This window comes from Apis florea, unplaced genomic scaffold, assembly GCF_048593485.1.
Source record: "Apis florea isolate Af1SG1 unplaced genomic scaffold, ASM4859348v1 contig_2201_pilon, whole genome shotgun sequence".
Lineage (NCBI taxonomy): Eukaryota > Metazoa > Arthropoda > Insecta > Hymenoptera > Apidae > Apis > Apis florea.
Window position 1 is genome coordinate 2,079,834 of NW_028256542.1, and position 72,089 is coordinate 2,151,922.

A 72,089-nucleotide genomic window follows, 5' to 3' on the forward strand; every position below is an offset into this window, starting at 1 on the left:
GAGTCCCCACCAGCCATCTTTATCTCTCGACTCTTCCTCCTTATCAATCTCCGACTTTTTCCGCGGCGTTCGACTAAATATTCGGAATATTACGCTGTCCCGTCCGCATCCACCGCGTTTTCGTTCTCTTATTGTTCTATATTTAAACATGAAACTTTACCCCGCGGCCGTCCAACAATTATTATTGTAACGCGTATATAAAAGACGAGATCGTGTATACGTAATGGCCGCGGACAAACACGAGAGATATTCAATAAGGTGCATGACACATCGTGGCTCCGTTCTTTCCCGTGGAAAGAGGGAGAGAGAGGGCGCAGAACGGGCCTCGCGCTATCTTGGAACGTTCACATCGGTTCAGAGGTCAATCAATTGAAAGGAGCGAGAGGAGAGAATGGAGTGGCAAAGAGGCGAGAGTGCGCTTGCCAGCGTTAAAAACCGGTCGTTAATGGGCGGCCGCGTTATAATTGAAACTTCAATCTTTATTGTCGCAATTATTCTCGAACGGGTAATGGGTTTTTTACGAGCGAGCCGTGTATTAATAGGATAGGAGAGAGGTTCGTTGGTAGACACCGTCACCCCTGGTCAACAATATCCTTTCTCTATCGTTTGGTGGAGAATCGTGTCAGGTCATGGAGAATATCCAACTGTATGGATATGTGTAGACTCTCTAGATCGATAATTACGGATCATTGTTTAATAATTGGATCGTGGTTGGCGCGAGGTAAATGTTGGTGTAACAGGTGTTCAGTGGAAATATGGTATATTTACTGTTATACATGTTTGTAAGTGTATTTTTTTTTTAAAAGTAACATTCGTATCTAAGGGTGTTTATGTTCGTTTTTTTTTTTTTTTTTTTTTAGTAATGTACAATGTTTGCAAAAGCTTGTTTTAACTTTGTTGCAAGAATATTTATTTGTATTTGTAAAATTTTCTAAAATTAAATGATTTATAGTTTGTTCTATTTTTGTACTCGAGTATAATAACTGTTTCGAAGGAGCATAATGATTCTTTTTTATTGATGTTTAATTTTATTCATCACGTCTGTCTATCTTAAGGCATGTTTCTCGATTAGGATTGTTGATTAATAACAAACGATCGTTGTTTCAACATGGCTATCTTGTTGACCGAAGGAAGTTAGTTGAAGTGTTGGGAAAGGTATTTGCAGAGATAGCTGAAGGATGATTTATGAGCTGTTGTTGATGTTTAATTGAGTTAAAATAACTTACTGACGAAACTTTAAGCTGGTTAGCTTGTTTGATTTAAACTTAGTTGAATGTTTTATTCCTCGTCAAATAATAACAATTGTATGAAATGCAGTTGGGCTGATAGTGTTACTTTAATCATGATTAAAAATCGCAGAGAGAATAAAATTGAAAACAAATGAGACATTGATTTTTGCTTAAATTATGCTAAAATTCATGATAAAAGATCATAGTCATTTACAGCAACAAAAGGATTAATGTTGTAACAAAAATATTTTTAATTTTGAAATTGAATCTTGAAAATCTATCCAATTGTTTTTATTATTTTTAAAATTTATCAAACTTAAACATTTTCATACATCTTTTGAATCCTGGAATTCAAAAATTTCTCTTTTGTCATATCTATTCTATATCTTCAAAATTACTTCAAAATCTGAAGTGGCACAAATCGATTTTCGAAACAGTAACACATTTGATAACAATGAAATTTAAGTAAGATTCTTCGCAGGTATTGCGTAATAATTATGTAACGTTTCTTAAATCACGCGTTGCATTATGCAGCAGATATTATTCTTTTAAGCACATTCGATATCTGGACGGAAGAAAATTTTGGGAAGAGTATAATTCGTTTTATCGCCGCAAGATATGCAAACGAATAATAACAGACGAAATTAAATGCAAGATTGACTTTTTTTTTACCGGAAAACGTGACTTTTTTTCGCGAAACCACGAAACAAACAATCATTTGTTTATTAATTTCGATCATGAATTATCAATATCTCAATAAATCACGCGCAATATATCGCAGTAAGAAGATTATCGCTTGCACTTCCATCGTATACATGCATATGAAACATGGTAAATTAACAATTTTTTTATCAGAAATTGATATCAACAAGTGTATATTTTTTTAAAGTAAATCTGTTTTCTTTACTTCTTTCGTAATTAAAGTAAATATAAGTAGAAATTTTGTAAATATTATATAAATTGTATTTTTTAAAATTTTCCTTTCTTTTCATAATTCTTTAAAAATTAAATCTTTAAATTGTTATCTAAAAATTGTAAATAAAGTTCTTTAAAGCCGTATTGATTAAACTTAACTATTAACACCATAATTTTATATAATACCAAATACAAATTCAATTTAGGGAATGATGAAATTTTCGAAAAAAATATTTATTTATAAAAAATGAATTTCGATGTAATATTTCTTTCAATTATGTAATATAAAATTTAGTCAGCAATCAACAAAAATGATCTCATCGTATTTTTATCATATAGATTTTTATATTATGTGTGATTATTATATGAAATATACAAAAAAAAGATATATTAAAGTTTATTACTTGAAATATTATTTATGAAATTTGATTTATCGATCACACTTTGTCAATTTGCGAAAAATATAATAAAACAAATTTTATTTTTAAAATGAAAGAAATTTAACAATCGATAAATCATATATTTAAAAGTCAAATAAGATAAATCTTTTAACGTATAAAAAATCATGTAGTCATAAAATACTATTTTTATTAACTCTCTGCTCGTTTTAATATCCTTAAGTTATGAGCTTGTAAATGCTTTATAGTCGTTTTTAACACCATCACGTCATCCCTCAATATATTTTCAATTCTTTCGCCGAAAAACCATTATAAATCCGCGAGTCCTTAAAATCTTTTGCACATATGTCTCTTATTGATCTAAAAATTGAGTAATGTTTTATTTCAAATGACTCATTCCAAGTCTTTACAAATTGATTATATGCAAAAGATGCATACGTTGATTCACTTAATTACTAAGATTTTTTTTTCACTTCAGTAAGCATAATTCGTCTTTCAACGACACAAATTGATATTCGATAACGTAGATATCGTAATTAAAATTATTAATTAATTATGACAAAAATTATATTATATCTGTTGACAATTTTTTTTTATATCATTTGAAAAAATAGAATAGTATTATAATTGATAAATTGGATAAGGATAGAATCTTAGGACGTTCGAAAATTCGAATAAATCTTGTTAGTTAAATTTATCATAAACGAGATTAGAACTCTTTTTCAATTTTTCCAATTACCAATCTTATCTACTTTTGCATTTTTTCCCGTTCGAACAACAGATTCCGTGTTTTTTTTTTTTTTTTTTCTTTCCTTAGATAAATAAAATTAGATCAAAAGGCGCCAGTAAAGTATTTTAGGAGAGCATTATCATAAGAAATAAATTTCATGATCTATAATTGGAAAGTGCTATACCACGTTATTTGATTTATAGCTTCGTTGCACAGAGAGAAAATAAGTCTGTAATACCTTATTTCCGAGATATTCATTTAAAGATCAGTTTAGAATATTTTTAGATTTTTATGGGATTCTTTGGAAAAACAAGAAATATATTACTGATTCTATGAAGTCACAAGGAGGGATCATGGAATTTGATTCCGAAAATTATTGGATTCCTTCAGGACCCAAAGATAAGCGAGATAACGGGATCCTCTTTTGGTCGTACATTTACTAAAAATATCGATCGGAGTTGGCCAATCATAAAAATAAACTTGTATTCGAATATAATCAGCGTATCGAGAAATAGTCTTTTTTTTAAACGTTTCCATCTTTAATTTTTTTTTACGTACAGATATATATAGAAAATGTGTACAAGATATTTTTATTTTACAACGTTTGGATAATTTTTATACCTTTTTTTTATTTTGGTTTCATTTCTGCACATTTTCTTATTCATCGTTATAATCAATTAATAAAAACTCTGTATTTCCATCTTCATATTCGTATCAATTTATCCAATTTAGACATTAAAATTAAACGCAAACAAATTTTTAACTTTACAAAAAATGAAACTTTAATCAAATACGAATATGTTTCATCCTCACCAAATAGCAATATTTTTATATCCCGTATATTTCGTGTATATGTTTGCATATTAACTTTTCAAACAAATATATCCACATTTCTAATCAAATCACAATACATCTCACGAATAATTAGGCGTGTAATCTGAAACTTACAAAACTCTTGAACCCCATCCACTTACCCTCGATCCTCCAAAATGTTGAAAACAAGTTAAAAAATTGACCTTTTCCAATCTCTTCCAATTTTCACCCTGAATCTACCATAAAACTTCCTATTATCTCATCTTCCCTCAGAAAAAAGAAAAAAAAACTTTCCCTATCTTCAATAAAGACAATCAAGACTCAGAGAATTTTATCTAATCAAGATATTACGAGATATTTAGAAAAAAAAAAAAAAAAAAAGAGCACATTGTAGCACATTCTTCAGAAACCCGTGTCCTCCATGTTTGAATTGACCGGTGAGACCGACGGGTACATTTTTTCGGTGGTCACGGCGCCGACGGGGCAATGATAACCGATAAGGGAAGCGAGTTACAAGCCGATAACCCTATAGAACCCGCGGATGAGGTCAACCGGGGAGCGGCACGCTTTCCTCCTACACGGCCGACTTGGTGGCGTTTATATTTAGATTATCAATGGCGGGGTGTACCAGGAAACACGGGCGCGTTTAGAAGAAACAGAACAGGGATTCCTGGAAATCGGGTCGCTCCTCATTGACTCCTCATGCGATTGGCCGAAAACTGATGTTCGTCTGGTGAGACGAGTCATTTCGTCTGGTTGTGCCGTTGGGATTCGTAAGAGTGTTCGAAGAAGAATCGATCAACAGTGGATAGATATTTCTTTTTTTTTTTTCTTTTTCGTGTAATAAGGAAAAAACGAATCGTATATATGTAATTATTGGGTTAGTTTTTAACTTTTCTTGGTGCTTTTATATTGTGGAATAAAGTAATGAATAATTCGTCGGAAATAGACTTGATCAGTATCTTCCATTAGGATTAACATTTATATTAATAGATTATACTAGGTAATGGATCTATGTTTTCTGAAATGATTCTGAAATTTAGGCACGTTTCTTCGAGTACTCTCTGTTTTCTTTCTTTTCTCTCTTTTCGATGAGAGATCTCTGTATATAGTAGTTGAAATGAAATTGTGTAGATTAAGAAATTTCAGGATTACTTATATCGCAAGAGAAGAAGTGATCCATTTTATATGGAAATAATCTACGTGAAGATAGTTCGATGAGAGGTCGCGAACGAGGTATTGATATAAATTGATATAAAGTACGTGTTATCTGCAATCGCCAGATCGAGTCATGTTCTCGTTTCGTAAACCCATACTTCGCAAATCTGGTTCCATTAAGGTAATCTATCACAAAAGACCAAGTTTCTTAACAACTTATAACGGATATCGATCATCTCCTCGTGCCAAAATATCGAGAAAATTCGCCACGAAAAGCTGCAAAAAAATCCTTGTTAATGAAAAGTCAAAATTAATCTGAAAAGACTATTTTATGTTCAAGGAGAAACAAAAAATATTTCTGAACCACCATAGCTGTCCAATGAATTCCCTGCTGCAGTCGATCACTTATATTAAATCATTTACATTAAATATTTATTTTCAAAATTCCATTCCATCGAATCGTATCATCCCAATAATTTATACAACGATCGATCATTTCCTCTATCGAATCTCAAATATCGATCTCAAATCGATAAAAATGAAAAAAAAGGAAAGTGTTTGTCGTCTGAAAAACCACGTGTGGAAATCGAAGCGCCGGTGAGTCACTCGGATCCTGGACAATCGTTCTGTCGTTCAGCGTGACGAAAGCGTGATAAAAGCGCCCTCGTCTATCCGCCCTCTCCCCCTCCCCGCCTCTTACATAAAAGTAATAATAACCGCGTGGACGCGTGCCGGTCTTTCGAACGAGCCAGGTCGCAGAATCATATGATTTAACCGGGTGCACCAGCCACGATGTCCGGTTTTATTCCATCCAGGAGGAGGGTCGCGAATTGCGAAACCGTTTGACCTAGCGGCATTGATACAAGCGGCATCTTGATTAAGCCTATGTGTAATGACCTTTGCTCGAGATCCTGGCGTCCACGTAACACGTACGTAAATGAGAATATCGAAAATTGAAATTCACGTGCATCGTGAGGATCTACGAGTCGAGGAAAATTTGTTCGATTCTTCTGTCTTCTTCGAAGTTTTGATGAGGAGGCTTAAAATTTGGAGTTTTCGATAAGAGGTTTAGGATAAGAATACAGAATTGCTACATTTTTATATCACAAAATGATACTTTTGTATAGATGATACTTCGTGTATAAATAAATTTTATATATATATATAAGAATGATGTGAAAATATATCTTAACCAATGTATCAATTTGAAAATTTTAACGTAACTTTTATATTATTTGTATTCGTTTTACATCGTTTTTTTTTTTTCGATGAGTGAATATACATAGAATCGTAATCGCGAAGGAATTTTTCTTTCCTGACCAATTATCACCGATTTTTATTATATTTTTTAGTTCTTTCGTGTACTTATTAAACTGACAATCACATGTATAAGCAAAGAAATATTTGATAAATTCTTAAAACAGAATTCGAAGCACGTGCTCATTCGAAATCGTATGATCCCTGTAACCGTATTACCCAAATAATTGATTATCGAGTGAATTGGATACTCCAAAGTTGATAAACTTTCTACATTAAACGCCTTGAATACAATAAGAAAAAATAAAAATATCTCAACTCTGGAAAAAACAGGCGTGGGATATAATTTAACCTTTTACAAAATAAATATCTGTAGATAAAAAAAAATAAAATAAAATAGTATATTATAATTGACCATTACAAAAACTCAAAATTGCGAAGAATAAATATTTAATTTATTATAATGCACAAATATAATGTAATAGTGAAATATGCAAATATGGAGTTAATAAATAAATGCGAGGAAAAAAAAGATATCGTTTGTTACGGGTCAACGAAAGAAAAGGATAGTTCGAGGGATGCGTGCATGATAAAACGCGTTTATTAAATATCGGCGGGTAAAAGAGAGGGTTCATAATCGATGAGACACCCTACAAGGAACGCAGTGGCGGTCAAGTCATGGAGAGATTCAGTCCACCAGCGGCGTCGTTGAAAAAGAGAATCAGCCCTCCGATTGCCTGGAATCTTGGTCTTACCACCAAGGAGCCGAGGATTATCAAAGTGATCCTGCTTGGTCATCAGGGTGTTGGAAAAACTGGTAAATATCCAAAATTTGATATCTTCAAATCTTAGTTCGAATTTGGCTATAATATCTTCATTTTCAAATTTTCTCGATATATAGTATATTTTTGAAATATTTTAAAATTTGTTACGTATTTTTGATTTTCAATATTTCTTAACCCCTTTCAAATATTTGTACTTTCGATTTCCCAAATTTTACGCTTTTTGAAAGAAACGATAAAAAAAAAGAAAACAATACAAAACAATAGAAAAGTTCTGATAATAGAATCAACGATTCTAAGATAACAATATAAATATTTTTAGCTTTAGCGGTGCGATTCGCTACAAAACGTTACATAGGAGAGTACGACTGTAGCATCGAAAGGGTTTACAAGGTGGACAGTTTCCTGGATGCGTCATGGGAGATAACAGATCCCCCAGGATATCTACCACCTCCGTCCGAGTTGAAATTGCGGTTTGCAGATGCTATCGTTCTCGTTTATTCTGTGTCGGATCGTGTCAGCTTCGACGAAACATCCCGCCTTCGGTGAGGAAATACATTGAACAACAATATTGTCTAATCTATAACAAATAACCTGTTTGTTTGTTAACAGTAATCTAACGATTAAATAAGGGATAAATAATTTACCAACTCGTGTGCGAATAAACATAATTGACTTTCACTCTATTTTTAAATTAAATATCGAAGGGATGAATATATTGCGCAATAAATGTCAAAGAAACATCGATTAAAGAAAGGGCAAATCTAGAAGACAGTAGAAATAGTGGATTATAATTATATCTTTCAATCATTTTTTTAAGTATACATCATGATTGTATTCTGCATAATATTTATTCCAGATTTCTAGTATCACATGCAAGGAAAACTAGGAAAGTGCCACCGATAGTGATCCTCATAGCGAACAAAGCAGATCTAACTTATACACCTGGCGAAAGGGTGGTTTCCACCGCAGAAGGTCGTCAAAGAGCGGAAGAAATCGAGGCTCAAGCGTTTCATGAAATTTCTGTCAGGGAATCAGTCGAACAGGTAACATTAAAATTTCCATTTCCCGTTCTTTCTATTCAATCGAATTCATTATATACGATACCCTTCGTCTCAACCTTCATCCCCTATAGTTAGATGAACATTAATAAATTCAATGTCAATGCTGTATCGATGTGCTTGACCTTGAAAAAGATTAACGAAGATATTTATATGGAAAAATATAAATCGAGTCATGAACTTTGCTATTAAAGTTTTCTCAGTATATTTCAATTTTATTAAAAAAAAAAAAAAATGAAAAATATTGAATCTTTCGAATTACAAAACAATAATAAAATGTAGATAAAACATTTAATAACAGAATGTGATATAATGCTATTTTCGAGTCATAGTCATAATATTCGTGATGACATAGCATTAGGTCGTTCACTTTGGAAAAATCAACAGTCGTTGACACGATAAAACAACAAGCTTTTGACGTAACGCTCACACTGACATCGTACATTTAACCTTAAGTGGCAAGGGCTAAGACACAGGCTATCCGACGTGTAAATTATCATCTAACGGCTATAGCATAAGGTAAACAATTGCAACAGATTTATTGCATAAAAGATCGATTGCCAAATCCATTTCGTAACCCATTTCCTTCTATCTTGCAAGCCTTTAAAATCAAACATTCTCAAAATCATCGAATACTTTATTTAAAACATCCTATCTCTCTCAGATAACAATTGATAATGAATACACTTCCTCGACTTTCTAAAAATTTACCAGTGACAAACAGATCACGTCATCGATCATCACGAAAACTGACGATTGCAAGCTTTAAATTTTATCAAAATTAAATACTTTTGCAATAACAACGATATGCATTTCCTCTATATGTACTAAAATTTGTCAAAATCAGATACAAAAGACTTGCCAAGACAAACAAAATTGCATTCTCTTGAAATTAATTATTCTCTTAAAATTCAAATATTTTTACAATATCATCCCAAATGATGACAATGCAGAACGAAAACACATCCTCGTAACATTTTTTAAAATTCACCACAACTAGACGCAACACCACGTCATCGAAAGCTTCTGGCAGACAAGCAGATCCAAACGTTTTCACTATCTCCGAAACGAGCTGAATTATTCGTGGGGTCTCGATATGAAGAGACATTGAGAATCGTTGACGTATGTATGCGAATATACGTCATCGATCGCGAAAAAAAGTCCGCCCGATTGGAAATCTCTCAGCTGGCTGAAGATGCCCCTCTTCTTCTGCCATTGCTCGCCTATTTGGATGGCGCATGAAAGAGGAGGAGCGGTCAGAGTTTTGGCGGATCGATCGTTTCAAGCTTTGTCTCGCGACCGTACCTAATCTTCGTTATTTTTCTAAAACGATTGTTTACTCCTCTGGGAAACCGGTCATGGCGTTTACGCGTGATCAAGCAGTGGTAAACAAAATCTGTATCGTGGAACGAACGGAACGCAAGAGAGATACCGCCGGAGCATCTTCCAACGATCGTGTTATCGGTATCGTAAATGTGCCGTAATTAAAAATTTGTTTCACAATTAATTACCCCTAAGCTTGGACTTAATCGTGGGACCACAACTATTTACGGCCTCTGGAGATTAGGATTTGTTCACATTTCTTCACACTTTGCACTTCTTTTTTTTTCTTTTCTTATTTTGAGAAGATATAGATGAAGTTTGGAGATTATTAATTAAGTATTAAGCTCTCCTGTGTATATTTTAGAAATTTATCTGTTTCTATTGATTTGTTTAGAGAAGTGTAATAAAAGTCATAGAAAATGGAAAATTTGTTAAAAGATAAAATTTATAAATAAACGATAATAAATTAATAGAAATAATTTTTAGGAATAAACGAAAAATGAATTCAATGTAAAATTAAATTTTTATATGGAGATTAATTTAGAATCGTAACTATGTATATGTATCTTTCAATTTGAATTTTCTTTAAATCGTTATACACTGTAGTTTGTTATATTGCTAAGAAGAAATCTAGTACAGAAAGGAAAAACGAGAAAACGAGATCGATGATCCTACACGTGTCACGAACCACGGCACGGGGTACGAATGAAAAAATGGCGAGTGATAATGCGAACGGTTTTTAAAGTAGATTATGAGAGAAAAATATGTAAAGTATAATTGTGATAGCTGCTTAATAAGATAATCTCGACGGGGTTATGTAACGATAGCAACAGACTGGCCCGATTATTTTTATTCGACAGGTCATGGCCGTCTTCACAGACATCTTTAAACTGTTGACGGAATTGCCCGGTAATTCTGGCCAACAAACGAATTCCTTCAGGGTAAGAGCTTCCACTGATGGAACATTGGACGCTCTTCGACGTCCATCGCCTATACCTCTCAAAAGAAGATTCAGTATATCAGTTCGAGGAACGCTTCATTGACTAAAAGAGACCTCAGAGCTCAATTTATGTACCTCGATGGGAAGTTTGTGTTCTAATTCTTCGTGTTTTAGAAATTGTTGATTGTTGATTGTCAATTTCCCTTGTATTATACCTTGAGATATATTTTTTGAAATTGTTTAAATTTGATTGTAAGTCAATAAGATTCGTCAATTTGCATCTCCTTTTAAAAATATAGGTCTTTGAATGAACAATCTTTTTTAAATTTTGATCTAAATGTAAATAGTTAATAAAATTTACAATATCTTCTACAATACTTTCTCTTATGAATGATCTTATTATTGTTATTTCTTGAATGTGTATAATAAACATGAAAAAAAATAAAATTTGTATAAAATAATGTTCATTGATGTGAATATTATAAGGTACAATGTTAAAATTCATCCATGTCTTATTGCAATCACAAGAGCTTTCGAATTTTCATCCTGGATCGCAGCTCTGCAATTGGCTACGGTATTCGAGGCACTTTTTCCGACTGAAAAATTCAAATAACAATTTTTGAAAAAAGATAAGAAAGAAATATATTACCTCTTAATCTAGCTGCACGTTGAACTCCAAGATTAAGCTCCTTTAAATTCGCTGTAAATTCGCGATAGCTCTTCATCCTGATTTCATATTCCCTGATTAGATCAGCGTTAACATTTTTCAATTGTACAAGTCTCTTTCTCATTTCATCGATATTCTCGAGAATTCTCGCATCCTCCAGACGAATTATAATATTCTTCAATAAAGTAGTCTCATTGGCAGTCTCTGCTTGCAGTTTAGCATCAATTTCCTTTAGTTCTGTAATAAATTAATAATTATCTTTCAATACTCTTGTAAGAAATGTGATGTGATTTATTTATATTAACCTTTGACACGTTCCAGAGCGTCCAATAATTTTTTCTCTTCAACCGGAAATGAGACCTCGGAAGAAAGTTCTCTGAGACCCAAGTATAGAGCTAAAGATTGAATAATGTCGCCAGCAAATGTAGAATCCTCCGTTTGGATAGTTAATTTCCCAGTTGCATCTACCATGAAACAATGAATTTTGTTATCTCTCATTCCTCGAAGCCATATCTCCATGTTTCCATTGTTTGGCTTATCCTCTTTAATTTCGAATTCTTCAGGGAGGATGAGACTTTGGTTCAACCAGAGGGCGATTCTTTGAGGTCTTTCTGCGAGCTAATTGAGCAGAAAAATATTTATAACTTCATTTATGATTCTTTTTTAAAAAAAAAAAAAATAATATACTTTTGATTATTAATACGATAAGACAAATAAATACCTCAGCTGTAACACTATTTTTCGTAAAATCCTCTGGAATTTGTTGAGGTTTCTCAATGATCTGGTACATGCAAAATCTAGGCAATTGACGTGTCATTTCGAATACCTTCATGAAAGGAAAAAAGTTACATTAAAATAAATTTTGAAATTTTTTCATTTTCATTTAATACCTGTAGTAGATCTGCACCAGCTGGACCAACGCATACTTTCACATGGAGATCCACAGGATTATTCTTAGGAGGACGAAGCTCTATTTCAAGTTCTCCTTTAGGTCTACTGGGATGGACCACCAAAGTTTCGCCTTCGAACACTCCTTCAGTGAAAACTATTGCACAATGTATCTATCAACATTGAAAGTTCATTATATATATTCTTATTCCATTTATATTTTCTTTTCTTTTTTAATGATAAATTTTCAAAAAAAAAAAGAAAAAATTTTGTACGAGAATTGAATCGCTTACAAAAAGTCCAGGTCCTGAAGCAAGGGCAACACGAGCCGCACCTTCAGCACTCATCAAGCTAACAGCTAATTTTGTTCCATGATACATATTCGGAACTGATGCAGTTCTCTGCCTAATTTCCATTTGAAGTATTTGTTTCTTGGCCAACAAATCACGCATAGCTTCACCTGGTTCTGGTGTATCCATTGTGGAGCCAGAACTATAACCACGCACTAAAATTAATATCATTTAAAAATAAAGCAAAACTATTTCCTTTGTTCATTTTTTCATGCAATTTAATCTACCTTCTCCAGTAGAAGATACTATGACTAAATCGGATTTGCCAATTCTTCTGTAATCAGCTTCAACAATTCCAGCTATTCCAGCGGATAATTGAATTTTAAAAATTACTTCTCCATTATTGGATAATCTCGCGTCTACTTTTCCATTATTCCAACCAGTTATGACTTCTAGTAAACCGTCTCCGTTCAAATCAAAGCTTCTTGTAATTACTACTCTGTGCTTTGACTGAAAAATTTATCATATATTTTTCCATTTATAATTTTTATTGATTTCAATTTAGACTGACCTTGACACGCCATAATCTTTGAGCCATTTCATAGACACCAAGGGTTCCATTTCCTACTGAATAAACAAATCTTCTATGAGGTAGACCAATTAAAGTGGTAATGGAAGCTGTTTCTTTAGCATCCCAGAGCAGATTATCTTTCTTGTATACTTTTATTTCAAAATCTTTCGTTCCAACGATCAACTAGATATTTATTGTACATTCTTTCATTCGTTGATTCTTATTAAGATTTTTAAGAATTTTTTTTTTTTTATCGTACTTTACCTCATTTTCTTCATCTCCATCGAAATCAAAAACGGCTAATGAACTAACAATTCCTCCTACTACTGTCCAAAATATTTCTACGCCTTGCGAATCTAAAATTGTTACAGAACAATTACCGCCGACGATTGCAACTTGATTTGGAAGCCAACTCAATTTGCCAATAAGTATGCATCTTGCACCATCAGACATCTATTCGTAAAAATAATTTAAATTCTTTATACTTTTTTCGAAATAAATTTGATTATGAATATGATTAGGATACCTCTTTATAAAAAATATCAGAGTTGTCTTCTATATGATAAGCCAGAACATGAGATGCAGTTCCAATTAGAAGGATATCTCTCTCATCTTCGTTAAGTCGACCAGTGCATAATGCAATAATCTAGCGATTTATTTACATATTAATAAATTTGCAAAATTAAATTTTATTAAAATTTAATATTTTAAATTTTTAAAAAATGTATAATTATTTGATTAATACCTCACTTCCTATTTTAAGTTCAGCGAGCTCTCCGCTCCAAAATAATTTTCTATCGGACTGTTCGTGGTCATGATCGGTTATTTGTGGTTGTCTATGAGGACTGTGCACCAAAATATTTCCACCATATGTTGCAGCCGCTAGACAAGCATGAGAACCATCAAATTTACCTGAAGTTACAAGACCTGGTTCTACATGTTTCTGAATATTCAGAGAAAAAGCTGCCATTTTTCAGCCTGATAAATTACAAATATTCTAATACATAATGGTAACAGTTTGTGGCTTTGTTCATTGGATGGTAGATTATTGATCTTTTCTTGCCTTACCTGTGAACTTTACCTAGAAGACTAAACTATATATAATAGTGATATACAATTATAATAGTTGCCTTTAAGTTAGGAAAAAAATATATTATAACATACAGATACATGTACTACATTGCGAAAGACTTTCATTTTACACAATATTACATAAATTTAGAATAGTAAAAAATAAATAAAAAAAATTTAATTAAATCATAGAATTTATTCAGAAAAAGATACAATTATATTTTTACAATTGTAATTATGAAAGTATATTGTAAGTTTATAAATAAAAGATTCAACACAAGCACTCTTGGAGGCACCACAGACACTTTAAGTTACTGTCTTTGAGCACTGCCACCTGCTGCTCCTCCAGCTTCTGGATTTGTTGCAGATGATAAAATAACAAAGATCAATGCAGGAACAATATACATCCACTGAAATGCAATAAATAATATTTTACAATGTATTATATACAAATATTATTTACAATAATAAACCTACATATCTTGCAAGGAAAGATCTGTTATCTTTTGCCTCTCCTCTTTCTCTTGCTTCTCTTTCACGTTCAAGTTTTTGAATATATGTAGCAGTGTCTGGAACTGGTCCACCATCAGGGTATTTAACAACAACATTAGTTGTCCACATATTTGTAAATGGATTCTCTATACTGCAAGGGCCAGGTGATGATATGCTGACAACTATTGGTTCCGCTGCACTATCTAGCCAAATTGTTATGACATCTTCAAGATCAGAACCAAGAAGATAACACTAAATAGAAAAAAGATTATAAATAAAATACAGATATATAATATAAAAGTGCTAAAAAATATAATTACCGCAGGTACAGAAGATAAAAATGTTATTTCATTTCCTGAAGAAGTTCGAGCTATTGCTTTAAGTCTATATTTGCCATCATTTTTGGCAAGATTTTTTAATTCATTTATATGGGATTGCAGCAGTCCATTTTGTCCAATAACAGAGGCACCGCTACGAACACTTGATACTGTAATATTACCTCGTTCTATGAAAATCGGCTCTGGTTCATCGTTAAATGCGTGCCATAATCGTAATTGCAACCAGCCATCATAATCAAGTTCACTCTGAAATTTTGGTGACTATTTCGTTAAAATGTGTAGTAAAATATGTATTGAAAATTATAATAAATTGAAATACTAACCCCAAAAGCTAATGATATGCTGATTAACAAACTTATACAAATATATATCGTCTGCATTATTAAAATGATATATACATATATCTTCTATGATATAATAAAAAATCAAATCATTTTAATAATATTAATATATTTTAAAACTTATTTATCGAATGATATTAACGGAATGTGCAAATTTATACACTGTAGTGCAAGTGGTTTGACAGTCTACTACTAATATTTAAAAGATTTAACTATTTATATTCTATAATGTTTATTATCTTTTATTTATTTTAATAAATTTTTTGTTAGATTTGTTTTATTATCAGATTTTATTTCTCTGAATTTATTTAAAATATTCATTGAATCATAAAATTAAATTCAGCAATAGTGAAAATGTTTCCATCATTTCTTTTTATATTGGTTAGTTTCTAGTTTAGTTTCTAGCAAATTTACAAAACTTACGTATTCTAATAAGATAATCACAATACTTTTTTCACCAATGATATTGTGTATAATGTGTATTGTATAATATAATTACATATATAGGAATTTTATAGTAATTTTTTTTCAATATATTACATTAATGCTATAATATATGTAATACGGACTATTGCTTTCTGAATAATAAACGAAGAGTAAAATTGTTAAAATAGTAAGATAATTTTATTAGATATCTTACAATATTTTAGCTCGTTATAATTAAAGATTTCTTTTTTATATGTATATCTACATATACGTGTATGTATATATATAATATATAAAAACAAACTTCATTCTATATAATTTTTGCACATAAACTTATATATTTTTATTACTTTACATATACATATTTTATTATTATATTTCCTTATTATCTTAAAAAAAAAGTAAAATTATTAAAACATTAAAATCATCTCTTAAAAATATAAATTTCTTCTAAACAAAGAGAACGAATAGTAGAAAAGGATAGAGATAGGATAAAAATTAGGGAATCAGCGCCATCTTCAGAGTGCCGTAGATTAAACACAAATTTAGACAAAGAAAACAAGTAAAAAGAGATAGAGATAGAATAAGAATTGACCATGAGAGCCATCTTTTGAGTGATAAAGATATCTCTTCAAAATAAGGTAAAGTAGAATAAGAATTGAAAACTAACGCCATCTTTAGAAGGATGTTTTTGGCACTCAAGAGATGGCGTTAGTTTTCAATTCTTATTCTACTTTACCTTATTTTGAAGAGATATCTTTATCACTCAAAAGATGGCTCTGATGATCAATTCTTGTTCTATCTCTATCTTTTTTACTTGTTTTCTTTGTCTAAATTTGTGTTTAATCTACGGCACTCTGAAGATGGCGCTGATTCCCTAATTTTTATCCTATCTCTATCCTTTTCTATTATTCGTTGTCTTTATCTTGGTGTTGATAAAGATATCTCTTCAAAACAAGATAAAGTAGAGTAAGAATTGAACACTACCGCCATCTCTTGAGTGCCAAAAACACCCTACCTAAAGATGGCGTCAGTGTTCAATTCTTATTCTACTTTACCTTATTTTGAAGAGATATCTTTATCACTCAAAAGATGGCTCTAGTGATCAATTCTTATTCTATCTCTATCTCTTTTTATTTGCTTTCTTTGTCTAAATTTGTGTTTAATCTACGGCACTCTGAAGATGGCGCTGATTTCGTAATTTTTATTCTATCTCCATCCTTTTCTATTATTCGTTGTCTTTATCTATACTTGGTCTGCAAAATTTATGTTTTTAAAGGACCATTCGGATATCTGATTAATTTAATAATTTATCTGAGCTTGTAATAAAAATACAAGAATGTTTTGTGTTACAAATTATACAGATTATATGATTTTATTTAATACACAAATGTACTTATATATATGTGAAATAAGGACATTTACTATATTAATTTTTTTTATTCTTAAATTTGAGAATTTGTATAGTAATTTATATATAGTTAAGCAGTATTTATTGTAATGTTTTTGGTATCTTGACGTTAGTTAATGCTCGACGTTGATGCTCTATGCAAACGTTGCCACCATACTTGTATATTAGAACATATTGTGACGCTACAGAATATGTATTCAAAGAATGTGTTGCAGTGATGTTGCTTAATATTTATAAATATAATTTTTGTGGAACAAATATAATAATTTGAATAACAGTGTCGTAGAAATTATTTTCAATAAAACGAATTATATATTATAATATTTTATATCCTATAAATGTATAGACACTTAAATTACAATAAAACAACGCTTATACCAGTAATTGAATTTCTTTCAACAGTATAATATTATTAAAGATTTATTAAGGTAAATTTAATTTAAATAATACAATGATATATTTAATTTTAATATGACACATAAAATATAATAATTAAAAAGTTAAATAGATATTGAAATGATTTAAGACAATTATCTATTTTGAGGTTATAATCATAACCTCTATTGTATATAATAATTTATATTATATTTTTCTTGTAGATGAATGATAAAGATCCAACAAGTGTTATTCAAATGATAAAAGATCTCAGATCAGGTTCTGAAGCATATCGCAAGAGTAATAATAGCAATGTACCTGTAAAGTTATCAGGAACTACATATACATCAGCATTTGACACTGATGAATGTATAATTTCACCAAAAAGACCAAAATTGAGTGATTCTAATAGTTCTAATTTAAATAGGAGTGAAACAGAAAATATTCCTGGTAGTCCATGGGAATGGAGAAGATTAAAAGGAGAGGTAATATATTTTCAATTAATGTTATATATAAATTTTTGAAAATGAAATATATCAAAAATCTATATTTTATTAGGTTATATCTTTGAAAACAAGATTGTCTCATCAAGAAGCTGCTGTACAACAGCTTCATAAAATACGTAGACAAATGGAAGAAGTTTTTGAAAAAGAAAAAGGTATTTTAGAAATACAAGTAGAGCAAGATAAGCAAACAATTAAGCAATTAGAAGTACGACTTGACATTTCACGTAGAACAATTCAGGATACTCGAGAAGCACAGGCTGCTGCAGAAAAAGAATTGTTTGAGGTATAGTATCTACATATAATTTAATTATTTTAATGGTCTTCCACTTCTATATATTTAATATATAAAATTTTTTGTAGGTAAAAACAAATTTAGAACAAAAAATTATGGCATTAATGAATGAAAATGCAAAGTTGTTAGGTGATTTTAAACATACATCTATCCAAGAAAATAAACCAGTAACAAAAGATTTTACTGATGGATTTGATACACAATCAAAACTAGAATCAGCACAAACAAGAATAAAACAATTAGAAGAAAAATTGAAGGAATATCAAATGAAGCAGCAGGAATTGGAATTACAAAATGTAGAATTTCAGGCTATAAAAATAAAGGTTGAGAGATTAGAATCAGAAAAGATGCAATGGGAGGAGGGAAAAATGTTCACAGCAAAAGCAGCAAAAGCAAATGAACTTGAGAAAGAATTAATTATTGCAAAAGAAACTATTGCTTCGTTAAGAGAATCTGTTAGAGGAAAATTACTTTTAGAAGAGCAAATGTCTAATGTAATGAAAAGGTATGTTTTTAAACATTTTTCTATATATCTTTATGATTGATAAATATTTATTATTTATTATGTTTAAATATATCTTTAATTCTATAGACTAGAACATACAGAAAGAGTGGAACAACAGGTCGCAATGCTTGAAGCTAAAAAAACGGAGCTTTCGTTACGTTTAGCTGAATATGAATCTATTGGAATTACTGGACCATCTGCTTTAAAACGTGAATTGAATCGATTACAACAAGCCGAATTGGTTTTAAAAGCTGAAGAAGGGCAGCTCAGATCGAAACTTGATGCTGCATTAAGGGAATCACATACTTTATCAAAGAATTACGAAGACGCTAAAAAATTAGCTATGAATGTGACGGTTTCTAAAGAAAAATTGAATACATATGTAGGTAGACTACAAAAGAAAATGATACTTATCACGAGGGAAAGAGATAGTTATCGACAACAATTAGATTTGTACGAAAAGGAAATATCTATAGATAGTAATAATGCGATAACCGAAAGAATACCTGCGCTGGAACGCACGATAGATGTTTATAGGTAAATTTAATTTTCATTTGAAAGTTTTTATTTTCAATATTAATATGATTACTAAAGAGATTTATATTTTCAGGGATTTAGTTGCCAAATTAGAAAGTGATTTACAAGCAGCCGAAGGCTATAATCAAACTGAAGAATGTAATAAATTAAAGGAAGAAGTTGAGCGATTAAAGGGAGAATTGGAACATCGAGCATTAAAAGGTGACTTCAATTCCAATGCAAGAGTATTACACTTTACAATGAATCCTGCTGCTATCGCAGAACAACAAGCGGAAGAGAAGCAGAAGGCGTTGTTATGCGAATTGGAGGAGCTTAGAGCAAAAGTAACGCAAGGTGGAATTAATGCGACAACATCTTCTCTTCAAGCACAAGGTAATCATTTATTATTATTATTGTTATCATTATCATTATTATTGGAAAAATAAATTTAAACCTTTTTTATTAAAATTTTTTATTAAAATCAGTTCTTAAATATTTTTTAAGGATTAACAATCAACAATGAACGAAATCTCTTTTTTCCCTAAACTTTATAATTAACTATTTTCATTTTATTTTCAGAAATAGCGGAACTCAAACAGACTCACGAGATCAAAATAGCTCGTCTCAAAGAGGCTTTCAAAGCATCTTCGCAAGAATATCGACAAGCTTGTTACCAATTATTCGGTTGGCGAGTGGATAGAACAAAGGAAGGTCAATATAAATTGTATAGTCAGTACGCTGAATCACCGGACGATTTTTTATTTTTCAAAATCGGAGAGGAAGGAGTCAATCTTTTAGAGACTGCATTCTCTGCGACTCTTGGAGCATTGGTAGAGCAATATTTACAACAACAACACAGCGTACCTATGTTTCTCAACGCCGTGCAATCAGATTTATTTAATCAGCAAACTATGACGAACATTCTAAGTGTACCCTCCTAATCGCCAATGAATTTTCGTGTACGAGATCTGGTATAAAGAAAGCGAGACAGCTTTGAAAAACTTTTATTTTTGACAAGTCATAGTTCAGAAATTATATTCTTTGCGACAATCTTTACTGGTTTTTATTATTTATTTCATATAAAACATTTAAAACATTTTTTTTTGGAAAAACTTTTTAAACGAATTAGTTGGAAGATAAAATTTAATAATTAAAATCCATAAAATGTTAATATAATTTTTTAAGTCATTTATTTTATATATTCTTTTAATTATGAAATTAATAATATTTAAATGGATTTCCTAGCAAAAAATAAAAATTTATTATAATGATAGTAGCTTATGTTTAGTTCGTCCTGATATATTTTTTATTGCTAGATCTCGTAGATCTTGTAAAAAAGTTCATCCTCAAATAACGCTTATTCATAATACATAATCATGTGTTTTTAATGAATGGGAGTAACAAATAAAACTGCCATTTTGCTTTTATATTCAAAATATGTTTTTTCATCTAGTTTCATGTGTCATCGATTAGAATTTCATATAATTCGTATATTTTTTATTTAAATTCGATGTAATTAATCGTAATCAAATGTAATCGAATCGATACATCTTGTTTATTCCATATTGGTATTTGAAATGAAATATCAATTATGATCATGATGCGAGATCAATCTATATTATTTACATTCGTTATAATAGAAGTCGGTCAATTTTCAATAATTAACAAAATTATCCGCAACAACAGTAACTGAATGTTATGAAATAATAATTTAGATGTTAAGTTGTGGTTAACATTCCTGATAGCAAATTAATATTTTTATTGATCATGAAAACAACATTTTTATTCAATGTGTAAAAAATAATTTTTTAACTTGTTTTTATATATATATAGAATGCTTAAAAAATTTTTATTTTATGAATCACTTACACAAGATATTTACTTTTAAAATAGGATGTCAGATTTTAAATAGTAAAATGTATAATAATGTATCGTGTTCTTATTTATTTTTTAATCTATTAAAAAAAAAATCTATTAAAAAACAAATAGAAATAGAATAGAATAAGTAAAATAAAAGTTAGAAAATTATTGAATAATTTTTAGCAATTGGATTAAATATAATTTAGATAATTATTTTTATTCTTTTTATTCACTTATGTCAATATTAATTTTCTATATGAAATATCACCTTACTACTAAGTTAAGTTGAAATTAGTTTGACCATTGCGGCGATCCAACACTTAACGCGAGAAACACAATGGTATTCGTCTCTATAACTTAGGGATTTCCAACTTCAGAAACTTCAGGTTCTATCTGTGTTCGAATAGATTGACTCAAGACAGACGATGTTAATCTCGCGTCCAATTCCGTTGGTACACGGAATCAGAAACTTCACTAAAAGAAACATTCTGTTAACGTATACTGACTCGAGTCTGTTTGCTTTCGCTCTTGTTCCTTGTAAATTTCTCTCATTAATCAACAATAGAACGTTGCACAAATGAATTAAACTTTTGCCATACCAATCCTTTTATTTCCTTTAACGAAATAAAGTATATTTTAATCTTAACAAAAGAGATCAACGTTCAAAAGTCATCGTTTAGAGTTTCATTGATTTTTTATTAATTTTTCTCTAAGATAATTTTTGTATTATAATATGCTTTTAAAATTATAAAAATGTCGAGCAATGTATCATTTCCATATTCTCTTTATTCAATTTCCTTCTTTAGAAATCTCGTCATACTTTCTCTGCTCTAACTTACTCTAACGAAATTAAATATCACAAAGGAAAGCATAATTCTAATCTAAATCATATTTTTTCTTCAAGCTACCTTCTAAAAATATCATTCACGAAATATGAAGGAGAATAAATTTAAAAAAAAAGGAGGAAATCACTTCATTCTCAAAGCTTTCAAAGAAGAAGCTAAAGAGAAATATGATATCAAAAGAAACAAAATTAAATCTAAAATTTTTTCAAAATTTTACACTAGAAAACTACTGTTCGTTTAAATTATATCCGATGTTATTACATATTACATAAATTCTAAAAAAAAATTACAATTCTAACTCTTTTATTCAAAGTTTTCAAAAAGAAGAAATATTTTATCCATTCTTCCGAGGGATGCTTATTTATATTTCATATTTTTAAACAATTATAATTCAATAGTAAGCAACACATTATATTTTCTATGTTATTTTATTTTAATAAGAAACAACAGTGATAAAAAAGAATATTTTCGATTCCAGAAAAAATTATATTTACAATTTCCAGCAAATTTTTAGACCAAAAACCATAGTTCCTTTATTATATGTGCACCTAAGTACTCGTTTATAATCCAAAAACATATATACAAGGGAAGGGAGAAAAAAAAAAAGAAAGAAAAAAAGTACGGAAGAGAGATTTCTCCTTGAGGAGCCAGAAAATCGTTCATCTCAATTACGCGGTTTCACCGTGTCCAAGGTTTTCGAATTCTCCACGAGTATGGAACGACACGGTGGAGGATCGTGTGGACTGTTCCCTCAGGATCCGTTAGCGGACTGCCGCCTTGTCCCTACGTGTTCGAAAGAAGGACAGTCTGTTCCCAGAGGAACGATACCAATTGCATTGTCCGCGAAGAAAAACTGTTTCGAGGGTTGTGGTCTTTATTATAGGAGGAGTCATCCTCCTATACAACTTACGAGACACCGAATTGAATGAGTGTAAATTGTGTGTGTGCGTGTTTACAGATACGCCTGTTTTCAAGCGTTTATTATTGCACAAGGTAAATAAGCGAACTGGGAACGACATGGTGTACGAAAGAGAATATGGCGTTTAATAATCAATGATCTTGGGAAGTGTAATGAAGTTGTTGCTTATTTTTGTATTTCTTTGAATTACTTGAATCTTTTTCTTTGAGGTATATTTGTGGATATAATAATAATTGAAAAAGTGATATAACTGCACTTTTGTAAAAATTAGATAAGTATATTTCAGTAGAATATACTCGATGAAAGTGCAATGTATAGTACAGACCATTGAATTAGTTATAATATTAAATAATTATCCTTATTAAAACTATTTTGTGAAAATTTTGGCATATACGTTTTTAAACGTAATATTTAAATAAAAATAGATTAATAATGAATGAATTTGAATTAAAATTTCATTTTTCTTTTTCATTCCTGTCAATGGAAATGCTCGTTATAATTATTAGTCAATTATTAAGGATTGTTTGCGAGTTTTGTGTCGGAGCACAAGATGGCTCCCAAATGGCTTCTTTTTGATTAGTTTCATAATTTCGTTTTTGCATGAGAGGTCGTAAATCATATGTTGCAGCAAAGTATATTGCATTATTCAATTATTAATTGCGTTTCATGGACTTATATTTCTTATTATTTCATTATCGACGATTGCTAATTATCAAATTTATTACAATACAGTAGTTAGTTAGTTAGTTAGTTATTGTAACCTAGTAGAATTAGTAATTGATTCAGTTTCTTGGTTCAAAGTGTCCACCAAGTTCGAGTTTTCAGTGAGAATCTATATAATCTTCCAAGAATACGTATCTCATAGCATACTAAGTTCTCAATTCTCAACTATCTATTAAGATTTGAACAATGATAAAAATGTTAAAAATATAACGTTTCGTAGTATCGTTAACGTGTAATCATTACCAATACAACCCACTGGAAAATTACAACTTTTAATTAATAAATTACACATTCACGTGATATTACGTTAATTACATTAATTATAAGTTTCAACCAAGCAAAATCGTAACGAATTTAACAAACGACAAAACAACAACCGCCAACAATTCAATTCAAAGTGCAAAAACTACACTTTTTTTTTTATCTTCGTTAAAATAATAATCGGATTATCCCCACAAAAATTGTCACGATGCAAAAATAATTAAACGATTCCCGCGAGGGAATCGAGATACATTCCTCGCCCCACGATCCTTTACAAAAATACCCCTTATTTTTAATCCAAATTTCCGAAAAATCACGTTCCACGATAAAATCAATACTCTCTCTCTCTCTTTCTCTCTCTCTCGCTATTCTTTCCTATCGCGAAACAGTCGTTTGAAAATATGTCCGAACACACCCCCACAGCTCGAATTCGAACGAACGGAAAACACGTAGAAACACACACGTGGTGCGTCGGATACGTGGTGAGAAGGATGTACACACGTTTTGTACGTGCAGCAGAAGGATGTACTACGGTGTAACTACTGGATGACCAAAAGCATTTCGGCGGGGTGCTGGCTGGATGACGACAGGAACTCGATAGAATGGCGCCAGCTGCGAAGAGAGCTCGGTAGTAGACGGCAACTCCCCATCCGAAACTCCATTATCCTTAATTATAATCGCGTTTAATCGCAAACTCATCCAACTACCTTCCATATGCGCGCCACCCACGCATCGACTCTCTCCGCTTTAATTCGCGATCGCGTCGAATCGCCCCTTGCTTATCAATTCGGGATCAACCCTTTCGCCGGCGACACGTAGAATAATCTGGTGTGACAGGATTCTTGAAGAAACGATTTTCTTGCTGCGTTGCTACGAGTGATTCTGAAATAAATAAACGATAATTGGGATATGTAGAAATTGGGAAAGTAGGAGGATGGATTTTATGCAAGGGATGAAAAAAGTTTTTATTAATTATTAACGACAAAAATATCATGTTATATTATTTTTATATTAAAGATTGATAATAATAATTTTATAGATAGAAACATTTTGAATTTTTACAATAATTTTAATATGTAATATATACATATGCAGGTTTTAGAAAAATGAATTGTTTGTCATTATTTATGAAATAATGCAATAAATGGAATAGCAACGAAGTATTAATAGGAGAAGAAAGGGATTTATTTATCGAATATTTAACTCTTTATTGTACAATAATAATAATAACGCAATTTCTTTTAACATAAATGTAATCATATAGATAGAACTTTCCAGACTATCCTTTTGCACGCTGGATTGTGAATATACCATTACGAGAATACATTCTTCCTATACATTTTTTCCCATTTCAAATGCAATTCTCTTTCGTCAATTCAAAAATCAGTAAATATTCCATCTTTAAATTTCTAAAAATTTTAAAAATATTGAAGATATTTAACACAAATTATTTTTTTATATTTTCATCCTCTCATTCTTCTATTTTCGACACAGAATTCTTTTACGGAATAATTTACACCCCTTCCGTTAAATATCGATCAAGATCCATTAAAATATCAGAGATTTGCGAGCTTAACCAGTTTGTTGTTTGATAAAAGTTTGCGATTCGTAACCATGTTTCGAACCGGCATAATTAATGTATAACAATTTTGTTGAGTTACTTGCAACCATGAACTAAATTTCTCGCTTTCCCAGCGAGGGGCCGCACCCTGGGGAATCAATTGTACCTGTTATTCTGCTTTTTCTTCGATATTAGGACACTACGTCACTTAACAAAGATGTTAATTATGGTAATAAGATTTTCTATGAGAGAAATCTTTCGTTGTTATTTATTTCATCATTTTTAATATCGAATAATTTTATATCAAATCAGAAGAAACAAGTTTAAATAAATTTTATCTTTTCTTATAAAAAAAAAAATATATATTAGAAAATAATTTATAAAATGACAATAGAAATTAACATTACGAATAAAATTATCATATAAAGATAAAGTTATCAAGGATAGAATTTTAAATAAATTTTCAATTATTTATTTATTTATTTCGTATATCAAATTCAACATTTACAAATGGCAACAAAATTACATCTTACGCGTCAAATAAATTTTTGATGTCAAAATAATTTCCATATTTACTATACTCTGCATCAATTTAAATGAAATAACATATCAGCACCTAATATTTATTCATAACTATCATTTCACGTATATATATATATATATTCAAAATTCCCTACGACCGAAAATCGTATCAAAATAAAGCTTTGTACGATAATAACGTAACACACGATATCATAATAATACGTATTAAATATAATATTTACTATAACAAGCCACATACACATTCGTGATCAAGAAATATGAGAAACGTGCAATTTTCCGCACAGATTGATGGAATTTTTAACCATCCTGTACGCTTGCAAGAGAGAGAGAGAGAGAGAGAGAGAGAGAGAGAGAGAGAGAGAGAGAGAGAGAGAGAGAGAGAGGAGCTCGAAAAAGCGGATGTCTGCGAGGTCGATAAGCGCAAATTACAGGGCGTGGAGCAGGAAAGGGGCACGGAGGGGTGAAGGGATACGCGAGACTGCGCGAACTATCCGAAAGGAATGAAACTTAAGTCATTGTCACGAGGCAAGTGGAATTCAAAGAAACTCGGAAGGAAAAGGATCGAAAGTAGGGGTAAATGAAGCTTCCTCATTTCAAAAGTTCGAGCCGGAGCTTCGTGATAAGCTCCAACTTTTCATCGTTCGATAGTGTATACGATCTTTCCAATGACGTATATGATAACTTCATCAATTTACAGATCGAACGTCGAGGAAATGAATCCTTTGAAGGATTCGAGGATGGATCAACTGATAGACATGGCATTTAATTAGAGGAAAGATTATCCATGCTTTTTTTTTTTCATTTTAAGGTATCGTTTACACGTGGAAACCGTGGATTAATCCCGCGGGGTATCAGCCTCGAAAGGGTATTTGAATCCGTGGCGAGAAGAGGAAGAAGAAGGGATTGAGATATTGAAGAAAAGGGGACGTTTCGATGTTGACCGAGTGGACAATGTCGTCTGAAGGGATATCATTCGAAGGAAAACGAAATGGTAAGAGAATGGCGAGTTTTCGTTAAAATTGTTTTAAAAAAATTTTCTTGTTTTGGAATTCGATAGGATATTCGATTAATTGTCAAAAGAGTTTGGTTACTTGAACCTTGTTGTTAATGAAGTTTTATAAATACTAACGAATTAATTAAAAGTATTTAATATAACGGTTCTTGAAAAGAAATAAATAGAACTTGAATTTTTGAAAATTTTTCTTATCAACATATACGAATAATCGATTTAATAATTTATAATTTGATTTTAAAAATAATAAGTTTTAATCTGAAACTGTTCTGTTTATACGTTCTTTATACTTTTAAAATTTAGGAAATATTTCTTCTAAGCTAAAATTTAAAGAGATAACCAGAATGAATTAGAAAGAAACGAAACAAAAGCAATTAACCTAATTAATCAGATCAAATACGAAAAGTTTGACCATCCATTTTGATTACACACTTTATACATAAATTAACTAAAACTGACTCAACATACTCTCGAAAAATCGATTCACCGCAAACCAAACATTAAAACCAATCCCCATACACATACACACACATACAAATAGTGTATCAATTTTCCAATTATTCTTCAATCATGTAACCAATCCCAGGCCAGAAACATACATTGTCCTCAATTAAAGTGTATTATCTAGCATTTCGACATGAAGCATTTCTATAATTTTCTCTGCAATATACTCGCTAGAAAAAAATTAAACTCGACTTCAGATCTCTTTATATACAGTTTCCAAACTTCAAAATTTAAAATATTGTACAAGAAAACATCCAACCACGTCCCTCTTCTTCGAATCTCGAGGAAGATATAAAAACGATCCAAAATCTCGAGAGCCATGAAATCGGTTCACGAGGGTAACAATATTATATTGCAACGATTTATATTCGTACTTCAGCAAGAAAAGAATAAAAAAAAGAAAAACATGGCCCAGTCCTCTTTCCCTGCCAGATATAATTTGCATGCGAGTAGAACGATGTCAAGTTGCCGTGTAAACGCCGCTTTTCCCGCCGCCGAAACCTTCGATAATGAGGAGCCTTTAAATGCGTGCTCGTAACCCGCGAACAAGAAGCCTTTCCTGGCCTCCTGGTTCGTTAAATTTATTCGATAAGTTGGAAACGTTTCTCTCCCTCTTTCTCTCTCTCTCTCTCGCCTACATTCGGCCGGTTTCCGCTTGTTTTTCCACCCCGTGGAGGGTTACACGACGGCCCTCTCGACTCGCGTGTTCCACGAGGTTAACGAGAGTACGATTTTTCAAACGCGCCACGCCTTTAATCACGGACGACGCAAGGAGAGGGCAAGTTCGGCCGAGGCGACGTTGTATTCTCGCCGCCATAATTTTCTCCAAGTTCCTATTAACTCTGTTTTCATGTTAATCCGTTCGCCGTCGCGAGGAGTTACATCGAGGCGGCGCGGAATTTCCGCGAGCGAGCTGGCGCGACGTTAATCGCGTTTCCGCGATGCCCGCCGACCCGCTTTTTAATTGGATCCTCCTCTTCCGCCGGTGGAACAATGCGGGGGAAGTCTGTCTTGGAACGGAAGTAGCGCGCGCCTCGTTCCTGATGGGTATTCGTTTTCGAGAAAGGTTTTTGGAAGGGCGCAGGATTTGTTTCTGATTTAACTGTTTGGCCAATTTTAATATTGCACTCGTGCAAAGAGGGATTTTGAATATTTTGAGGAATTTATTCGCATTGGATATTTTGTATATTTAACTGTGATTTTTAATATGGTGCGTTATTCTGGTTTGTTCTACTTGTCTGATCTAACTTATTTCGAATGTAGAAGTATTAATGTTAATCATGAAATGTATAATTTGCTCGATTGAAAGGTACTTTTCAATTTTATGTCAGAATGTAGATCAGAATGTAGTTGAATTTATATACTGAAAAATAATGTATGTTATATCTTTTAAAATTATTCTATTAAAGAAATAATTTTTTGATTAGTTGGATTTTATTAGAGGATGAGAAATTGGATAATTGGGAATTTATTGTAGAAGGCTGAGTTTGAGGTAATATTTTTTTGATTTGATGTTTTTTTTTGTTTTAGAATAGAATGGTATTAATAGTTATTTTTATTTCTACAATAAAATATTTATAGTTATTTGTTTTGTGAGATTTTATTTAAAGTTTGAAAAATGGAACTATTTTTCGAGATCTGTTATTGAAATTTAGTTTGGAGATTTAAATATATTTTCCAATTTGGTTATGATATTCAAAATAAAATTGATGATTATTTATTTTTGCAATAAAATATTTCATGGAAAACTGAAAGGATGATTTTTATTAGGAATTAGATTTTAAGATTTATGATATAAAAATTTTTATAATAAAATGTCGATAATTATATTTTTTTAGAGTAAATTGAACGTATAGAATAATATTCTTTTATTGTAATTTCTATTTTTTATTATAAATATTATATCTTATTATAAATGTATATTTGTTAATTAATAACAAGTCAAAGTATTTGGTATATTATAATCGATTAAACTTTGCTTAAGTAAATAAAGTATTATTTTTAATCAATTGTAATTTTTTTCTAGATTTAACGTAATATAAAAAGAAAATATTAAAAATTTCCAATAGAATATCACAAATTAGAATATATCAATATAACATCAGTCAAATGTTTCTTAATTAAGCTAATCGATCTTGAATTCTCATATCAGTATTCTAAGTATTAGTAACGTAGCTGCAATTACATCAATGGGTATTGGTTAATTTGCATGATTTGCATCAAAGATTGGTTGCACGTCGGGTGTTAATGCAGCGTGTCGATTCCTGTAAGATTAACAGAAGCCTTTCAATGATTAACATGGTTAAAGGCGTGGCCTGTGCAGTGTTCTTGTTTGCCTGAAATACGAGAACCCGTCTCCATTTATGTGCATCTTGGATGCAGAACAGTGCACGTTGAAACATTGATCCTTGCTTTACGATTACTGTCGTTTGCCTTTATTATTCCCCGGGCGCATTTTCTTTTACCTTTTAAAACCGACATTTTTATCGTGTTTCCAATGATCTTGTCAACGTATTGCATTTTTTCTTCACAATTGATCAATTGTTCTTAAAAAACGATATTTTTTCACGAATTAAAATTAGTTCATAAAATAATAATACAATAGAATTACTTAGAATAGTCAGATAAATAGAATAAGCTTATCTCGACAAGTAGGTTAAGACAGTCTAATTGTCACAGTCACGATTAACTAGAATAAGGCAGCCTTAATCAGACAAGTGGGACAAGAGAATCATAACAGACATTAGAATATAATTATAATTCGGAGAAGTGGAAGATTGTCATAGAATAATAATAGATATATAATAATGGAGTATTCAGAATAGTCAGACAAATAGAATAAATCTGTTATAGTCAATAATGAAGAAAGATTATGTATGCATTCAACTGTTTAACTGTTAATTTATAATAAATTTTTGTAAATTTAATTTTCTTTCAAGAATAAACAATAAAATTACTATAAATTAAATTTCTGTGAATGCGATAATATTTTAGTTTCATAAAAATATATTATTTATAATTATAATTTTTTCAATGGAATTGCTGAATTTAAATAAGAAGGCTTAATATAAGATGTTAAATATCCATGTTAAATTTTATTGAGTTTGCTCGAGGATAGTTTGTCATTGTGATACAATTAGCATCGTAAGCGGCTGCATTATAATACACCGAGGCTCTCTTTAGGATCCACGTTTCGTTTATAAAGCATCGTCACTCGAATAACTCCATTCTTTGACTTCCGTTTAAAAGCAGTCATAGTAGCAGTCTACTTCACTTCTACTTCACCGCTTTCATAGATATTCTTTACTGTTTGTTAAGAGATCGTACAAATATATAATTTTCACCATTCCACCGTAAAGAATTAATAAATTCAAGAAATGAAAATTTTAATTTCGAATAGAATACTTTTATTTATCACGATTACCACTATTTTTTTTAAGGTAAAAAGCTTTCTTACACAATGTTTTTAAGAAAATTCAGAAGTTGACTTCGTATAAGGATGAAAACCTTATTGAATAATGCAGTACCTGTTTCTTTTTTATCGATCTTCCACCATCTTTCTTTCCTCGAAGAATTTTACACTTGGGTTATAAGACAAACACCGATGGCGTTGTAACACTTTCTAAAATCTAAAATCTTTTACCCTGAATTCTTGCATCAACAATAACTTTGACACGATAAAAATCACAATCGATCAACACTCCGTTTACTTCTCATCAACCATCATTGTTCATTACCGTAATTGCCAAAATTTTTTCAATCAATAATCACCAATCAAAAAAGTCTGTTTCCCAAAACGATTTCTCATTTCTTTTTTGTGTGTAAAAAGTCTCTGGTGATTCTTCATCATCCGCGATACCATCACCAACGTGGAAGATAATCAATCGGGGGTTGAGCGGAGGGTAAACGGGTATCTTATCAAAGTTGGTCCATCTTCGATGAAACTTACTCTCAACGTTGGTGTACGGACTGGTGTTCTTCGCATTCGATCGAGTCAAGGGTGGGTTGAGGGTGGTTAGGGTCGGGCGACACAGACGGAGAGACGTGTCGAAGCGCAGCCTCGACTAACTTTCGAGTCTGTGTGCGCTCGCGGCGCTGCCACGAGGAACTTGCTCGATCAGAGTTGCCAAGGAGTGCGGGAGGCTGGTATATATCAAGGCTGCCTCTCTGCGGATACCTCTGGAGGAATACCATGGCTCATCCTTCCTTCTTTTCCTTTTTCTTCCTTCTCTGAACCAGTTTCCATCCCGCGACAACGCGGAAAGGGGAGGAAAAAGATGACATGGACCAGTGTGTTGCCGGTTTATCGAACACCTATGTCCCTATAGGGATCATCCTGGTCAACTTTGAAGCAGTTCTGACCCGTTGCTTTGCAATTTTTCAACCGGAATGATAAAGAAACCGAGGACAGTGTAGCGTAAAAGTGACAATTGGCTTTCTGTGCTTGGTAGAGATGAAGAGAATGCTCTCTGGTCATTGTCTTTTTTAATGGATAATGGAGAAATATTAGAATAGTCCAGCCTATTTGAAAATAGGAAGGATTTATTGTGCTGTAGTGAGCATTCTATAAATGGGGTCATGAAAATCGTGTGTATTTCAAGAATTCGTTTCAAGTTTGTATATTTATTATGATTATTTATCGTTGCATTTGTAGTGCATTAAAAAAGTTCGTTATATATATAAAGAATTATGGTCGACGAATGATTGAAAAATTTTAGATAAAATTTCTCGGTGACAATCGGTTGAATTAATGGAATTTGGCGGATTATGTAATTTAAATGAGTGCTTGATATGTAGAACTGGTTAGGTCGAAGGATGAGAAAGAGGATGGAAAAGGAAGAAGAGAGGATCAGAGGGTTTCGTTTCATCTGGGAGTACTAGTGGATTACTTAGGCTATCCATTAGATCCATGCTTTAAACGTAGGAACATTGGTATTAGGACAAAAGATCTATATGAATATGCGATGTACATATATATATACTACTGGAATAGGGATTTCTGCCAAGCTCTGTCGGATGCTGATTTATATTCCTGTAAATTTTTGGTAATTTTTATCAGTGAAATAAAATTATATTCTTTAAAAATAAACAAATTTCTTATTATATCAATAAACGTATACAACAAATTTTTTATTTAGCTGTTCTTTATATTAATTTTAACATCACTATAAAATATAAATCTCTTTCTCTAAAAACTGTTTTTTAAAGAAATTTTAAACATTTAAATAAATACAATAGAAACATTTGATAAAAAAATTCTGAAAAAATATATTAATACCGATTTTCTATAATCTTTATTATAAAAAAAATTGATATGCACAACAGGAAATCCTATTTTTTACGACAATACTGTTATGCCAAACTACTTTTTCGCATTATCGTTTCCTTTTGCAAACTTTTCACCGGAATTCACATCAGTTTCACAGGTGAATCTCATTGATTTTCAATCGAGGCTCGTGATAAGCTTCCATCGAACTTTTCGAGAGTTAAATGCGCGCTAGTAGAACGAATCTATGTCGAGGCAACCGCGAAAGAGGAGTAATCAATGATTTAGAAGAAAGGACGATGCGTTTTACGTGAAATAAAAAAATGGTTATCGTTGTTTCTCTGAATCTGGAAATAATTTTTTAAATTTCGTTATATGTTGCAATATTATTACATTTTATTGCAGTTTCTTCATTATGTCGAGATATATTCTTTTAAATCTTAAAAATATCAATAATATCAATTATATTTCATTCTATGTGAATGCACAAAAATATTATAAAACATATTTAAAACATAAAAATATCGAAAGAATTCCACATTTCATTTTATTTAAAAATATTTCAATCAATCAAAAATATCAATAATTATTACACGAAAAATTACCAAATTCTACATTCTAGAATACGTCAAAATTTAATTCAACTCCATCAATTCCCGTGTTACAAAAATAAAAAATGATTTCTCATCTTCGTGCAAAATATCTTAAGTAAATTTCTTGATAATATAATATCTTCGCTTGTTTCCAGAAACAATCTTAACACGTTCCAGTAAGTAATCGATCAGTCATTTCAATTCCCGCAGTGTCGTGCAGAAAGTTGTGGAAACTTTCGAGGAAAGGATTTTGCAAACGGGAGAGGAAGAGAGTGGGTGAAAAGAGTTGAAAAAGAAGTTGAATCTGGAAAAGAAATTGGTAGGAGTTAATTACCGGTTCATTTTGGTTATCTTCTCAGGAGTGACGACTTGTCGAGGTGCATACGCGAGATTTAATCAGGATGTTTATTAATCTAGCGGAATCCGCGAATTATGATGCCACCTACCTCGAATATGAAGTTCACCGGGAGCAAATGTTTGTTCGGTTGCGAGCATCGCGAAACTGTTTGAACACTGAATGCGTTTAGCTGTTAATCGAGAACGAAATCTTTGATGATATTGGTACCTGGTTTTCACTCGAGGTTTCATGTCGTCTTAATTATCATATAAATGTCAAAATTGAATTGAATTAAATTCAATGTACGAGATACATTTTATTTTATTTTACTCTCGTTCCTTCTAATTTATTGTATTTATTTTATAAGGTAAAAATATTAATTCAATTAATAATAATTATTGATAATTAGTAGCATAGTCTAATATATAATCAGACAAAAGTTTTTATAGTGATTTAGGAAAAATTATAAAATTGTACATATTTTATAATGTTATAAAATATACATATGTATACAGTAGGCATAAAATGTTTCTTTAAAAAGTTAATGTACTTTGGTGTAAAATAATTCGTATATATTTAAAGTCTATTAAAAAATATATAGCATTGTTCCTTCAAAAAATTCAGACAATTTTTCCACGAAATAAAAACGAAAAATGATTTTAACTTAATGCTTTTAATAGTGCTGGTGAAAATTTTTGTAATTTTCCTTTTTAATAAAATTTTTAGTATTTTTTCCCTCAGATAATTTTCGCTAACGGGGAAATAATTATATTAAATATTTCTTCTTTCTTCGCCTGATCGCCGAGGTCGATATTCCCTATAATCGAGAAAACTCTTCACCAACGGCTTATAAACTGCTATGACGTTCATCGAAGGTAGCTAAGAGGGTAGTTTCTCGAAGCCATCGCGGCATAATTGCCTGTTTCTTGGCTCCATCAGCCCTAGATGCGAGCTTTCCCAGGCGAGACTAGGCCGGATCTTGAAGTCGATACAATATCGAAATTGAGCCGATAGACGATGTCGAATAGACAAACTACCTTTTACCACATATCATATAATTTTTCGAAGAATGGAAAGTAATTCATTCAAAAATTTTCTCCAATCTAAGATGAAAAAAGTATTATTGAGAAAATTATTTATACAACAATATAATTCAATAAATTGATGATTTCAAGGATTTTTTCATCTCTTCAAAAACTTGTTTTGACAACAATAAAATTGCTCACACATAACCGCTTCGAGTTCACCATTAAACTTTACATTCATTAAAAAACAAAAACAAGAAAGAAAAATACAGTTTGTCTCAAATAAGAAGAAAGAACGTCAAAATGTGTACATTCTCAAAAAAAAAAAAAAAAAGAAAAAAAATAATACAATCATTTAACATTTCCATTTTTTTCCAACTCTCGTCCTTAAAAGTTTCGTCCGAGATTCTTCGCGGCAGGAAACATCTAATTACGTTTCTCGCTTTCCATCCCCTGCCACTCTCCCTTCATCCTCTCTTTCGTTGAATTTTCATGCATCCTCCTCCTCCCTCACTCTCGCCGACTCATGCATTCATGACTGTCTTCACCATCCTCCTTTTCTTTTCTTTTTTTACGCGTTATTGCTTCAATCATTCCGCGCCAGTGATTATCCCCTGGAACTGCTCTCACTCAGATTTTATTAAACCGCCGACGCAATTGTATTTGCATATTTCTTTTCGTGGACCCACTCCTCCTTCGCCCACGCATAATTCCCGCCGTTTTTCGCTTCCTCCAACTATTCCACCCCCCTCCCTCCTCCCTCCTCCCCCTCCCCCACCACCAACCGCATTATTTACTTCTCGTTACCCCGTTGTTCTTGGTGTTTTCAAGGAAACTTTTCCTTCCACGGAAGATTTTCTGAATTCGACTCGGTTCCAACCCGGTTCTCTCTATTTGATCTCGAACAGATATAAAGAGGTTCTTCGAAGATTGTTTGCGGTTCACCGGATGCTTGCTTGTGTGCGAAACGTGTTTCTCGTGGAGAAAGAGCTTTTGTTTTTCCTTTTCTCTCTCTCTCTCTCTCTCTCTTCTTTTTTTTGGTTTTGAATTTGTATTCGGTTGATTGATTCTTGTTGTTCGAGCGGATCGATGTTGTAGAGATTATTGTTTGTCGTTTGGTGAAGTTGATTGGCTTGATTTTTTTATTGGCGTTTTTCCGCCCCTTTTTTTTTACAGACGAGTGAAAGATTTTTTCCCATGTTGAGAAAATGAGAGATGAGTAATTGATTAGGGTCTGATCGAACTTGATACTTACTCGCAAAACGAAGTAAAAAATATAGAAGATTATTGTTCGAGCGTTTAAAATTCTTTAGCTTAATCGGAACGAAGGCAAATATTTTCATACATACAGTTTATTTCGTTATGATAAGTTCGCAATCGTAAATGGAGCGGTACGTGCATGATGCAATAATGATGGAACAATTATAAATAGAACAAATGACTTCTTTGCATTCGTAAAATGGAATCACGGTAATGCAATCATCAACTCCAATGAATATTCCTCTGTAGATTCAATACAGAGATAAACGTATCTTTTTTCTTCTTTTCTCGTTCATCAATTTATCTGATTCACGTTTAAAATCTTATAACGACGTATAGCTTGGAGATTATCACATACGTGCAGCTACGTGTAATGTAAGTATACCTTTTAAACATTGCTTTAAAAACCAATTTAAATCAAAATTTAAATTTAATTCCAAATTTAAACCCAAAATTCAAACTGAGAATTTAAATCCAAACTCGATATTACGATTGACTTTTCTGAACTACTATCAAACGAAGTTCAATCCAATTATTGCGATGAATAAATGGATCCCTAATTTTTTTATTACAATAAAATAAATAAATAAATCTTTTGTCACATCTCCGCAAATGAGAAATATCGATGCTCGAAATATTTTTGATTCGATGAAACACATAAACAGATTATTAATTCGCACTATTTTTGTTTTCCCTTTTTTTTTGTTCAACGAGAAAAACAGAGCGGTAGAAGCGATTCGACGAAGCGCGTTGACAGGGAAGCGTTTAAATGAAAAATAAAAAGAAAGGAGATGGAAAATGGAACGAATTTTGTCTTTTGCCATGCCGAGAGAAAAAGAAGAATGAAAAAAGAAATTAACAGCTTTTCAGAGTTACTTGAATAACATCGTGAACAAAGAATTTATATTAAAAAACCAAATACAATGCACATTACGAGAAACTAAGATGTTCAATTAACAATCGTGCTTGGTATGAAACCGCAAATGAAGCTTGCTTTAACAAAGAATAAATGAATCCTTTTGGAGGAAGATTTTTAATCAAAAAAGTTGCATTAAAAAAATATCGAATATATAATTAAAATTTATGCGAAAATATAAATATTCCTTTTTATATAATTTTATACATCTTCTAGAATGAATAATAAATAAATAACAACAACAACAACAACAACAACAACACTTATGATACTTCCATTTGTGAATGAGGAAAAATTAAAATTTCTAAAACGTTATTCCAAATTTCTGAGAGACAAGAAGACAAAAATTTGACAAGTTCAGTTCAATCATTCACTAAAAGAACATATCTTCCTACAATTTGAAGCAAAATCAAGGAATATCTCATCGTATAATACCAAATACCAAAATTTATCGTTCAACGTCGATTCTCTCCGACTAGAAAACTTCTTCTTCTAGTATTACTTCTCTCTTCTTCAATTTATAACATTCTTTTTCCACCATTCTCAGCAACGAATCCACAACTCATCCCTTCCACCCTCTCTATTACCCTCCTCAAACGGGCGCGTGACAAGCCCTTTCCAACAACAGGCCGGCAAAAACCCAAGACGTCGAAGGAAGAAGAGGCAGAGGTTGGTTTCCGGCGGAAGGAGTCAACGCCCGGTTTACGCCGCATTGATAACGCGGTTTGCATAAAACAGTCGTTTTATCGGCGCCGCCGCGATCACCACTCCTCTTCCTCCCTCCCTCTCCTCTCGCGGATATCGGCGCCCAACCTTCCTCTTTCAACCGGCTGGCACATATTTGTAATCCGCCCAATAAAAATGAAGCAGTAGCTGTTCGTGGCGGCGATCGAGGGTGAAATATGGGCCAATAATGCGATCGTCTATCATACGTCTCTCCGTGTCGCATTGATACGGACATATCTGCTGCCACGATAGAGCCGGTTGTGCGCGCCCATCCACGAATTTCCACGGTAATCGGCCGACAAATTTTCCCGCTTAACGCCCGGTGTAATTTATTCGAATTTCAACTACGCTTTACCACGCTCCCTCCAATCCTCGTGGAAGGGTGGCAATCGTCGCTCGAATCTGACGCCCGTCTCCGATTCGGGAATTGCGAATTAATGGGTCACGAGCGACGTGGAAAGAAGATGTTTCGTGGATGTAAAGGGTGTTTGGAAAATGTGGGGAAGATCGATTACGATTTGAATCAGAATCGCGAATTAATGAACGTGTTTATAAAAATTGGAGGATTAATTCGATTTTTTAAATTTAAGTTTAATTGCGAGTTAGTTTATACGTGTTCGAATTTGATGAGAATTATAAATTATCACGAAAAATGAAAGGAAAGATATAGAAATGTTTCGGACAGAAGAATCAAAGAATAGGTATTCGATTAATATCAATCTATGATTAAGCAAAGGTAACGATATTTCACGAAACGTTTTAAGAAAATAGGAAAAATTTTAGTTTGAACCGTGAAAAAAAATTATTAATCAATTATCACTAATATCACTAAAAATTATTAATCAATTATCACTAATTTCTGCAATCCTACTACTCGATTGGAAAAAATTTAAAACCATCTATCATCTGGTTCTTCAAAGAAACAAAACTCTTCGTTCTTCTTAGAGCAACCCTAAAATTTCATCCACCGTGTGAGTTTCCATTTTGCAAGGGGGAATGGTCGATACAAACGGAACGAAAAACGACTGGGTAAGATACGGGAGGCGGGTCGAGTACCGATTCTTTTGGGGCAAAGAGGGCCAAGGGGGTAATTATCTGTTTCTCGGCTCCATTACACATAAAGGGCCAGCAAGGACCGGCGAGAAAAGCGACGCGAATGGCGAACGTGACGGGAAATAAGAGCGGGTCGAGTGGCAGCCGGAAATTACAGAGTCTACAAGTAGCGAAGACCGAGGCTGAAACTGACAATATGTACCTCGTGGGACGGGGCTCAGTTTACCCTTTCCAAACCCACCTCTAAAGGCGGCATCCAGACGACACCGATTGTTGCGTGAATTTTGGGTGAAAGGCGGGCTTGCGTGAAGGATCGCTTTTGGGATGTGTGGGATTGTGTGGATTCTTTGTTATGGATACTTTGGTATTTGATGGTTAAGTTCAGGGAGATTTTTTAATCGTTGTAGGATCGTTGTTCTTATTTTATTTTGTAAACAGGTTTAGGAAGAGTTTTTAAGGTAAGGGGTTTCGATAATTTTTTTAAAACGAAGAAGTTTCATCATAAAAAACATATATATAATGTGAATATCGATGAAAAAAAGGATCAAATATCGATCAAAATATATTTGATCATCATGAAATATAGATTGTAAAGACTAGAAAAAAAATATTGATATGATATAAAATATTGACATTTGATAAATATCTGTAGAGGATATAATAATCGATCATCGATAGTAGAAAGGATATTATTAGAAAACACACGTGCTTCAGATGAACAAGATTCTATATTATGATCAACTTGAAATAAATAGATTAAAATATATAATAAATAGTTATGAAAATTTATAATTACCTCCTTACATCAAAACATAATTTTTTCCACTATTAAAAGCAAGAAGAAACGTTATTAAATAGAAAAACATGTGGAAAACTTTTCTCATTTTCTAACATTTAAGAAACAATTTCAACTTGAAACCTTTGTAATTCCTTTAAAACTTACAAGACTAGTTACTCGAAATGAAGATTAGATTATTCACAGTATATATTCAAAGAAACACTACTTCACAATAAACCAAAAAGAAAAAAACAGAGAAAGAAAAGAGAAGAAGAGAAAAAAATTTCGTAGCAATGTTCCATCCCATCAATCCCTCTTCAATTGCAGCTGGCAAAGCGTCCCATTACCAGGAGCAATTCGCGTCAGCGAACTGGCCTCTCGAGTGTCCGCGTCCCAGTACCAACAAGAGACTTCTCTTCTGTAATCACTTCCAAGTGTTTCCAACCGTTACGAAGGGTTTGCTTTCCTCGGCATTCTAGAAGATGACATCGTTCACCCACCCCCGCCAGTAGTTTACGTATGCCGGACGTAGTTCAGCGTCGATTCATCAAACGATTCTCGTTCATCCTGTTCCTCACGCCATTTAAGAAAGAGGGGGGAGGGAGGAAAGAATCGGTGACGAGGAGGAAAGAGGGTGTGGCGTCCTAACTGTAGCGTCCACGTCGAACCAGCCGGAGATGGTGTCTGTCAGGAAGCCAACGAGTATTGCTTCGCCTCTCACGTGTTTCGTGAGGATAGACCGATGGTATGTATATATAGAAAGTTTGGCGAGACGCGTTCGAAATATAATAGAAAGGGAGAAAGGTGATCGGAAATGAAGCTTATTGGCCGATGGACAATCAGGAGTTGGAGTGTCCTTTTCTTTTTTTTTTTTTCGTCTGAGATACTAGCTCTGTTTCTGATGGGATCGGGTTAAAAGGATAATTTTGGTAAAAAGTAGATGGAAGGTATTTAAGGGTAAGCTATGTGAATGGAATTGGATAAAAATTTTTTGATCTGATAGATCAAATAAAATAGTATCGAATTGATTAGGTATTCCTTGAACGAATTAAATTAACAAAGTTGTATACTGTAATTAATTAAATATATGGATTTAATTTCTTTGAGAAATTTTTTAGCTGAAGTTATTTCTAAAATCGAAGAATTTATTTGTTTATTTGTTTTTCCTCAATATATACTCGTCTCTCGGTTTTTCCTTTTTAAAATAAACAGAGTTGCTGGTTTATCTGAATGTTAGCGATAATTTGAAAAATAATCAGCTGATCGATAATCGCTATATCTTTTAAAATACATTTCCCCGATAGTTAATTGTCCGCCTCGAGTAAAACCGGATACTTTTAAGTTGTTACATCAAAAGAGGAGCAACAATATTCTCCTCTTCTCCATAAAATCTCATCACCGACGACTAATCTTCCTTCCGTCCAAGTTAAAAATTGATGTCGACCGCAGGAACGCTCTTCTCAATCTTATTTCGTTTTGTTATTCTTTCAGATAAATCAACGTCCAAAATGATTTGTGACTGCTTCCGGTTTTAAAATTCTATCAAGACAAATTTAAAACATTTCTTAAACAAATTTCTTTTAAATTTTATCCGGATATTTTAACTCGACTTTTCAAATTTAGATATTATGTAATTTATTTCAAAAGTATTTTGGTGAATTCCATACCTTTTCAATTTCGAATTTTTATTTATCATAATCGTGCAAAAAGATATAAAAGATTCTGATCTTATTCCATTCAATAATTTAAAATTATCAATTAATATCGATTTATTAATATTAATGTATCGATACACAGAAAAAAATTTGTGCTTTGATGTTTAATTATATTCTAAATTAAAAAAGGAAATGAAAATAATTCGAAAAATCCAATTTTAAAACTGCTCTCTTTCACATTCAAACATATTTCTGTGTCTCTCAAATATACAATAATTCTTCAGAAAAATTCGTTCATCTCATACAATCAATATTCCTATCATTCCACAAATTTCTCAAATATCAAAATCTCATCGAATAAAATTTTCAAAAAGATTTCTGTTCCTTCATAACAGTTGTGAACGGTGGCAAATCTTGGTTTCGTATGCGATACACGCCTCGTTGAAGCAAATCCATCGATTTGTTATATCGCAACGAGCAAAAAGAAACAAAAGGACAGAGAGAGAAAAACTCGTCACTTCTTAACCTGTACGATAAAAATTGCGACTTGCAACAAGGTTCTGTTTTATACGGGCGTAAATGGAAGTTGCAAAAATATCGTGAACGGGTCGCTCGCGCACATTCGTCAGCTGGCTGCCTCTCGTATCGAGAGGCAAGCTCTCGCCTTAATTTTCACTTCTCACTCCTTCGTTGCGGAATACGGCAATTTAGCGATAGCGCTCGTTACTCGAGTCTAGCTACAAATCTTAGTTGTTTGTTAGACCGTAAAAGTGTTGGAGAATAACGCGAGATATTTTCTGCATGCAAATCACTCCCGCCTGTTCTGATCGGATCCGCCCTTATACTACTTGTTGATCTACGTATCGGTGTGCAACACCTTTTTCAAAGCTGTTTGCCTAATTATAATTTGTGTATAATAGATACGCTGTTTATACGTGAATGATTAATTTTTCTTTTTTTTTTCGTTAAAATATGCGACGGGTTTATATTAACGTATTTAAAAGTTTTGATTCATATTTTGATTTATAATACATTTTAAACTGTTTTGATTAATTAAGGTGTGTACAATCGCATTTTAATCAGAGGAATGATAATTAAAAACTGGTTTCTTTTTCGATAAAATATGCGTTAGAATTCATGAGACATGAAAATATTCTAAATTATATACTATATGATCTTTTTTTCATTTATTATTCTTTATACAAGCGTAAATTATTACTAGACTAGTATTACTTTTCTATTATGTATATACATACATGATTAAATTTAATTATGATTTACATAATGATTTATTATTAAGATATATATAATCTTTTCTAATTTACATTAAATTATTAAATAAAATATCAATTTTTCATTAACAAACTAAATGAAAGATACTTAAACGTGATTACCTGTTTGGTCAAATATATTTCTATTTGTAATTTTCATCTTTCCTGTTAGATATTACTAGATACTGGATGTATTTGAACTTATGTTGTTTATATTATATTGTTTAGGTAGCATGCATTATATTTTCTCGCAGTTGATGGATTATACGCTATCATCAATTTTAATTTTCCACGACTCCTCTTCTCCGTCACTTAACGTGTCTGACTATACGCTTATCTATTCTACTTGCTTCATTCTATATATCTTGTCCATTTCGCAGATCCTTTCACATTATTTTTATTTTATATTTCTTATAAATCGAAAGTTTTCTTTTCTAATAAACATTCATTAAATTTTTCCTTAACTTTTCCCCTATATAGTTACCTATTTTATTTTATTCTGAATTCAAAAGAATCCATTTTTTTTTTCATATACTTTTATAAAATATACTTATATCATATTTATTATATTTGTATATTTTACATGATATAAAATTCTCTCCACAATCTACAAGAAAAATCTACATATTACCTTTCAAAGAAATTTTATCTCCCGATAAATGGTTTAACCGTAAGAAAAATATCAAAGGGACTCGATAATTCGATAAGATCTGTCTTGTTCACGTTATCATTTTTATATTACCGAAATATAACCTTTTATCGAGGAAGACAGATAACGAAAATCCATTTACATGATTGAGAAAATGTAATGCGAGCCGACACGAAACACCTTCGAATTTCCGTGAAACTCGCATGATTTCCGCTTTTAAGGATGTTCCAGAAAATCGCGTGACAGGCCACCCTTACATTTCTAATTCATCCCTTGACTCGTCTAGACTCTCTTTCTTTCGGGACACTTGTCACGATCACTTTGTCGAAAACGATAGTTTCGTGATGATTGCTTTTCATTCTTCTTGTCTTATTTGTGTCAAAAATTGTCAGGTAACATTGAAAATCTGTATTTTTTCAAATTTTTGCACGATTCTTTTTTAGATTGTACAATATGTTTTAAAATCTTTTCGTAATTTTATATAATATAATTATATTATTCTTTTTCACTTGCGAAAATAGAATAGAATTTTCGTTTTTTTAAAAGAAATTATTTGATGATATAGTATCCGAATTTTTGAAATTTTGGCTTTTTAGATTATATGATAATTCGATCATTTCAATTTTTTTTAAAAAATTATATTGTATATAAAAGATCTTTTTTTATATTTTTAAAAAATACGATTGTAAAACTTGTTTTTTAATCATTTGCAAAATAGAACTTTCTTTTTTTAAAAATAAATTATTTCGAAAAACCTAATATTCTGATTTTCAATTATATATGTTTGAAAAAGATTTATTTCAATAAAAATTGAGGTTGCCGTGTTTTAAATGATGATTACGAGATATTTTTGTTCAATTGAAATTTAAAATATTACCAATTAATGATCGTTGATTGCGTAAAATGGAAAACGATATTTGATCGAGTGGAGGCAATACATTGATAAGAAATTTAATGAGAACGTCGAAACGAGGATGCGAAAGAGAAGTTATTAAGCTGGACGGAAGTTCAGTTTCTTTGTTCAACAAGCTCAACAGGGACAAGGTTGCATAAACGGAAAACAATTAATCGCCGTTGTAATTCGAGCTTCTTCAATCTTGTCCCAAGTTTTTCAATTTCGCGTTTATAAAGACTGGATGTAAGCTTCAGAACTTTAGAGAAAAATTAAACAATACTTATTTGCAAGTAATAAAAAATGAATGAAACAATTATTGATGTCCTTTTTTTATAAAAAAATGTGTATTAATGTAATTGTTTATTTTATATTTGTTTTTTTATTTATATGAATGAAATAATTTATATTTGATTTGGTAGATAGATTGTAAAAATAAATTAATTATATTGAGATAAATCAAATATTTATTTGTTTCGTTCATCTTTTTCATTTTTCAATAGCTTTTGTCTTTTTTTTGTTTATTTATTCCATTTTTCCATTTTCCTCAAAATTTTAAATGACTTTTCGATCTCTAATTTCTCTTTATTTTTTATTAAACAATATTTTTATATATTTATAACATTTTTATATTATTATATTCGTAATATGTTTTTTATTTCATATGAATATATGTCTATACATTTTGTAAAAAAAAAAAAAAAAAAAGAAAGAAAGAAATATTCTAAAAAACTGCATATATTGCACATTCAATGTGTCATATCACACTTGTTAAAATAAAATGAATTTAATACTTCATCTCTTTACATTTATGTACTATGTCGTTTATATAATATTTCGGACAAAATATTTTCCGTTATTTACAACTCAATATCATTTTATGAAAAAAAAAAAAAAGAAATGAATTAAAGGAAATATATAAAAATTTGTATTTTAGACTATAATATATATAATATTCTATTTCAAATTGTTAACCATTTCGCAATCATAATTTATATTATATAGTCACAAAAAAATAATTTCGACAAATTAAAGATTTTTCATTCAAAATATTCCAATTGAATATTAAAAAATTACTTTAAAAAGAACTTCCTTCAAAATTTTATCAAATTTAATTATTATTAATTTCATTATTAAATAAAAATCGTTCTATCATTTTCAAAATTATTCGACTTCAAACACTCAGAATTATCAAATTCCATATTTATAAATATCATAAAATTATAATAATTATAAAAAGAATACGAAATTTATAATATTCACAATTTTCTCTGATTCAATTTTTAAAACAATCTAATTCTAAATATGAAAAAACGAGGCTTAATTACGTTTGCTGAAGGAAGGAAGGATTATTCGATCCTGTTAATATATACAAATCTTTTATCTATGTAGGAAATAAGGGGGACAAGATGGGGGATGGGAGGAGAGAAACAACATTGGCTGAATTAGAGAGCAGTTTTAAATTGCTCTGAAATTGATTGGAACCGATTCTAGGCGATATCGCGTGTTAACTGTGATGCATCGTTCGAGGGGATGCATGGCTGTTCGAAGGGGTTCTTTAAGAGAGCTATGGATATTTGTTTCGTTGCGATAGGGATGGGACAAAAAAACGAAGATCAATCCCATTATTCTTTCGGACGAGAAAACGAATGAGAAAATTAAAATTGTTTTAACTTTGAATTATTAAAAAGACTACTACAACGAATCTAACTATAGATATTTTGATATTGTAATAGTTGTGATAAAAAATAACTGTTATTTTTCTGGGGGAAAAAATAATTAAATGTTGCACAAAATGTTTAATTATTTTGATTTTAAATTGAACGATGTAAAGTTATTAATGATTTTTGTAATTAATAGGTTAACTTGAAAAATTTAATAATGAAAAGTAAACGAGTCAAAATTAATTAAAATTTCGAATTATTAATAGAAGATGATTTTTTAAACAAGTGTTATAATAGTTTATCAAAAATTAATTTCAAAAATTAAAAAATTACGCAGAAAAACGATACTGTATATTTTCTATCTGGAAGATCTTAAATATTCGGTTAACTATTTCCCAGTGCAAGCAGATGCAGCATACTGTATCCCTAAGTTTTCAATGAACTCTTCATCGACCAGCAATCTCCCTATTCTAGCCTTAATGTCCTAAGTTTGGCTGGCCTTTATCTATATCCTCCTTCTATTCCATAGGATAATCCAGAATCAACTCAACTGATCTCAGGGTTAACCATAACCGAATTTCCAACTAATGAATGAGGATGCACAACGAGGACGCATAATAGGAATTTTCGTAATAAGTTCTTGTTGGATTATGGAGATGCTTGCATGATAATTTCGATTTTAACTGATTTCTGACCGTGATTGACACGATGTTAAATTATCCAAAGTAATGTGACGTAATAATAGAAAATATTTTGAATTAAATTTTAATTGTGTGTCTTACATCATTATATACAAAAATCATTTTTTGATAACCAATAATTAAACAAAAAAAAATGTATTATGCAGTATATAGTATATAATCTATGATTATTCAGCGATTAAAAATATTCCGAATATAAAAAATACATTAATTATTTTCTCAGAAGTAACGATCGATTATATTATCATCCACGAAAAATTCGCACTCTATCCTAACTAGCATCGAAACATTTGTCACGAAGGTAATTGAACCGAAAATCGGAGCGGACGCATAGTGCAATAACAGCAAAAACCACTCAATGCAAGAAATTCGAGGGAATCTCGAAGGAAATCGCGCAAAGTGGCGTCTTAAGTGTTTTCCCCGGCCAAGTTTTACGAAAAAGCATCATTTTCATTCCCCTATCTTTCCTCCAAATGCGATCTTTCACCAAATGCTGTTATCATCACCATGATACCATCCGTTCATTTTATTCTGTCGAATAAAAAGACCATCAATCGAAAGGGTTTGGCTCGTCGATAGATGAACGTGGAACGTTCAACTAATCAAAAGCGGATACCGAAGTTATAACCACGACCATTAACACCTTATGGGATCGAGACATGCGAAATCCCCGTTTACTCGTTTGTGAATATGAATTACAGTTTAGACAGTCTGTTTAGACAGTCTTCATATATTATAAAGAACGTGTTCTGTCTATGGATACGAAAATTTATTGTTTATTTTCGAAGACAAATATGTAAATTGATTTGATTTCTTGAACAATAATTTTATATTATATTATATTATATTATATTAATTTTATTATTTTAATAAAGATTAAAATATCACATGTATTATTTGTGATACTTATTTTAAAGATGAAATTAGGATTGTTACGAATGATATCTGTTTTTGTTGAAACGGAATCATAATCCGTGTCATGTGTCACGACTAGATATTCTACAGCAAGAGGCTAAAATTCGTGTTTTATCAAGAGGATTATACGTGTCACATTAAGAGGATATTATTACAGTAAATTTTCTAAACATTTTGAAATAATTCTATATTGCATTTTTATTTTATAAATTTACAAGTTTATAAATTTTTATTTATAATATTTGCTCATTTTAAATGTATATTCATGTAAAAAATTTTTTCAATTATAATAATGTTCTTTCATTAAAGAAGACAGTATTGGAACTGTAAGTAATAATTGATATAATAACTATTCAGTCTCATAACAACGATCGTTTTATCTATCAATATCCATAAAAATATATACGAAACTATAAAATAAAATTTAACAACTATCCAATTTATTTTAACGTCCATATCGATAATATCGTTTTCGCTTTCGCACTTCGATATAATTTAACAACCCAGAAATTTAAGAATTTAACAATCGAAATTTAACAACTCAATTCATGAAATATTCGTAAAAGTAATATCATTACGACTTTCTCAAAATTTATAATAAAAATTTAACAAAATTTTTTATGAAAAATTATACCCTTCTTCCCTTTTCTTCACAATTTAAAAATATTTTAAAAAGAAATTCCAAAATACATATCCTTATTATCTCTCTTATTATTACAATTACTTCTATACATTTCATTTCGCGTGAATGGAAAAAGGAAAAAATTCTCAACCTTCTCTATTTTTTTTATGTTTCTGTTCTTCCAGAATTTGTTCTGGAAACGAGAATCAATGCGGAAGGGAGAAATCGGTGTCGCGTGACGCTTAATAGAACCGATAATATTTCCAGGTTGAAAGAGTCGAATGAAACAGAGGCGAATCGATAACCGTGGTCTGCCAGTTTCAAGATTAATATACGGGCCCAGTATAGTGGAGCTTTGGACGAAACTATAGCTCCATAAAGTTAACGGGACAATTTGTTACGCTCTATTTAAACCCCTTGATTTCTCCGTCAAATGTCTTCTATATAAAGACCATCGTCACTTTTTTTCCTTCCGTGGATTTTATTTTTAAAGTTTTTATTTCGAAACGAGGAAAAGAAGGAAAAACGTTGAAAGTTATCGTTTCGAAACGATTGAAACGTCACTTTTCTTTCCGTCACCTCGAATAAGATTGAGGTTAGGATTTTTGTGAAACAGCGAATGTCGATATTTTTAGAATAAGAATCTAATTTCTTTGCACTTTGAAACTTTTCTATTTTATTGTGATAAATTTTGAAAGAATAGTACTATTATTTATTCTATATGTTTTTAATCGAATTTTGTTGCTTCGAGTAAGATTGAGGTTAAGATTTTTATAAAATGGCGAATATATATATTTTAGAATAAGATAAGATAAGATAAAATTTTGTAAAATAATTTTCTTCTATCTCTTGATATAATAAATTTAAAAAATATTTAATATATTAATATATTAATGATTAATGATTGATAAAAATATTTTCTTAATTCATTTTAATTGATAATAATATTAAAGAAAAGATATCCAAATAATTTTCAAATATTAAATTTTATTATTTTTCATACTTGTACACACTTACTTAAAATGATAAATTAAGTTTTCTATAAGTTATTTGAAAAATTCCAAAGCAAATCGTTTCCAAAAGTTTCGTTGTAAGTAATTCTAACTACGATGTTCAAGTGATTCGCGTCCTGTCTGAGTGATTCTTGGTCCAACGCAAGGGCAGAAGTTTCGAAAACCCAACTAATTCCAAGAACTTGGTTACCTCAACTATCCCGACAGAGACTGTTTCCCCCACCAAAACTGATCTTATTGTTACCCGTATATCCTAATTCCCTCGTTCGAAACCCCTGAAACGATATCGTATACACTAACAATACCATAAACTATACGACTCAGTTTCCTCAGATGTATCATCGCGCGAGACTTGCTTAGCAATGTTTCGACAAGGCCAACTGTACCCAAAGCTTTTGAGAGATGAATCGAAGAGTTGACAGGACGTTGAGTAATAGACGTTGACTGGGTAAGCTTCCTTTGATTTATGCTCACAGATTCTGCCTCTTTGTATTCCGCACAGGAATTTACCGTTTATGCTTTAACGAAGTCCATTGAAAAATTTTAATTGGTTTCGATTCCATTCCGAAACTGCTAATAAATATTATGAGAGTTTGATAATGGGTGTAAAAGATATTATTAAATTTAAAATTGAATTAATTAGGGGTACTTAAAAGAAGAGGGAAGAAGAAATACTTTCACAAAAAGCGTGTGGGATAAGAACAAAGGTGAAGAGGAATTTAATAACGATACATGAATAGAAAGAAAGTGCTTTCATTTGTCATTGAAAAGGTTCTTAAAGATTTATGAAATTAATATATGATTTTCAAATTATCAAGATATTTTTCTTTTCTTCCAATACATTGGTATATTTCTCTTTATAATCAAGCTTTTTGTTAAACTTTTTGTCAATATTAATTTCTAATGTAAGTTCTATCTCACAAAATAGTACAACATCACAGCAGATCGGGGCCAAATAAGTTCATTGAACCGAGAAACCAGCATTTCAACGACGAAAACATGGTTAGAAACATGGTCCTTTAATTAAGAAGCTGATAGTCCAAGCTGAGAGCAGTAATTCGCTCGTAAGGGATACGAAAGTATGTTTCCCTGTTGAGCATAAAGCTAATGCTGCCTGCTTAAGCATCGATGTATCTTCTTATGTACGACGTAAGTTTCCATTGCTCGCAGCAAATTCAATCTCGCTCAATCAATAAATTTTGAATAATAATTATAAATCCAATGTAATTTATATCTACGTTATTTTTAATAGTGAAATAATTCGCGTTTCTTTCTCGAAAAAAAAAAAAGAAACCAAGATTTGAAATGCGTACCAAGCATTTACTGAAATATTATTGAGATCCCAAGAAATGGCCTGTTAGGAATTTCTGATATGTCGGCCGTGCTGCTTTTACGGAGCGCATTGTGCTCTTTACAAAATTGCTGAAGAAACGATTCCCTGGAACGATGGCAGACGATCCACGAAAGTGGCGCAATGTTGAAAAAATGATGCGAATTTTGTAAGAAGGGTCGTAAAACGTGGCTACGTTTAAACATTTCATTGTAAATTTGACGATGATGTTACATAGCGACGAGGAAAAATGTAAATTAAAGTATATAGATCTTAATTTTGGATGGACTCTATATGGACTCTTTTTATATTCGATATCCAAGTATTTCTTTTCTTGATTTCGACAAATTGTATTGGTTCATAAAAACGTTTTAAAAATATCAGGAAATTAATAATAGTTTAATATTATATTTTCGTACTATTGGATGCAATGATTTTTTTTTTTTTTTTACAGATTTATCTTTGGGTACGTTTCACTCTCTGTTTACTTCTCTATCTCCTTAAACTCGATGCAGCCATTCCTGCGAAGCATTCCAACACGTTCAAAGTCTTGGATAGCTATGCATTCTTCGTTCGCACAATCTCAAACTCCTTCTTACGTCTTCAACATCTCTAGACGTACGTTCCAATCGATCTTTACACAGTATACACGATTTACTGATTTACGCACGTTTCAAATTTGACTTTTTTAACATGACAGTTGCTCTTTAAAGCAACTTTTAACTTTTCTCTTCAGATCACGTAAAAAATAAAAAATAAGAAAACTGATAAAAATAAATTCATCAGTTTTTCCTCCTCCAGTTTTCTCGTTCGTACATGTAAATATTCAAATACTTTCGTGACCAACTTTATATTTCATGCAAAAATTTATACATCATATCAACAACTTCATCCTCGAATTGTGAAACAGTCTGTGAAACGTGTCACCGATAGTTTCAGTTTAATAAGCCACGAGTGACACATCGATTGAGGATCGTTCGATCCGTACTCGGCACACGGAGACGATACACGGAATTCTCAGGAGGGAAAGAAAAGTGGTGTTCCGGAATCGTGGGTACGAGGAGTGGTGGGGTCGCATGTGTATGGAGGACGCGCACAGGTATTCTTACGTGTCTACGTATTTTATGTCCTTAAAAGCAGCCTCTTATCCTGCCTCCTTTACGCAGGGGACACCGAGACGCTCTAAGAGCACCGAAACTTATCCCGGCTTTCTATTATTTATATACGTTTCCCTCTAATGGCCGCGACGTGTCGCCACGACGTGTAGCTATGTGCAACCTCGTTCGAAGCCGTGATCAAGAGGGATTGGTAATTTATCTTATTGTAAACGAGTTGGGGGTGAAATCATCGGAGATTTCGGTATGAAAATTATAAAAGTAGAAGATAAAAGGAAAGAAGAGACGAGAAGAATGGTATAAATAATAAAATTTGTGACGTGTAGTAAGAATAATTGTTGCAATTTGTTTTTCTTTAAATTGTATCGAATTGTACACTGAATGATATATTTTTTTTATTGTAAAATTGTAAATTATAACTGTAAATTAAATAAGTGATGCAAGCAAGTGATGCAGCAAGATGATTCTTTCATTCCTTCTCTTATTTTTTATTTATTTTCATATTTCGATTCTTACATTTCAATTTTGTTTCATCTTGTTTAAATGATATAACATTAAAATTATGATGTTTATAATTGTTTCTTATCTTTTTACATAATTATGTTCTTATTGCATTAATTATTTCTTATTAAAAAATAAGAATTCTTATTTTATTCATATTATTTATTGTGGAGAAATGGATTGAAATCGTTTCCGTCGTTTAATTTTTATCGTTTATTTATCGTTTACTTGTCGTTGCGCTATAAAATTAGCTTTCTTTTCTTGTCATGGTTTTAAAATCGTTTGCGAATGACAGTTTCATTCGTTTTTAGTTTAATTTTCAAAATAACGAGATTACATGGTTCTTTTTGTATTCAACTTGATTCCTTTTAGAACTGGACGTAATTCTATTCTAACTCTATATGGCAAAATATCATTTCATTCGAATAGAATGGATCAAGAACACGTGTATTGTATTTTCATTTTTTTTTTTTTAAATATTACTCAATTTCTCGTCAATTCATTTTGAGAGACACAAAGAAATATCTTTTTTATTAAGAGGAATGAAAAATATTTATATAAGTGATATATCATCTATTTTAAATCTTTGTCTCCTTTGTCTTTTCTTAATTGTTCTTTTTTTCACATATATACACAATTTGATTTTTCATATTCATTTATGTAATATTTATTTTATTTACATTAATTTCTGGCCCTCCTCTCTTTCATTGAAGAATTATGAGCCTTAGTTGATTTTATAAATACTCAGTTTCATATTTCATATTATTGCCAAATTTTTAATTCAAGTTTCTTATTACCCAACATAAAAATATTCCAAAAATTTCCTCCTGCAGTTCTTCACCAATTTATTCCATTACTCAACCAAGTTTCAGAGATGATAACCACAAGTTCTATTCCTAAGATCACTTATTCATCGCATGTGAGTGGCAAAGAGAGAGAAAAAGACAAGAAACATTTAGAAATATTAAGTTGTACGGTTTCTAGCCAACCCACTTATTCAATCACGTTAACATTGTCTCGTTAGTGCCTTTTGTATCGACAAGCCTGGTAATTATTTCGCCAATTACTTCGAAATATTTCACCTCTATATTTTCCTCCACAATGCTTTCCTCCTCTCCTTGAATCTCGAGCAAATTTTCGATCCCATCCTATCGAAATCATTTTTCTCCACCAATCTTTCCTTCGCCAATCGTGTTGCAATGTTTTTTTTTTTCATTTACCAATTTTTTTTCCATTTTTTATTCATTCTCCTTTCTCTCCCCTTTGCTATTTATTCGCTGTGAATTTTCGAGGAACTTTCGGAGGAGAAAAAGAGAGAGGGGTTAGTCGTTGACCGAGCGGGAAACGAGAGAGGCGCGAGAAACGCTTGACACGCGGCAACGTGTGTAATAGCTGCGGTTAATTAATTGAATTACACCGACATTAACGCGCCAGTTTTCTCCAGGTCGTTGCTAAACCCGGCCCAGATCGATAATGCGCCGACACGCGTCCACGATTCTTTTAATTGAATTTCCAAACCGTTCATCGATCGAGAATTTTTCTTCCATTGTGATTTCCTTATCGATTCTTGGAGAATCGATGGCTGTTTGACTTGAATTTTAACACCGCGAACAATAAAAGACAGTTCGAACAATTTGAACAAAAGGATGGGGAGTATTATACGTGATCATCTTCACGAACAAATTTTTTTTTTATTTATCGAAGAAATTTAATTTCCAAAATAAATGGATAAGTTGTAATATGTTGTTTCAGAATTTTCAGAGATCTTAAAATTGTTGGTATTAGAATGACGGTATGAATAATTATTCAGCGAGTTTTGTATAATTAGCACGTTTCATCATGTGATAATGATAATTATTGATTATAATATTATACTCTATAAAATAACGTAATGGCGTTCATTAGAGTTATTGCCACGACAAAGTTGGATCTATATTCATTTGTTCTGCCGATTTCACGTGAATACGTAATTTTAATGCGATGATATATTGTAGATATGTCAAAATACATTGTAAAGTATTTGTTTTGTTTCGCATTCAATTATTGCTTGACTGACGAATTAATTTGCCACGATAATTTATTTATAGGAAAAAAAAACATCATTTTTATATTAGGAATAGAGAAAATTCTTCGTATTATCGTTTTGTAAAATTATTAGATTAAAAATATTTTCATAAATCAATCGTACACTTTAGAATTATAATATTTGTAAAATTAATAACGAAATATCGAAATATTTAGTCTCGATATTTTCCACAAAATAATATATGTTAATGATATTTAAAAAATACGCAACATACTAAAAACATATACATATCAGAATAATTTTCAAAAAACTATTACACAATACTTCTAAAACTTTACATTGATCAAAAAAATTCTCATTTTATCCGCTCGAATATTTCTACTTTTTAATCAGAGAATTTATCTCCGCACGAGGCAAAAATCCATAACGAGTTATTTTCAAGACAAATTATACGCATCCACATCGCAAGCAACGTTGCAAATTTCCAATCACCATTCCATGAACCTTGAAAGTTAGAAATCGGAAGTATCGCTCTTTTCCCATTCTTCCAATCGTTTCCATCAAATCCGATCAAATTGTTATTAGCGCGTGCGCGAAATTTCGGAATAAAATTTCACGTTCATGGTTGGCAAACAGGAGGACGTGCCAGTTCGAGAATTCCGCGTCGTCGTTGTCGAGTAAAATCGCGAAGGAAATCAGGAAAGTTGAACAGTCAATGGGGGGAGGAGGAAAAGGTTGGGGAAAATTACTTGGAAAAGACGATGAACCACTTTGCACTTCCGTTTCTATACGAAGAGAGCGATGCTCGTCAGGATAGTCACTTGTTGAGTTTTCGAAGGGGTGTAGGGAATCGGGGGAAAAACATGGCGGAGTCGGAGTGTCTGATAGAATCGATGATCGATAATGTTGGAAGAAGTTTGAAGCAAAATCTCGTTCCTTCTTTTGCTATTTTGATTTGAGATTGTTTGTTGGAATCGTTTCAAATCGTTTTTTAGTGTTTGGTGGGGACGAAAATCGATGATCGATATGGTTGGAGAACGAAATCTCGCTACTCTTTTTCTCATTGAGATTTTTTTTCTTTGTTATCTGAGATTGTTTGGGGTCGTTTCAAATTGTTTTTAGCGTTTGATGGAAATGAAATGATGTTCGAAGTTTGGGATTGTTTAAGATTATTCTTAAAATGGGTGAAAAAATATTTAACGTTTAAATAGATGTCGTTGAAATAGTTATCGTTTGTTTGAAACGGAATTTCATCGTTTTTTCTTTTGATATTTTGATTTCAGATCATTTTGAGATTATTACATTCGATTTTGAAAATAATTCTAAGCCATCAAATACGAGAAAAAATATAATTTTTCTGTTAATATTTACATTAAATATCACGTTCCTTTTAAATTTCAGAAGTTACGATCGAAAATTCAACGAATCGATACTCACTGAAAATTATCGAAAATAGAAAATCATTTACAATCAATTTCATGGAAATTGATTTGACTTCGTTCATAACGATTGACTTCGTTTTGAAGATGAGAGGGGAATGAGAGTTGATTCACGGCAAATTAGGTACAGTACGAGACCACGAGGGTAAAAATTAATCTTTATCTACCAGAGGATCAGCCCAATCGATACGCTTTTCACGGATCAGATGGTCGAAAAAAGAGGGTGAATATTATCTAAGGGTGCGAACGAAGGAGTGGTGGTCAGCCATTAAATAATGAATATAGTAATGTTGCACGTTTTTCCATTTTATTGAGATTACTATCTTGGAATTTCTCAGAAGCAACTTTCTAATTCAACCGACGAGACAAATTCCATCCTCCATCTTCTTTAAGTCGGTTATTCTTGCCATCGGCCGAGAACGAGAATGGAGGTTGGTATGTCTCGAGGGTGTTTCAAACTCTAAGATTTTATTTCGTGTTATATAAATAAAAATATTTATTTTTCACGTTCTTTTTTTATTTTTATTTTTTTTTTCTTCTCTTAGGTCTTTTTTCTTTTAAATTATCTTATCTTGTTGCTCATCAAAGCGCTTGCTTCAAAATGAGATTCTATTTTCTCTTATATAAATTAAAATATTTAAATTTAATAATTTGCTCTCTCTCTCTCTCTCTCTCTCTTTTTTCTTTTTTTTCAATTTAAATTATTTTCGTTGTATTTTTGAAAAGAATATTTGAAATTTTTAAAATTAAAATAGAAGATTTATAGCTAATTGTTTCTTTTTTTTTTCTTTTATTGTTTCATTCTTGAGAAATTTCTCTTTAAAATTAAAATTTCATTTTCTGTAATTTCACTTCAAATCTTTTATTTCTCTTCTTTAATGTATTCTTTAGAATATTCTTCTTTGTCATTTCTTAATGTTCTTTTCAATCTTATCTTTTTTAATCTTACAACAATGTGAATAGTGTATCCCGCGAGAAGTGAAAAAGAATCAGAAATTTTTGGGCTGAAACGCAGCACAGCGAGAGATTGTAAAGTTGTCATATGGAAATTAAGAATTGAAACGCTAATTCTAATGCTTTGGCCCAATGTGCAAATTAAAGGTAGATTATTTGTATTTCGCTGTACATATGGAACAATAGAAATTGTAGAATAGATTCAACCATTTATACATTGTATATATTTTTTGGAAAATCAGTGTTCTTCGCAAAAACATTTTTTCTTCATAATACGATATAACTTAATTAGAAATATTTATTCCCAAAAATTTGTTCTTGTTCTTTCTTTTCCTTTTTCTTTATATTTAAACAAGTATTTAAAGTTGATTAAACAATTATTTTATAAATTAATTTATAAATGTTTCGTATTTTTTAAATTATTAAATATAACGAGTAATGAAAGAATATATTTACAATTAAAGGTAAAAAATCGAAATTTCTTCGTAAAAATTATCTGGTACACTGAAATATTTTAATCAAATGCTTAATTTCATGCTTTGCATAATGAAAGTGGAAAATATTTTTCCATTCGTTTTCGATATTTTCTCGTCATTCATTTCAAGCAAAAATTTACAATTGAAACGCATTTTGCAATTATGCAAACAATTATGAAAAAAAAAAAATATTAACGAATCGCGGACGCTCTTCAAATCAAAAGTGGATGAGGTATGTTATAATTGTCAGTATCGAGGATACCAGATGATCGATTTCCATGACTACAGGTTGATTTACACCGGATTTGGAAATATTTCAACACAGCTCGGGTAATCTGATCAATCCCAATGATCAAACTCGAACATGTTCTCCATAATACCGAGTTCAGATTAGATTTTCCGATTATCGTGTTTGCAGTCTGTGTTGTTATTCATTCCATTCGAAATCGGCATTTACCAGTTATCCATATCGGCACGATCGTTTCTAAATGCCAAAAATATTTTAACGGGCAATTTGAATACGTTTCTCTTATCTCTGAGGATCGATAAATATACCCAATGGTCGAATATTTAGAATAAAATAACAATTAATATTTTTTTTCTTAAATATTGGATGTGACAAGATAAAATAAAATTTTTATATATTTAAAATCAAATAGATAAAAACATCGTTTAAATATTTAAAACAAAATGCATTGAAATATTTTTATTGATATTTCATGTAAAATGTTATTAATAAATTATAGCTTTTTCCAGGTCACGTGAAATAAATAAAATAAATTGAAACTTTTAAAAGAAACTTTTTATTACAAAGATATTTTAAATTAATAAACGAAAAGATATTATATAACATAGAGTTTACGAAATTTTTATTTCTTTTTAAATCTTTAATTTTTAATACAAAACGGTATCTTAAAAAAAATATTCTATTATAACTTTTTATATTCAAAAAAAATAAAAATAAAATAAAATAAATTGCAGCTTCCTCTCTCAATTTAAAGAAATAAAACCAAAATAAACGTTTACGATAATTGTTAAAAATTTTAATTCTTATTTGTGTTTAATAAATATTTCTTGATTAAGAGAAATTTAAAAAGAACGAAAATCTCCGCTCGTAATTTTCAGACCCTTGTACACGATTATTGAACGGTTTTCGACAAATACAGAAACAGGAAAGTAAATGCATCTCGAATTTTATTATCGACATTCACTGCTTGTTTGCATTTTCTCGCATCCAATTCCCCCGGCCCTTTCTTGTTTCGGCTGCGTCGAGCAACACGATCGCTACTTTTTAACAAAAGAAAAAAAAAAAAGGAAAAGAAAAAAAATGCTCCAAAGTTTCTATTATGTTTCGACAACTGTGCATTGTTATTGCTCGTAATTTATACGAGTTGTATACGCAACTTCGAAAGTTTTCAACCCTTTATTTTTGTATCGAGATTCGCATCAACAAGAACAAATTATATGTATTACAATTTTGAATGTATTAATTTTAATTACAGACTGCTGATTTAAAGATTTTCTTTGAAGTCATATGGTGTTCCAGATGATGTAGGGAATTTATTGTTTTTTTAGGTTCATAAGAGATGAACAATTTTTATTTACTTCTAAATATTTGAACTTTGAGTGACTCGACTCACAAAAGTGTTACATTCTATTTTCTTCAGAATTTTCGAATTTTCGAGATTTAAACGATCCATTTCTCAAATTTCAATCATCGAATTATCAAATCTTTTATTTAAATCTTATATAAACCGAGGTTTCAAGTGAAACCAGCCATTTCCAAATCCTCCACGACATAGTAAAAAAGATCTCCATTGGAACATGTGCGTTCTCTTAGAGCTCATAAATATTTCAATCGAAGATTCTTCGAAGCTTCGTATTGTCGTTTCGCGGTTCGAAACTAGTTTAGTGAAATTTTCAACGAATCCTCGATCACGCTCCAATTGTTTCCTTATTGTTCCTCCTCGATGAGATTATCTTGCAGCTAAGAAGGAGCACGAGAATCGGATTAGAGACGGACAATTTCTGTATTCCAATCATGTGGATAATATTTAGCTCGAAAGATAGAATGTGTTTTTTTTTGTTATTTTTTATCGATTAATAATCAAGAAAATTGTGGAAAGATTCGAAAGTTTTTTCGAATTAAAAGAGAAAAAACTTCTTCTTTTTAATTGTAATAGCAAGAAAAAACATTTGGAATTTTCAAAATGTTCAGAATTTTAGATATTTACGTGCAATACATTTAACAATTTAAGCAGAGCAGTTGATTATTAAAAATTTGATGTAATGTAAGTAAAGATAGTTGTAATATGTATACAAATTAGTACTTAATTTTGATACATTATGTTTGAGATTTTTATGAATAATTTACGTTTATGATTTATTGATTTTCCATAGTGACAAGAATTGCTTTTCATTAAATTAATTTACGTATGTATACGTAATGCTGACGTTCGCATTTACGCATTTATATAGTAATTAATTTACATACCAATTCCCACGTATACCTAAAATTAACCAACATGTCTAGATAATTATTAATAGGTTTCGAACATTCATGCATTTACAAGAAACGATATAGAAATATTCGATACGATACAATACTTTATTCAAATCATCATCTTTATTATATTTTTATTATTTACGATTTATTACAAAAATTAAAATTATTCCTTTTCAACCTCAACCTTCAAACATGAACAAACACATCATTTTCGAATGCGATAAACGAACATTCCCGAATAAAAAATTCCTCCAAAAGATCCCTTATATCTTCATACTCATCTCAACATTCAAGCACAAACATCACCAAACCCCATCCAGGAGACGCAATTCTCAGAGAAACGAAAAAGAAAAAAGAAAAGAAAAAAAAAAAAGAAGATGAGACCCGCATTTACTCATCTCAGAGCTTCCTTAAAGACGATATTCCTCTCTGAAAACGCCCCAAAGCTACTCCCTTAAGTCCACACAGCGAATAGAGTCCAACACTCATCCAACGATCATCCCTCCATTCCACTTTCTAATTCGAGGCCATTTCTCTTTTCCACGTTACACCGTTTGGCTTCTTCGGCCGGCGGTTCCAGAATTTACCGAGCAGGGAAGCAGAATGAAGTCAGCACGCTGCCGCTCCTCCAGAGCCGGCCGTTTTCCGCCATTTAACCCTCTCGCTGCAAGGCGTTTGCCTCTCGGCTATGAGTATTTTCGAGCATTTTGGGGAGGGGTGAAAGAGTCGCGCGTGAAATACGGTAAATGGGACCTGGAGCAAAAATTCTTTATGCGGCCGTGATTCTTTCCCCCTCTCTCGATAAATTCTTTCTCGATAATTTTATAATTTATTAATTAATTATTTGGGATCAGAAAATGGATGTATAATGTAACGGATGTAAAAGCGAAAGTTTTTCATTCGGTATTCACGTTTTTAACTCCACAATGAGTTCAATCATGAATTAATTTTATTTTACTTCGTGATGATTGAATATAATATATTGTAAATTGGATCGTATTTCGAGCACTGTTGAAAATTCAATAATGCAATTTGTAAAATTGATTTTCACACTTCGTCACGTTACAAAATATTAAGTGTATAGATTATCTATTTAATTGAAAACTTATCGTCGATCAATTAAAGAGAACATTTTTAAATCATCACATTTAAACAAATTACGATGTATCTCTTTATGTATGGAAATGAATCGAATATTTGACCGAAATAAAAATCCAACGATCTGTTTTCAACATTCGAACGAAACCCGAATGAAAATTTCTTGTCAACGGTGAAACAAAAGGCTTTCCAAAAGGAGAAGCCCCTGCACAGGACATTTAGGGATGAGGATTGAATCCGTGGGAATTTGCATCGAAATTGTGTCGCGGAATCAAGCCCCGCGGACTAGAAATCCCGAATATTCAGCGATGACGTTTCCGCCAAAGGTAATACATTTCCACGTCGTTGCGACGACGACGACGAAGGCGACGGCGAGGACACGTTCCGGCTCCACGGATTGCCTTAAACGGGACATGCTATTAATTTCCCTTCGAGGAACGTTTTCTTTGGTCTCGTTGAATGGTTGCATGGCGTGCAAAAAAAATTTGCATCGATATTGGGAAATCGTGACCGTGATGGGGAACGACAGTTGCGTCCAACGACGTCTGACGGTGTTAACGGTGAATTTTCATCGATGCTTTGATCGAGCTCCCGTTTATTCGTTGTATACTTAAGAAATAATAAGACACATCTTCAACATACTCCATAATCCTGAGATATTTGCTGAGATTTCTCTGTAGAATTGCAATATTAATCCGTCTAAGTGTTTATACACAGACAAGTGTCGATAGATTGGATACGCTAATAAATATTGTTTCATTCGGTGACGAGGTATTTCAATGAAAATATTTTACCGACAACAATGAAAACTGAGAATTCTTGGGATGTTGTGAGGATAAAAGAGAGAAGGATTCATCCACAATATTTTAAGACGCCAAATAAAAAAGTTGGTAGACGAGTGGAGAAGAAATTCTATTGTTCTATCTTTCAATTTTGCGTTCCGTGACCTGGAATCTGGTAAGAAAGATTCAAGGATTCTTGATGTAATTCTAAATGAATGATAATAATAGATGTGAATGAAGAAATGTATATAGAATAACATACAAAAGAAGAAATAAAGCAAATTACAATTATTATGATATATTGTTATATTAATAAATGAATTATAAGTATTTATTTATATATTGTCACGCAATGTCTTTCCTTTTATTTTCTTCAAGTGATGTGCAATGTGTATACGATTTTTTTTGCTTGCGTACATGATAAATTATTGGTGCCAAGAAAGGAAAAAAATAACGAAATTTCCAGTTATTATTAAAATACAACGATTTAATGGAGACGATAACTATAAATCAATAAAAATAAATAATGTTCCACGCATAGTTTGATATCTCATTACCGAAATCTCTCAATTTCTACATTCGTTAGTTTATTACAAATTCCAGACCAATTTCTCCTACGTGGAATTTTTCGAATTGGAAGAGTATACTTTATCATTATTAATCTCCTATTAATTTTCTATTCAATTCCTACAATCAATAACAGAATTAAATATCTTTTCAATTTTAATGTATTCCAGCCAATTTGTTTTGTTTTATTAATTCTCATTCTTTTAACAATACCAATATGAGTACGAGTTTGAACAAATATACTTTTTCAATTAAATATATTTGTAACATACTATAATATTATAATAAGATGACATAACTAATAAGATGTATCCAAATCATTTTAATTTTGTTAAATGTTTGTCGAATATGATTAGAAATTAAAAGGAACCACATAAATATTTGTGTTTACTTTGCAAAATCGTTTTGATTTTCTTTGAATTAAACGATAGTACTTCTTTAAGTCACTCGAAAAAGTAACAGATGTTCAGAAAGTCTGATTGCAGTAATGTTTGCTTGGAAATTTTTTATTATTTTATGGAACCTTCTTCAACTTGGTTCATCAAAAGTTGCACTCTTGAATCGTGCAAATAACATATAGTTTAAACCTACTAACTAGAAGTTAAGTGATGATAATTATACATTACAAACTTGAATATTTTTTTATAATAAAAATGAAAAATAAAATCTCGCTTTCGAATAAATAAAATTTTCATCATGTATCAAGTTCCCTTTGACTTGATTATTCTTTAACGACACGAGAATTAAATTCATTTCATATTTAATGTATGCATTTCACATACAAATTTTTCATACAAATCAAATTTTAATTTAAAAAATTTTCCCTTATTTCCCCAATTTATTTATTTCACCACACATTAAACATTATCTTATATATTTAACCGTTGAAGGTAAAATTTACTCAATGAAAAAATAATACATCACAAAATTAAAGAGAAAAGAAAATATATTTTATCAAATTCCGTTCACAAACTCTGATATCACATTGAATTAAACATCATTAATCCATTCTATTTCATCATAAATCCAAAAAAAAAAGAAAGAAATAAATTAAAATAATCATATTTTCATTTACCTCGAAGATCTCCTTAAAACCATTCCACAACTTAGAGACTTCTATGAAATCAAAACTCCGTACGACTTAACTTATCGAATGGAAATATCATTTTACAATGTGTTTACCGCAATGTGGAGACGTGAATCATGTCGAGAGATCGTCCAGCAAACAGAGGGGAGGATGATTCGGTGAAAAGGGGATTGCAACTTTGGTTAGAAATTCGTTTCTTTTGACGAAACGAACAGGATCGTAAATATCTTGGAGGAAAGGATGTGTTGCAGAAGATTCATACTTGTTTCGAGAGTGTCGATGCGGGTGTAAAAGCGACGACAAGGATACGGTTGCTTGATTAAAGCGCGAAAAGGGATGGTTTAGGAGGGGTTGGAATATTTAAACAGGGAACGAAAGATATCTCGTGAAAAACGAATATTTTATGAGTGATTGGAGGAGTCGATGATGTCGCTTGCTCGTGTGTCGCGGCAAAGATGGCGAAGATGGAGAGTCAAAGAGATATTCGTACGAGTACCGCTATATTCAGGGAATTGCTGGAGTTTTTCGAGGGATCTCTTTGAGTGGAGCTTGCACAGCTTCGTTAGATTTGGTTGAGACTGATTTAGAGTGCAGGAACCGCTTTGAGAGATTGGACTAGGATTGACTTCTTGGCTCTCTGAGAGTGGAAAATTAATTAATTTTGATCTCGAATTAATTTGATCTAAGTACGAGGTTTAGAAGTTTTAATTTTGTATTAAAAAAATTTTCGTATATACACAGTCAATTTTCCTTCCAATTTGCAATGCAATTAATTCATTCCGTGTTGTAAAGTGAAATCTAAAATACCTAAAAAATCTAATTAAATCTGAAGAATTTGTTTATGAAATATACCAATAAAAACGGTGTCATGAAAAAATGAAATTTATTAAATTCTGTGGAAACTATGTTATAAGGTATATGTTATTTTTAAATCATATTCTACGAAAATCATTTTATATGAAAAGGATATGCAGTCTTGAATCATAACATTCAAAAAATTATATTAAAAAAAAATGTATTTGAAGCATGTATTCTTCAAATTCTTTCCTAAATAAACATCTTGCAAGTATAAAAAAAAACATCCTCTGAAATATATTACTACTGAAATACGAATATATTTGAAACAAAAAATTGAAATAAAATAACGAACCAGAACCAGAAATAAGAAACCAGACTAATAATTAAATATACTTCGAATTCAAGTATATTTACATCCTTACATCCCATCAATTTTCTATCTCTAACAAAGCTTCCATATTTCCTTCTAATTTCTACCAAGAAACGCACTCGAATCAAGAGCGGATCGTTTCGCCCTCCGTGTAAGAACGTATGAGAGGGTAAAAGAAGGGGACGAGAAACGATGGAGGGAGGAAGAAAATCGCAGGAGGGCGATCGCGGTGAAATTTCGATGCAATTAGACGATTCTAGTTGTGATTGTTTCCGAGCAATGGGCGTAATCTGCAAAGGAGATCTGCGACAACCTTTACCTCGAGAAACATCTCCAGATTCTGGGGCTTGATTATCGGTGGAGGCACGAGGCGGCTAAAGGACGCTCCCAGGGATCAAGCAGAGGCCACAGGAAATTGCTATGCGGCTGGCGGCTTCCGGGTGATTGGCAGTGGCCGTTAGCCGCATCTCTAATCGCTACAATCTATTCACGACTCGTTGCTTCATTCTTGTATTTGTTTAATGAGTTCCTTCTTTTTGCCCATGCAATTTTTGTTGGAATCTTGAGGATGATATTTATTAATGGACGACGAGGACGGTGTTTTTGAAGAAAGAGGAAGATACCCTTACACAACGTGAGAGAAAAAAGGAATTGTATCTTTTATATCATTCTCTAATTTTTTAATGAAAGTAAAATTATTTTAATAGAGTTATGGATTAATAATTGGAAAAATATTTTCTTCCATTTCCGGTTTGACAAATTAATCAATGTTATCGTTTTAGTCAAGTCAGATTTGCTGGCCGTGTTCAAGATGCATGACAATATTGATTTCGGCTCGATTCTAAGTACGGTTTGCTAAGTCCTTCCAAACCGACCGATCTGTCTTCCGGCGTTGAATCCTTGAATCTTGCTCTCAGACAGTTTTACTTCGAATCGATCCTTCTCCTGGTTAATTATCGAAAGCGTGCGATTATAATTCGATCGTAATTCCAAATCACGTAAACCTATTTTAATTCTAAAGAACGTACAGCGACTGAATTTGAATGTAATCATTATATCAGAATAATATTAATATCAACAGAAATCATTTGTATATTATTTAATATAGAATATACACACGTGAAATTAAATAAATTTAACTCTCTAAACACTTTGCACATCACGAATCATTGCAATCGTCAAATTAAATTTCGATTTTTCATGTAAAAATGGCAAAAAAGAAAATAAGAATATCGTCATCAAAACCTACTGAGAAAATACTGGAAACGATACCATTGAAGTTCCTTTTTGTTTTATCCCGATATCTCAATCGGTTGCCAAGATATAAGCGTCCGTAGCGCAGTTAACGCAGCGTAGAAATTATGAATGGGCGCGCGATCCACCGACCTACATTCTTTTCCTGGAAACGCGTACTACGCGTTCTTCCAGGAATCGCGTCTGACACTTGTCTGCAGTTTGGAATAGGTCAGTGAGACGAGGCGCGAGCGAGAGTTCCGAGTAAGCGACAAGGACGAAGATACTAAACGATTAAAAATTACTCTTTCCTTTACACGACGATATCTCGGCAACCGGAAGTCGTATCGAGATAAATCAAAAAGCGTTTTAAAGGGGAAGGTTTGGCGCTTGTGATAAGCTTCCGTTCATCGACCGGAAGTCACTATCCTCGAAGTTATAACGATTCAAAGTTTTCCTAATTTTAATAGAGTTTAATTCAATTTTAAGATGAATCGTGCAATAGATACGTTTATTTCTGATTAATTATTGCTTATATCCATCTTATTTCGTGCTATCTTAAAAATATCTACTTACATATACCTCTCTATGTCCATCCTTTGACACATTTTCACACCCAAAATTTACTTCACCAACTATCCATCTCAAATACCAAGCAAACGTGCAACTCTTTTTAACTCCGCTCCATCCGCACCGGCAATCTTCTTTCAACCCTCTCGAAATCCACGAAAAGAGGAGAAAATTGCCTTTTCCAGCACTTGGATTCAACGCATCGTATAATATAAACTGCGCTTCCTGTCTCCGGTTAAAAAAAAAGCCTTTAAAACTGGCGAAGGGTAGACCGAAAATGGACACGGTTTCCGGCCGTTTAGCGGATCTTCGGGGGTTGGTTTTGTAACACGTAAGCAACCCTCGTCAAGGGACACCAACACACGTATGACTTACGACTCGCCTCTCGGATAACGAGCCATCGCGGATTATCGCGTGTTTGTTGCAAACAGGCGAGGATCGTCGTCATCACCTTGGCCACTGTTGGAGGGTTACTTGGAACCATCCCTCGTCACGCCCCTGTCATTAATTTTCATGCAGGCCGATGCGTTCACCGAGAATTTAACTCGTCCTCGAGGACTGGCTGCGACTATCGTGGAACGAGGTGGCAATAAGAGCGGAAGCCGCAGCCTCTCCCCGAGGACTCCTGAAACGATTAATTTTTCAGGGTAACACGTGGCACGATATTTTCGTCCGCCGGCTGGCCCAACTTTTTTCCTATTTTTGTCCTCTCTCTATTCTTTTTCCCCCTTTTCTTTCTTTGTTTCTTTCTGCGAACATCGGACTACTACTTGTTTTGGATTTTTTCTAGCCTCTGTGTCTTTTTGTTTCGTTATCGAGCCAGCTTTGAATGTATCGAGGGAAGGTATCGGGAAACGTTGTGAATGTCCATTGAATTCGACGGTTGTTGAGTTTGTTAAATAAATATTTAAGACGTTGGAATGGAAGAAAGAGGGCGTTATTTTTGTACGTGAATTTAATTCATTATTAAGTGAGCGCATAGATGTATTAGTTTTAACAATATATTGAACCATATTCCTGTTATTCTGTTAATACGTAACAGAAGGAAAATTGGTTCTCGTTATTATTAAGATAAAAGAAACAATTTTCTTCGTTCGATCTTCTTCAGATGAATAAGTTATTATTATTATGGAAAATTAATGTTAATATCGACGTTTTTATCGTAATTTTTTTTTTCATATGTATTAAATAATTGCAGATTGCAATATAATGTAATTTATCACACTACGACGTGGCAAAAATTCTGCTTTCCAGACTCGATTCTGACACACGAGGAGAGTCCCCTGTTTCAAGAGGGTAAGTTTACGAGTATCTTTAATACTCGATTCGATAGGTCAGCCTGGTATTATGGGAGCATGTTATAGGAGAGATAAATAAAGAGGCACTCGCGTCGATGCCTTCGTAAAACGTTTACATTTAGATCAAGGATGATTGCAATTTTTTTCTTTTTAAACTCGCTCAACTCCCTATAAGAAAGAGTCGAATTTGTATAACCAAATATTTCTCAAGATAATTTTCCGTAATAAAAATATATCTAAAAAATATTTATACATGTACAATACTTTCTTGAAATTAATTTAACATTATTCTCCGTTTCTTTACGCTTATTTCCAGAATAAAAAATTTCTCCCCTTCCCTGTTCAGCGTTAAATTGCTAAAAAGAAAATGGCAAGATTCGCCAAGAAAAGAGCCGATTAAACAATGCCACAAATTTGGCCGGCCGCGTTTCCCCGCGAGTTGAAAGTGAACAACAATGGCATAAGGGAATTCCCGTGATCGATGAAAATTTCAAGGGGCCAAGGCGGGCAAAAATGGCGGTTGCGGTGGTATAATAGATTGGAGGTAAAGTATGTTACTGTTCCAGAGATATGGTAACGTATAGACCTTTAAACGTTAAGAGAGGATCCTTAGTCCCGGCTTCCTTTTCCCAAGGACCATTACTTCCATCAACTGTAGCTACTTCCACGCGCTTAACATTTTTTCCCCACTTTTTGCCGGCTTTCTGGCAAACCGTTGCCAGAAGACGCCGCGAGGGAAGAAGTACAGAATACTCCACTTGCGTCCGCCATTAATTTGCGCCCTGCGTTTTTTTTTTTTTAAGACTCTTCCTCGAGAAGCTGCACGATTTGATCCGTTACAATTTCTTGCGGTTACTTCATGGTGAAACTTCACTTCATATCGAGTGATTGATGGTTAATTAAATGCGAATGTCTTTTGTCGATATTGTTTTGCCTTAAATTTGAGACAATTTTCTTAAAATTTCTTAACTCCATTGTGAGAAAGGATAAATACTGTTGTTAAATTGATTTGAATGATGTTAAGATGATATCGTTGAAATAGAAGAAAAAGTAATTTTTCTAACTTGTATGCGAAGCACGAATCTACATCAAATTCCTTCGAAATTTCAATGATGAGAAAAGAGTAGAAAATAATTGTAACCCTCTCGTTAAATTAATTCAACGCGACATTAACAACAATATCATTGGTTGCTGAACAGTGTTGAACAGAATAGTTGCAAGAGGGAGCCATTCACGTCCTCTGATCAGTATGCAGAGGATGAACCGGAAGACGTATTCTCCCTCTCTTTCTCCACCCGCACAGCTTTTGCTCGAGCCAAGGGTAGAGAGAGAGTTTAAAATTTCCCGAGGGATACGGGGTTAGATGGACCGATGATAGGGAAGAAGTGGGCTCGGAACGATGAAAAACGACAAAACTCGAGATACGTGCGTGATTTTCGAACGATGACTCTCGCCGATCGAACATCTCGGATGAAACAATTACCAGCTATCGTATAAAAGGAGGGATTTCATTTTAAATTATTCTAGCTATTCCGTTCTTAAAAAAAAAAGAATTAATTAATTTTTCCTTAAATTCTTCGAAATTGTTGAACAGGAATTGAAATTAAAAATTTTGATATCACAATCATTGCAACCTCGAAGCTACAATTAAGTAAAATTCAATTAAATCAAGTGTGCGCATACAACATTCAATTTCTGATGAAATTTTCACAAGACGATGTTCTTCTTTATTCATAATCTCTGCTTAAGAATATCTTCTCTTTTGAGAATCAAAGTCGAGAGCTGTTAAAAATTTTCAACGTATATTCATTCCCCTTTACACAAATTGTTTTCGATGCGATGTTGCTCGCAACGTTGACCCGAGAGAAACGTTAATCGCCGATTCACGAACTTCTTTAATTCGATCGGAACGAGATCGTTCAAGCGAATGGTATTCACCCGAAATTGCGATCGGGGATGTGTGTGCGTGGGGCTGAAGAGAGAGAGAGAGAGAGAGAGAAAGAGAGAAAGAGAGAAAAAAATTCGTGGAGTCGCGCGACCGGAAAAGGGAGTTCGGCAACTAGGCGAAGGATTCGATTACAGTTTTTGTCTCTGCTGAACCGCTCGTTTCGGTTTCGTCCCGCCTATCCCTGATATCCTTGATGTTTCTCCGTTCAGCACCGTGGCTGCAAAGAAATCGGTGCATGGAAATTCTCCGCGAGAAATCCAATAAAATTTCCAGCGTTATCGTTCGGCCCAAGTTTTTGATGAGATCTTGAAATAGGGGGTGGCGGGTTTCAGTTTGGAATTTGGACTTTGGAAATTGGAGCACTGAGGAGGAGTAGGAAGAAAAAAAAAATTAAAATTCTAATATTTAAGAAGAGATTTCTTCTGATTTCTGAAAAATGATCATTTCTTGATCCATACCTACAGATATCTAGAGAGATCATTTACTTATTTAGAAACTTATTGGCCAAGAGTGATCTATTTAATTTGGATGAGGGATAAGTAGTTAAAACTCTTATACCTCTTGTCAAAAGATTAAATTTAATTATATATATATATATATAGCAAAAATAACAAAAAATCAAGAATATCATCAATATAAGCAAATTAATCCTCTTAATTATCCTCTTTCTCAACCTCAAGAAACATTATCAGCTGTCCAATTTCATAAAAATTCTATCCTGTTATTATTTAATTCGATTTTGATCCTCGAATCCTTCCGTCCAAACTTTTCCATTTCGAAAAATTCGAGCCGGAAATTTACCATCACGCTACGTGACTTCCCCTTCCACTCTCTCTCTCCCTCTCTCTCTCGCACACAGTTTTCACGCTACGATTCACGCCGATCGAGTATGGCATCTTGGGCGAACGTGACACGCGGAGAGTGTTACGCGAATTTTCAATTTTGAAGTTAGAAGCAAGGGGAGGGTGGAGGGTGTGGAAAGAGAGCGGATATCGCGGCGAATCTCGGCCGCCTTCGAACGCCGTATCCGACGTTTGAATTACTCGTGGCGCGGATCTCGCGGAAAAAGAGTGGGGGAAAGGAGGAGGAGGAGGAGCAGGAGGGGAGGACGTCGGATATCCGGTTGAATTGTGAGCGAAACGGAAACGCGGAAAATTGAAACGACGTAACCGCGCGCGACGAGAATTGGGAAATTGGGAATATTCGATTTGGGAGAGAGGAGATTTTAAATTAGGGGAAACTTGATTGTAATTAAACCGGTGGCTCTGATCGTGTGATCGAATACGAAAGCAGAAGCTTTCGAAATTTCTTTTCTACCTTCTGTTAACCGAGGTTAGAGATAGTTAGAGATCACTTTTGCGTTTCCTTCTACTCGTTCTTCAGCCTGATTTTCATTAATCGTTCTTTTAGACACTTTGATTAATTAGAATTGATATGATAACAATAATAATTTAACGTGAAATATTATCTTGTTGTATTTCACGTAGAAACTAGAATGTTTCGCGAGATATACCGAGAAAATAGTGACCAATTGTTATTACAGAACTGACTCGGGTCGATCATAATTTATTAAAGAATTAGCGAAGCTGAATCCCATTCCATCACCGTCGATCTCAAAGAAGCAGAAGAAAGATTGCAAAGGAATGACAAAGCGTACGAACACAGGGATTAACATCACTCTACAAACAAATACGAAGAAACAACACCAGATCGATAAAATATTCCAATATCGAGCAAAAAAAAAAGGGGGGGGGGCGAGGAAAAATATAAAATTCACCAGGCTGTTGTCGAAGCCGCCATTAATCCAAGCGATCAATTAACACGAGACACGGATGACAAGGGGTGAAAATAAAGGAGAAGAACGAGCGGAAAGGAAACAGAGGAGGGAGTGGTCGGTCGCCAGAACGGAATGAATATTCGTCTATTTATTTTATGCCGACCCGGATCGCGTAATTCGATTCTCTCGGGCTTCGGTATCTCGAGCCACGATTTTTCTCGTTCGGTCTCGCCTAGCCGCGCTTTTCTATTTCTCCTCGCCGCCAAATGCATCGACAATATTTGCTTCCGTTCTTCCCTTCAACCGCACTCGTGCCAGTCGTTTTTCTGCTCGGCCGCCACTTTTGTGGCCTCCCTCCGATTTTATTTCGGAACGAGAGAAATTGGAAAGGACGTTGAAATAATAGCGAACGCGGTGGCTGGCCACGCGTCGAATCAAAATTCTCGCGCGAGGCGAAATAATAATTCTTGGAATTCGAGATGGTTCGGCCATCTTGATTCTTCTTGTGGACGTTGAAATGGAAGGAGAGAAAAAGAGAAGTTTGATTACGATTAATTGCGTGAAAATGTTTGAAAATATGTGTTTAATTGAAAAAAAGAATGTATAAATGTGTATACGAAATAGTTGAATAATTAAATAATGAAGTTTCGACTAGTTTTTTTTTAAATTTCTTGATTCTTTCTTGAATCTAGGAAGAATAGACTTTTGCTTCGTTAATTCTTTTTTGTGAAAATTAAAATAATAAGGCTTAATAGTAGGAAATTTTTCTATCTGTTAATCAAGATGATAATTTAAATTGAATTAAAAGCAATAAGGAATGTCAGAAAAGAGTTATAAAGAAATAGAAATTTCCTAATAAACGATACGATCAGCCGTTTTATTTATCAATAGTGGCAACAGGTTGCTCCTGGATTGCTTCTGACATAAATGTATTTATTATTCGTTTATTACCAGTAGTAGCTTGTTATCTATCGAATAACGAGCGAAGAATTTAATTGCAGGCGAAACTTTTATTTATCGAGTGCATATTTCAGTAAAATAGAATGGAATGTTGAGAATAAAGTTACGTTAGATTAACAATTAGATGGAAAAAATTTCTTCTAATTCAATCACAATATACACGCTTTTCGATTTATCTATATATCATTTCATAATATGTAATTAAACGATACATTTTAAATGAATTATGAACGTATACAAACGATATCGTAAATTAATTTTCAATTTATTATTTCTTAATTGGATTTTTGAGTTTATCGGATCAATCGTAACAACAATTGGGAAATAATTTCATTCGACATGTAACGATGCATGTGATGTATGTATTTAAAAATCTTAACAGCATTACAAAAATA

General features: G+C 32.1%; 4 protein-coding genes across 5 annotated transcripts; 2 read left to right on the top strand and 2 right to left on the bottom strand.

Annotated features, from left to right (window-relative positions):
* Positions 1-6,595: 6,595 nt before the first annotated feature.
* Positions 6,596-11,067, top strand: LOC100872363 (ras-related and estrogen-regulated growth inhibitor). The gene is made up of 4 exons (XM_003691439.4): positions 6,596-7,317; positions 7,605-7,827; positions 8,142-8,328; positions 10,527-11,067. The coding sequence occupies exons 1-4, from the start codon at positions 7,179-7,181 to the stop codon at positions 10,707-10,709; spliced, it is 732 nt and encodes a 243-aa protein (XP_003691487.1). The 5' UTR covers positions 6,596-7,178; the 3' UTR covers positions 10,710-11,067.
* LOC100871999 (BBSome complex member BBS2) lies at positions 11,054-14,071 on the bottom strand. Its single transcript, XM_031915043.2, has 11 exons — positions 13,768-14,071; positions 13,549-13,668; positions 13,287-13,475; positions 13,023-13,205; positions 12,739-12,961; positions 12,455-12,666; positions 12,164-12,334; positions 11,995-12,099; positions 11,579-11,891; positions 11,256-11,510; positions 11,054-11,202 (listed from the first exon to the last, which is right to left on the bottom strand). The coding sequence occupies exons 1-11, from the start codon at positions 13,990-13,992 to the stop codon at positions 11,108-11,110; spliced, it is 2,091 nt and encodes a 696-aa protein (XP_031770903.1). The 5' UTR covers positions 13,993-14,071; the 3' UTR covers positions 11,054-11,107.
* Positions 14,072-14,269: 198 nt separating this feature from the next.
* On the bottom strand, positions 14,270-16,198 carry EMC10 (ER membrane protein complex subunit 10). Of its 2 annotated transcripts, none has more exons than XM_003691438.4 (4): positions 15,247-16,198; positions 14,906-15,169; positions 14,571-14,837; positions 14,270-14,503 (listed from the first exon to the last, which is right to left on the bottom strand). In XM_003691438.4, exons 1-4 carry the CDS (start codon positions 15,301-15,303, stop codon positions 14,405-14,407), a joined length of 687 nt encoding a protein of 228 aa, XP_003691486.1. In that variant the 5' UTR covers positions 15,304-16,198; the 3' UTR covers positions 14,270-14,404. The 2 variants fall into 2 exon arrangements, with proteins under 2 accessions (XP_003691486.1, XP_012338913.1); XM_012483459.3 differs by having other exon boundaries at positions 14,906-15,184; positions 15,247-15,851.
* A 1,014-nt stretch (positions 16,199-17,212) lies between these two features.
* Mad1 (Mitotic arrest-deficient 1) lies at positions 17,213-21,368 on the top strand. Its single transcript, XM_003691437.4, has 7 exons — positions 17,213-17,529; positions 17,701-17,961; positions 18,035-18,265; positions 18,343-18,779; positions 18,867-19,316; positions 19,390-19,688; positions 19,875-21,368. The coding sequence occupies exons 2-7, from the start codon at positions 17,701-17,703 to the stop codon at positions 20,234-20,236; spliced, it is 2,040 nt and encodes a 679-aa protein (XP_003691485.2). The 5' UTR covers positions 17,213-17,529; the 3' UTR covers positions 20,237-21,368.
* Positions 21,369-72,089: the final 50,721 nt, after the last annotated feature.

Bases quoted from the DNA above. Each gene is read 5' to 3' on its own strand.
- Mad1 (XM_003691437.4), top strand. From the start codon at position 17,701: ATGAATGATAAAGATCCAACAAGTGTTATTCAAATGATAAAAGATCTC. The intron at 18,266-18,342 runs GTATAGTATCTA...AATTTTTTGTAG, and splicing joins CAGAAAAAGAATTGTTTGAG to GTAAAAACAAATTTAGAACA. The intron at 19,317-19,389 runs GTAAATTTAATT...TTATATTTTCAG, and splicing joins CGCACGATAGATGTTTATAG to GGATTTAGTTGCCAAATTAG.
- EMC10 (XM_012483459.3), bottom strand. From the start codon at position 15,303: ATGCAGACGATATATATTTGTATAAGTTTGTTAATCAGCATATCATTA. The intron at 15,185-15,246 runs GTTAGTATTTCA...TTAACGAAATAG, and splicing joins GCATATCATTAGCTTTTGGG to TCACCAAAATTTCAGAGTGA. The intron at 14,838-14,905 runs GTAATTATATTT...TTTTCTATTTAG, and splicing joins TTTTATCTTCTGTACCTGCG to TGTTATCTTCTTGGTTCTGA.
- LOC100871999 (XM_031915043.2), bottom strand. From the start codon at position 13,992: ATGGCAGCTTTTTCTCTGAATATTCAGAAACATGTAGAACCAGGTCTT. The intron at 12,667-12,738 runs GTAGATTAAATT...TATTAATTTTAG, and splicing joins AGTATCTTCTACTGGAGAAG to TGCGTGGTTATAGTTCTGGC. The intron at 11,892-11,994 runs GTATTTATTTGT...CTGCTCAATTAG, and splicing joins AAAATAGTGTTACAGCTGAG to CTCGCAGAAAGACCTCAAAG.
- LOC100872363 (XM_003691439.4), top strand. From the start codon at position 7,179: ATGGAGAGATTCAGTCCACCAGCGGCGTCGTTGAAAAAGAGAATCAGC. The intron at 7,318-7,604 runs GTAAATATCCAA...AAATATTTTTAG, and splicing joins TCAGGGTGTTGGAAAAACTG to CTTTAGCGGTGCGATTCGCT. The intron at 7,828-8,141 runs GTGAGGAAATAC...TATTTATTCCAG, and splicing joins GACGAAACATCCCGCCTTCG to ATTTCTAGTATCACATGCAA.